At 41.2% G+C, this 72,089-nt stretch overlaps 4 protein-coding genes across 4 annotated transcripts; 2 read left to right on the forward strand and 2 right to left on the reverse strand.

The window, feature by feature from the left end:
• Window positions 1-20,315: 20,315 nt before the first annotated feature.
• LOC110778864 (uncharacterized GPI-anchored protein At3g06035-like) lies at window positions 20,316-23,750 on the reverse strand. The gene is made up of 3 exons (XM_021983408.2): window positions 23,668-23,750; window positions 23,433-23,572; window positions 20,316-21,013 (listed from the first exon to the last, which is right to left on the reverse strand). Exons 2-3 carry the CDS (start codon window positions 23,515-23,517, stop codon window positions 20,520-20,522), a joined length of 579 nt encoding a protein of 192 aa, XP_021839100.1. The 5' UTR covers window positions 23,518-23,572; window positions 23,668-23,750; the 3' UTR covers window positions 20,316-20,519.
• A 2,887-nt stretch (window positions 23,751-26,637) lies between these two features.
• Window positions 26,638-28,811, forward strand: LOC110778867 (NADPH-dependent aldehyde reductase 1, chloroplastic-like). Its single transcript, XM_021983411.2, has 4 exons — window positions 26,638-26,948; window positions 27,526-27,902; window positions 28,000-28,358; window positions 28,455-28,811. Exons 1-4 carry the CDS (start codon window positions 26,685-26,687, stop codon window positions 28,475-28,477), a joined length of 1,023 nt encoding a protein of 340 aa, XP_021839103.1. The 5' UTR covers window positions 26,638-26,684; the 3' UTR covers window positions 28,478-28,811.
• A 1,355-nt stretch (window positions 28,812-30,166) lies between these two features.
• Window positions 30,167-33,566, forward strand: LOC110778866 (NADPH-dependent aldehyde reductase 1, chloroplastic). Its single transcript, XM_021983410.2, has 4 exons — window positions 30,167-30,966; window positions 31,182-31,558; window positions 32,726-33,084; window positions 33,175-33,566. Exons 1-4 carry the CDS (start codon window positions 30,844-30,846, stop codon window positions 33,195-33,197), a joined length of 882 nt encoding a protein of 293 aa, XP_021839102.1. The 5' UTR covers window positions 30,167-30,843; the 3' UTR covers window positions 33,198-33,566.
• Window positions 33,567-33,953: 387 nt separating this feature from the next.
• On the reverse strand, window positions 33,954-38,735 carry LOC110778865 (mevalonate kinase). Its single transcript, XM_021983409.2, has 5 exons — window positions 38,490-38,735; window positions 37,318-37,555; window positions 36,862-37,115; window positions 34,497-34,910; window positions 33,954-34,322 (listed from the first exon to the last, which is right to left on the reverse strand). The coding sequence occupies exons 1-5, from the start codon at window positions 38,623-38,625 to the stop codon at window positions 34,198-34,200; spliced, it is 1,167 nt and encodes a 388-aa protein (XP_021839101.1). The 5' UTR covers window positions 38,626-38,735; the 3' UTR covers window positions 33,954-34,197.
• Between the last annotated feature and the right edge of the window lie 33,354 nt (window positions 38,736-72,089).

Genomic DNA, 72,089 nt, shown 5'->3' on the forward strand with positions numbered 1-72,089 from the left:
CTTGAATGCTCGATATAAATATGTGACCCTAGGCACTTATTTATAGAGTTTATGGAAAGGAATTATAATCCTATTAGAATACAAATCTATTAATTATAATCCTACTAGGACTCTAATTAAACAAACTTTATCTATTAGGATTAGATTTAATCATATTACGAATCCCGGTAGCCTTAGGATTCGAATAGCACACATGAGTGGCGCACAAGCACCGCACACCCGCACGCAGGCCTTGCGGCCCACGCCGAGCGCACAGCGCAATGCCCACTGTCGCAGCCTTGTCCGCGCGCGCGCCCAAGCTTCGGCTGGGCCTGGCTTTTGCGTTGGGCCTGGTCGTATGCTTGGCGTGTGGTTGTTGCGCTTGGCTTGCTGGGCGATGGCCCGGCTTCGTGCTGGGCCTTCGTCTGGCAGGCCTCGTCCGATGCTAATTCGTACGATACGCTTCCGATTAAATTCTTGATTCCGGAATTCATTTCCGATACGAACAATATTTAATATTTCCGATTCCGGATTTAATTTTCGTTTCGAACAAATATTTAATATTTCCGTTTGCGGAATTATTTTCCGATTTCGATAATATTTCCGATTCTGACAATATTTCCGTTTCCGGCAATATTTCCGATTCCGGCAATATTTCCATTTCCAATAATATTTTCCGATACGTACCATGTTTCCGTTTCCGACAACATCTACGACTTGGATAATATTTATATTTCCGATACGATCCATATTTCCGTTTCCGGCAATATCATTGTTTCCGGAGTATTCATTTTTTGCCTGTGACGATCTCAGCTCCCACTGAAACCAATATCCGTCGATTCCGAATATCCATAGATGGATTATTTAATGCCATTAAATACTTGATCCGTTTACGTACTATTTGTGTGACCCTACGGGTTCATTCAAGAGTAAGCTGTGGATTAATATCATTAATTCCACTTGAACTGAAGCAGCCTCTAGCTAGGCATTCAGCTCACTTGATCTCACTGAATTATTAACTTGTTAATTAATACTGAACCGCATTTATTAGACTTAACATTGAATGCATACTTGGACCAAGGGCATTATTTCCTTCAAAAGTGGCTATTCTATTATGCCGTTGGTTGTTGTTGAGACTTTGCTGAGTGCGGATGAGCTGAAGAAGGATGCCAAATCCGAAATTTTTAAGGGAAGCCCCCTATTACTGCAGGTAATCTATTTTTTTCTTTGCGCACACATACGCCACTTTTATATATTTCTTTTCGCCTGGGACTGAGTTACAGCGCCCAGGGCTGGGCGCTGGAATAATCGGCGCCTGGTCCTGGGCGTTGAAACTGCGCCCCAGGAACCTTTTTTCTTTCTTTTCATTCTTTTGATTCGATCGTACCTGTTTTTGCAGATTTGGCTTGCGGAACGGCTTAGACTTTTGGAAGCTCCTGCCGATCCTAAACATTATCGCCCTATAGCTTTGGGTAACCGAAAATACTTGCACCAAGGCCAGGACGAGGCCGAATGGACCTCCTTTTTTACTTATGGCATTTGTTCTATTAAGTGGGTGGTACCATGGTGGGGTTTGACTACTATGACAGGGGGGTCTGATGTATCGGTTTATATTTCTTTGTTGGGGCTATCTTGTCCCATTTATATTTTCCCTTACCGAGTCATGCGTCAATATGGTTTAAGGCAGACTATCCCCTTTTCTGATACGGTACCACCTAAGGTAGCGACCTTTGCTCAAACACGGGTCTTAGCGTGGGCTAGGTATTATGATGGTCTCTTGCGTTGGGCTGTAGCTACAAATGGGTTTGTGGGTCTTTCTGAAAACTATAAGTTGTGGATGAGTTCCGATGACAAGGATGTGAGGACCTAGGCTCAAAATGGGGAGCCGGCTGAGCTTTTGATACCTCGTATTCGTGTTAAGTATGAGGGTCCTGATTCCGTCAGACCTCGTACCTATAGTTTTAAGACTGTGAAAGCTCGTCCTGATCGAAAGCGAAAGGAAGTTCTTCCCCGTTCCAGTGTCAGGCCTAAAAAGATGCCTAACATGAAGGGGCCTGCTGTTGTTAAAAGAAATGCAAGCTCTCGCGGAGATCGTCGCCGGAACAATGTATGGGTTAGGAAGGCTCAGCCGCCAGTGGCTAGTCCAGTTGATGATAGTAATCCTTCTCCCACCACTGTTTGTGCCCTTGAGGCTGAGCGGGCTATAACTGAGAATGTTTCTAAAGCTTTAGCATCTTTGGAAGTTAGTGTCCAGGAGCCAGTTCTTATGGAGATTGATATTGGGGCAGCGCAGAAGACTTTGGGGGTGGATCCTGCGAACGTTGCTCTCTTCAAGACTTTATTTGATGATCCGGAAGAACTAGAGTAGTGTAGTTCTTTGCTAGGGTGTAGGTGCCCTCTATTTATTTCAGTTGTGTTTGTTTTTATTCCTAGCACTTTGTTTTCCTTCTTATTATATTTTAATAAAGGCGTATTTTTAGTTTCCATTCAATTTTGTTTATATGTCTAACACTTTTTTACACAAAGAATATAATTTTTTTATTATTATTTGGACCGAAGCCTTGGTAAGGATTGCCTACGTATCTTGTTAGAATCAGGTCGCGCGTAGTTCTTAGCTTTAGAATCAGTTCTAGTATGCCGGATTTCGGTAGATATGTCCCGGAGTGGAAACATATTACTTAATCGGTCAAATGAGTGAAGTATTTGCCATTATTTTCATCTGCCGTTTTCCATAGGTTGCGTAAAATTCGACCAATTTGTTGGTAAACCTATTTGGATACGTACTGTACCCCCCAAGTGTTCGTTATTTTTCCGTTGTGTGCGGATAAAATGACGAGCACTTTTCGGAAAAAGGAAAACTTTTGGCAGGCAGAGAGTTTCAACGCCCAGGCTGGGGCGTCAGAAATTTCGGCGCCCAGCCCTGGGCGCTGAAAATAACTTGGGCGGTCAATTTTGACGTTTTTTCTTCACATGTTCTTGCGTTTATTTCTATTTCGTTTTTTGTGCCTTGATATTTTGCTTCGTAGTTAAAGTTAATTTTGAGGCTATTTTGGAGGCTTTTTTGACTGTTAGCGTGAAACGCATTTTTGTCCAGATTAATTTTTTCTATTGGTGACTCAAAACAGTTTTGAAAATGGAGTTAGGGTGCGGAACTTATGAAGATCTTTGTGGAGGGTATGATGGAATCTATGTGAAACAGCTGTTGGTGGATTCTATGTTTTATGAATTTATTTTTATGGTAACATTTGCATTTGTTTTAAATTTTTGATTTCTTTTTTATTTTGGGTTGCATGGATTGGCTCTCATGATGACATTGGTTGGCTTTTTAGGTTTTGAGGATGAGATAGTGTGGTTTATTTTGTGGGTTTCGGGAACTAGTTCACATGGCATTATTTCAAAACCGAGTGGGCTTTGTTTGTTGGGCCTATAGTGGGCCGCTTCTTTATTTTTTTTATTTTGCAAGTACATTTGGTGTTTATTTAGTGTTAGAATAAAAATTTTAGGAGAAATATTACGCCTTTATTGATTTGGAAAGTAAGGAAAACACACTGAAATAAAACTGACCCATATTCTAAAGGGCCTTAGGACCATCTAAAGTCTCTACTATTTTTTTCTATCAATCTAAAGAACTACTAATGGTGCTCTATATGGCTCAAGCATGGGGTTTAGTCTCATAAAACTTCGGTCCTTCACCGGTACTCATCTTGAATCCTATTCCTTTTGCGTTAACCCACTGATATGTCGTCACCCATCCGTTCCCGACCTCTTCTAGTGTTGATGTAGGAGAGATTAACCGGGTTGGATCAAAACCTTCATCTTGTAAAGCTAGGGTAGTCATCACAGTCTCGTTCTCCATAGGCCTCGATTCGTTAAACAATGTCCATAGAGCCTGGTTGTCCAATATTTCAGCTCTTTTAGTCTTGGTGAGGTGGGGTGCCTCATCCAAGGTGTGGCAGTCATGGAAAATCTCAAATCCGGGTTTTAGCAAGCCATCCTGAACGAAGGGTTTAGGGAAATCACAACATGGGTGTTCTTCTCCTTCCCGAACAAACATCCCGTTAAGGGTCCTTTGATATGGGGGAAGGAGGGTGGTTTGTTTGGCTTTGTTAAGGCGTAGCCTAGATAGGCGGTCAGCAATATCTTCCTCCGTTGGTTCATAACCTAAGCCAAAGGGAGTATATTTGTCGGGAGAAGGATGGAATGTGCATTCCTTCTTCCTTATGCCCAATGGGGTTCCTGGGAAATAACCTTGAGCCAACAGCATTCTAGGGATGACTCGGGATGCATGCGGGTCTAGGAATGCTGAATCATAATCTTCGATAAACTGGATTGCTTCTTCCATTTGAAACCCATAAAGGTCATCTGCAGTTTCGGCCGTTCCAACCATAGTACAACTGACGTCGAAAGGAAGGGCGCGGATTTCTAGTATTACCCCGTTATGGTTAAGTTTAACCATTTGGTGCAAGGTTGAAGCCACACCTCCTTGAAGGAAATAATGCCCTTGGTCCAAGTATGCATTCTATGTTAAGTCTAATAAATGCGGTTCAGTATTAATTAACAAGTTAATAATTCAGTGAGATCAAGTGAGCTGAATGCCTAGCTAGAGGCCGCTTCAGTTCAAGTGGAATTAATGATATTAATCCACAGCTTACTCTTGACTGAACCCGTAGGGTCACACAAATAGTACGTAAACGGATCAAGTATTTAATGGCATTAGATACTCCATCTATGGATATTCGGAATCGACGGATCTTGGTTACATTGGGAGCTGAGATCGTCACAGGCAAGAAATGAATACTCCGGAAACGATGATATTGCCGGAAACAGAAATATGGATCGTATCGGAAATATAAATATTATCCAAGTCGTAGATGTTGCCGGAAACGGAAACATGGTACGTATCGGAAAATATTATCGGAAATGGAAATATTGCCGGAATCGGAAATATTGCAGGAAACGGAAATATTGTCAGAAACGGAAATATTATCGGAATCGGAAAATAATTCCGGAAACGGAAATATTAAATATTTGTTCGAAACGGAAATTAATTCCGGAATCGGAAATATTAAATGTTGTTCGTATCGGAAATGAATTCCGGAATCGGGAATTTAATCGGAAGCGTATCGTACGAATTAGCATCGGACGAGGCCCGCTAGACGAAGGCCCAGCACGAAGCCAGGCCATCGCCCAGCGAGCCGCACGCAACGCACGCCTCGACCAGGCCCAGCGCAAGGCCAGGCCCAGCCAAGGGCGCGCGCGCGCACGCAGCACCGCACATGGGCTGTGCGCTTGTCGTGGGCCGCAAGGCCTGCGCGGGTGCACGGCTTGTGCGATGCGTATGCCGGAAATCCTAATTCTATTGGGATTCGTGCGAAGATTAAAATCCTAATCTTATTAGAATTGCTTTGTTATTTAGAGTCCTAATAAAGTTCTAATTAACAAATCCACATCCTAGTAGGATTACAATTCCTTTTCCATACCTCTATAAATAAGGGCCTAGGGGTCATTATTTATATATAAGTTTTCAAGTATTCAAAACTAGGATTTTTAAGCAGAAAAATCAGCCATAACTCTTGCCCATTTTAGCCGAAAATAATAGTACCTTAAGGGCGATTCTAGTTGGTCAATCTTAAGGCGGATCCGGACGTGCTGTGGACTATCTACGGAGGGACGACACTTGGAGTCCTAAAGACTTGTTCTTGTTCGGTTCGGGCGCAGCTAGGGAAGGCACGCAACAAAGAGTATGCATCTAAATTATGCTATATGATTATGTGTAAATAATATGTATTCCTGGCTTAATAGTTTTTTCCGCATGATTTATGAATTGTCATATGTATCATAACCTAACAGTGGTATCACGAGCCTATTATTATTTTCATAATCTAAATTGCATGAACATGGTTAAATATTACAAATTTGCAAGAATTAAAAGGGGTGATTAATTTTCGTAATTGTTAATTAATTGCAAATTGCGTTTATTTAATTATACGTACGCAGTTTTTCGGCAGTTTCTTCGTTACTCATCCAAATCGAGTGATTTTTGTGTCAATTCCGCATGTAAAAGGCATTCTAAAATTCGAAGCCTAACTATGACTTTTCGAAGGTTTTAGTTTTTCGAATGCAAAATTTCATAAATTTAAGATGTTAAATTAAATATTTGCGATTCTTGTTGATAAATCTTGAATTTTTGATTGACCTACTGTATATGTTTAACAAGTTTGAATGCCTAGCCTTGTTAATTATGCAATCTAATTTGTAATTATGATTAATTTGTTGAAAATTAGAATAATTTAGAATTAATTTGATTTTCATAATTAATTATAATTTAATTAGAAACCTATGATTAAAAACCACCATAAAAATTGTAAATTTATGATAAATTTTAAATTTTTATGACCTAGGCTTGAATCCATGATAATCGGAAATCAATTGAATAATAAATTTTCGATTTTTCGCCCTAAAATTATGAAATTAATATTATTTATTAATTTGTCATTAATTTTAAATATAAATTTTAAATTTTTATGCGATTCGTTCATATAACTTGCACGCACAAAGCAATGGACGCTTCGTGTTACCCTTAAGGGGTGTTGTATAGTGCGGGCATGCGACGACGAGCAAGGGAGCTCGTCGCCCGTGCGGCACGAATGCAATGAGCAGGGGCATGGTGCACGAGCACAAGGCAGCAGCCCTGCCTTGTGTCGTGGGCCACGAGCTATGGATGAATGGGCATGGGCGAAGGCAAGGCATGGCAGTCGCGTGTGGGCAGCAAGCGAGCTGCGCCACAACGCGCACTGCCTCGCGCAAGCGCGCGCAGCCTCGCGCGCAGCGAGCGCAAGCTCGCGTGCCACGAGCGCTGCGCCCAGCGTTGATCGCGCGCAATTGCTCGCGCACGGCGAGCGATAGCTCGCGTGCATCAAGCGCTGGAGCGCGCGCAGCAAGCGCTGGCGAGCGCGCACAGCGAGCGATGGCTCGCGTGCGTCGAGCGCTGGCGCGCGCGCAGCGAGCACCACTTGTGCGATGGCTTGCGATGGAAGATGCAGGAGCTATGCGACGAGCGCATGGGCTGCGCGCACATGGCCAGCGATGGCTGTGTGCGTGTGGCCCATGGGCGTGCGATGCGTAGGGTGTTTGCGTTGCGATTAGATCGTTTTGAATGTTTAATTTGAAATTTTCAGTTTACGTAATTTTAATTAATTTTAAAATTAATAATTTAAATTATTTTCTTGGATTTTAATTTTGAATATTGTAATTATAATAAATTTTATTTATTCTAATTATTTTACTAAAATTAAAATCATGAATTAATTTAAATACGACTGAAATTAAATTAAACTTTTTGGATTCAATTATAAATTTATATGAGCTTTAAATTTTAATTAAATTTGTATGTTTCCGGTTAGACTAGAAATACATTTTTATGTTTAAAATTAGTAAAGCATATGAATTTATTGGTTTAAGTGGGAGCCCTTTTAGTCATAAACTCTTGATTAGGTCTACAAATCCTTAAGGTTAAAACAACTTGATTAGAATTAATAAGGACTGAATAATTGGTAGATTATTGGTGCCCTTGATTAATTGCTGCAAATGTTTACGTGATGCATAATGTCTTTTAACTAACCAGCTATGTGGGCCATTCATGATAATGAATGGGTGAATGGTATATATTGTATATGTACTGTTTTGCAGGTTATGAAGTGACTAGTATGGCCCAAATAGGATAGAAAATATGGTCTGCGTACCATTAATTTGAATGTAATTGGTCTAAAGTACCAAAGTTGTTTTTCAAATTCAAATATGGTCTGCGTACCATCAAATAGTTGTAATTAGTTTTAATTATAGCTTATCCTATTTGAAGAAAATGGTGCCTCCCACGGAGATTTTCAAGACAGACTTTGAAGTCAAAGCTTCAAGATGAAGTCGGGCCATACTAGATCACATTTATCTTATGCATGCTTTAAGTTATTTATTGCTTTAAATATGTCTTAATTATGCATAAGATTGTGGCTTGATTATGTTGCATGATTAAGGATTTTAGTTCACTTAAAATCTAACCAACATAGTAAGAGCCTTAAGTTCCAAACTTAAAAATTGAGTTAAAAGGTGCCATGCCAAAATATACACTTGCTTGGATATCCTTTACATCAATCTAGTAATAGTTTTCGCTCAGCGAGGTGTTACTTATTGGTCCTAAAGGGGCAAGGTACACAAATAATTGTGAGTACATGTTAGTTTTGGTGAAACTCAACGATATAAGTAAGGAGTCCTTTTATGTCGTGGCAAAATCGATAGGTTTACCTAATAAGTTCTTAGACGTACCTATCAACCAAGAATAGTTTCTAGACTATTAGCAAAAGGCTTTTGCTTACCTAAGATGTTTTAGGATTAAGTCGACAAACTGTGCTTATTTCTTCAATGATTTTAGGATCTTGGAATCATTTTATTCACACCTGCCGGAACACATAACTTGAATAAAATGCTTAATAAACATTGAATTATGCATGTATGCTAGGATTTAAGTTTATTAAGAGAAACTGTGAATGGTTATTTATTTGTTTATTCTTTTCAATTGTAGTTTTTAATATGGCAAACAACAATTCATTCAACATTCGATCAATTCTCGAAAAGGAGAAGTTGAACGGGAAAAACTTCCTTGACTGGAAAAGGAACTTGCAAATAGTTCTTATGCAGGAAGAAAAGGAGTATGTCCTAGATGAGGCGATGCCCGAAGCCGCAGGCGACGGGGTCACCCAGGCAGCCCTCAATCGTTGGATTGATGCCAACAAGGATGTGAAATGTCTAATGCTCGCCACCATGAGTGCGGATCTGCAGAAAACGTTCATCAACTCAGATGCTTTCACAATCATCAGTGAGTTGAAGAACATGTTCCAAGATCTGGCTCGAGTCGAAAGATTCGAGACTCATAGGCAAATTCTTGAGACCAAGCTTAAGAAAGGCGAGCCCGTAAGTCCACATGTTCTCAAAATGATTGGACTCATTGAGAATATGAGTCGGCTGGAACAGCAATTTTCTCAGGAAATGGCTATAGACACCATCCTCCATTCTCTTCATAGCGGGTATGATCAGTTCAAACTGAACTACAGTATGAATAGTCTGGACAAAACGCTCACTGAGCTTCACGGTATGCTGAAGACCGCTGAAAAGACGCTCAAAAGTGATAAGCAGGATGTGCTTATGGTGCGTGGGGGCAAGTTCAAGAAATCTGGAAAGAAGAGGAATGCTAAGAAAGGTGGCGACAAGGCCAGCCCAACTAAGCAAACTGGCGCCAAATCTGTAAAGAGGAAGGTCAGTCAACCCACTTCTGAATCCGAATGCTTCTACTGCAAGAAGAAGGGGCATTGGAAGAGAGATTGCTTGAAGCTAAAGGAAGATCAGAAGAACGGAACAGTCGTTCCATCTTCAGGTATTTTCGTTATAGACTATATACTTGCTAATTCAACTTCTTGGGTATTAGATACAGGTTGTGGCTCACACTTATGTTCCAATCCACAGGGACTAAGAAGAAGTAGAAAGTTAAGCAAGGGTGAAGTCGACCTACGAGTGGGAAATGGAGCACGGATTGCTGCATTAGCTGTAGGAACTTACTTTTTGTTGTTGCCCTCCGGGCTAGTTTTGGAACTGGAAGATTGTTTCCATGTTCCAAGTCTTACTAAAAACATCATTTCAGTTTCTTGCCTAGATGCTAAGGGATTTTCCTTTTTAATAAAAGACAATAGTTGTTCGTTTTATTTTAAAGAGATGTTTTATGGATCTGCTAGATTAGTCAATGGACTTTATTTATTAGATCATGACAAACAAGTATATAACATAAATACCAAAAAGGCCAAAAAGGATTATTCAGATCTCACCTATCTGTGGCATTGTCGATTAGGCCATATAAACTTGAAACGCTTAGAAAGACTTCAAAAGGAAGGAATTCTAGAACCATTTGACTTAGAGGATTATGGTAAATGCGAATCATGTTTACTTGGCAAAATGACAAAGCAACCTTTCTCTAAAGTTGGAGAAAGAGCAAATGAACTATTGGGTTTAATCCATACAGATGTATGTGGACCAATGAGTACAAATGCTAGAGGTGGTTTCAGCTACTTTATCACTTTCACTGATGACTTCAGTAGGTATGGTTATGTCTACCTAATGAAGCATAAGTCTGAATCCTTTGACAAATTCAAGGAATTTCAGAGTGAAGTAGAGAATCAATTAGGCAAGAAGATAAAGGCACTGCGGTCTGATAGAGGCGGTGAATATCTGAGCTATGAATTTGATGACCATCTGAAAGAATGTGGAATTCTATCAGAATTGACTCCTCCTGGAACACCACAATGGAACGGTGTGTCGGAACGGAGGAACAGAACCTTGCTAGACATGGTCAGGTCAATGATGGGTCAGGCCGAACTTCCATTAGAATTTTGGGGACATGCACTAAATACAGCTGCACTCACTATAAATAGAGCTCCGTCTAAAGCTGTCGAAAAGACTCCATACGAATTATGGTTTGGAAAGCCTCCAAATGTGTCTTTTCTTAAGATTTGGGGATGTGAAGTATACGTCAAACGATTAATTTCAGACAAACTTCATCCAAAATCTGATAAATGTATCCTTGTGGGCTATCCAAAGGAAACAAAGGGGTATTACTTCTACAATACATCTGAGAACAAAGTGTTTGTTGCTCGAGATGGTGTCTTTTTGGAGAAAGATCACATTTCCAAAATGACAAGTGGGAGAAAAGTAGACCTCGAAGAAATTCGAGTCGAACAACAAACTCTAGAGAATGCTCAAGATGACATTCAGGATGAAACTCAGAGATCTTTAGAAGAATCTGGTGAGAATCATGGTCAATCTAGAAATGTTACCCCGCGTAGATCGCAAAGATATAGATCTCAACCGGAAAGGTACTTAGGTATTTTGACGAACGAGAGCTATGACGTTCTATTACTTGAAAGTGATGAACCTGCGACTTACAAACAAGCTATGACGAGCCCTAGCTCCAAGCAGTGGCAAGAAGCCATGCAATCTGAATTAGACTCCATGTCTGAAAACCAAGTATGGGATTTGGTCGATTTGCCAGATGGCTACCAAGCCATTGGAAGCAAATGGGTTTTCAAACTGAAAAAGGACAAGGATGGGAAACTTGAAGTTTTCAAAGCTAGATTGGTTGCAAAAGGTTACAGGCAAGTCCACGGTGTGGATTATGATGAAACCTTTTCACCAGTTGCAATGCTAAAGTCTATTCGGATAATGTTAGCAATCGCTGCATATTACGATTACGAAATATGGCAGATGGATGTCAAAACTGCTTTCTTAAACGGCGTTTTAACAGAAACTGTGTTTATGACACAGCTTGAAGGTTTTGAGGATCCAAAGAATGCTAAAAAGGTATGCAAGCTAAAGAAGTCAATCTACGGATTGAAGCAGGCATCCAGGAGCTGGAATATACGTTTTGATGAAGCAGTCAGTGACTTTGGTTTCATCAAGAACGCAGACGAATCTTGTGTATACAAGAAGGTCAGTGGGAGCAAAATTGCTTTCCTAGTATTATATGTCGACGACATATTACTTATCGGAAATGACATTCCTATGTTGAACTCTGTCAAGATTTGGCTTGGGAAATGTTTTTCGATGAAAGATCTAGGAGAAGCACAGTACATATTGGGCATCAAGATTTACAGAGATAGATCTAAAACGATGATTGGACTTAGTCAAAGCACTTATATCAATAAGGTGCTTGATAGGTTCAAGATGGCGGACTCCAAGCGAGGCTACCTACCCATGTCTCATGGAATGACTCTAAGCAAGACTCAGTGCCCAAAAACACTTGATGAGCGTAGACGAATGAATGGGATTCCATATGCATCATTGATTGGTTCAATAATGTATGCTATGATATGTACACGCCCGGATGTTGCGTACGCACTCAGTGCTACGAGCAGATACCAGTCAGACCCAGGAGAGGCGCATTGGACTGCTGCCAAGAATATTCTGAAGTACCTGAAAAGGCACAAAGATGACTTCCTGGTCTATGGTGGAAATGATGAATTAATTGTTAAAGGCTATACGGACGCAAGTTTCCAAACCGACAAAGATGATTTCAGATCACAGTCTGGGTTTGTTTTCTGCCTCAACAGAGGAGCAGTAAGCTGGAAAAGTGCTAAGCAAAGCACCATTGCGGATTCTACAACTGAAGCGGAGTACATTGCTGCACATGAAGCAGCAAAGGAAGATACATGGCTAAGGAAGTTCATAGGTGAACTTGGTGTAGTCCCCTCCATTAAAGGACCAATTGCCCTGTATTGTGATAATAACGGAGCTATTGCACAGGCAAAGGAGCCTAGACACCACCAGAGAGTCAAGCATGTACTTCGTAGATTTCACCTTCTACGAGAGTTCGTTGAAAGAAAAGAAGTCGAGATAAGCAAAATTGGTACTGATGACAACATATCAGATCCATTAACTAAACCTCTGCCGCAGGCGAAGCACAACTCGCACACTGCAGCTATGGGAATCAAGCATATTGGAGAATGGCTTTGATGTCTCTGTTTAATGTTTTAAAGTTTTAGAGTTTAAATCTTTGTAAAACATTATTGGTTAATCATTCACAATAAATGAAAAGAATTCATTTTTCCATTTAATTTGTGGTTTATTAAATGATGAGTCCCTTCAATTTGACGATATATTCAAGATAGACTGTCAGGACCAGTCCTGTGACTAAGAAATGTCTATCAAGTGAACTTGAATGTCAAAGGTTGAAAAAGGTCCCTAGTCGGAGTTTTCTATAAAATTGGACGCATAGAAAACGTTAGACGATTAGAATGCAAGATGACTAGTAGTTCTGTTTCTTGAACTATGTGGACATGGCAATGTCATAATCATTTGCATAGATACTTACTTTGGGAAGACTAGTATCGGACAAGACCTATGAAACTTTACTGTAAGAGATGAAAATCTGTCATAAGTAAATTTCATTAAAATTATTAGACACTAAATCCTCAATACCTGAGTGATTTGAGATTACTTGTTTGAGAACTGGTTGCTTTGACGTTGACCAACCGTCGCACCGTAAAAGGAGGCTATAAAGGCAACGCTCAGGTAATCACCTATCAAACGAAGTCTAATCTCAAGATCGCAAGATTGGGATTGTCCTCCCATAAATCGGGATGAGATGCTTAAAAGTTGTACAAGGCCACTCGGAGAGCTAGAAACTGTGAAATGCATGGCCGTGCTCGGATGAATCATAGGCTATGATTATCTTTCTATTTGATCAGTTGAACTCTGAAACCGAGAAACACCTCTGGACATAATAAGGATGACAACTCTTACCTTATGTTCAAGAGCAAGCATCGAGCGACAAAGGAATTAGGAAATGCACACTTGTCCCTAAGGACAAGTGGGAGACTGAAGGAAATAATGCCCTTGGTCCAAGTATGCATTCTATGTTAAGTCTAATAAATGCGGTTCAGTATTAATTAACAAGTTAATAATTCAGTGAGATCAAGTGAGCTGAATGCCTAGCTAGAGGCCGCTTCAGTTCAAGTGGAATTAATGATATTAATCCACAGCTTACTCTTGACTGAACCCGTAGGGTCACACAAATAGTACGTAAACGGATCAAGTATTTAATGGCATTAGATACTCCATCTATGGATATTCGGAATCGACGGATCTTGGTTTCAGTGGGAGCTGAGATCGTCACAGGCAAGAAATGAATACTCCGGAAACGATGATATTGCCGGAAACGGAAATATGGATCGTATCGGAAATATAAATATTATCCAAGTCGTAGATGTTGCCGGAAACGGAAACATGGTACGTATCGGAAAATATTATCGGAAATGGAAATATTGCCGGAATCGGAAATATTGCAGGAAACGGAAATATTGTCAGAAACGGAAATATTATCGGAATCGGAAAATAATTCCGGAAACGGAAATATTAAATATTTGTTCGAAACGGAAATTAATTCCGGAATCGGAAATATTAAATGTTGTTCGTATCGGAAATGAATTCCGGAATCGGGAATTTAATCGGAAGCGTATCGTACGAATTAGCATCGGACAAGGCCCGCTAGACGAAGGCCCAGCACGAAGCCAGGCCATCGCCCAGCGAGCCGCACGCAACGCACGCCTCGACCAGGCCCAGCGCAAGGCCAGGCCCAGCCAAGGGCGCGCGCGCGCACGCAGCACCGCACATGGGCTGTGCGCTTGTCATGGGCCGCAAGGCCTGCGCGGGTGCACGGCTTGTGCGATGCGTATGCCGGAAATCCTAATTCTATTGGGATTCGTGCGAAGATTAAAATCCTAATCTTATTAGAATTGCTTTGTTATTTAGAGTCCTAATAAAGTTCTAATTAACAAATCCACATCCTAGTAGGATTACAATTCCTTTTCCATACCTCTATAAATAAGGGCCTAGGGGTCATTATTTATATATAAGTTTTCAAGTATTCAAAACTAGGATTTTTAAGCAGAAAAATCAGCCATAACTCTTGCCCATTTTAGCCGAAAATAATAGTACCTTAAGGGCGATTCTAGTTGGTCAATCTTAAGGCGGATCCGGACGTGCTGTGGACTATCTACGGAGGGACGACACTTGGAGTCCTAAAGACTTGTTCTTGTTCGGTTCGGGCGCAGCTAGGGAAGGCACGCAACAAAGAGTATGCATCTAAATTATGCTATATGATTATGTGTAAATAATATGTATTCCTGGCTTAATGGTTTTTTCCGCATGATTTATGAATTGTCATATGTATCATAATCTAACACTCCTAAGTCATGGAGCCAACGTCGCCCCAAGAGGAGGTTGAAAGTGGGCTTGATGTCGATTATTTGAAACTCCGTGGTGCGTGCCACAGGCCCAGTTTGTATGGTAAGGTTGATTTTTCCCAACACAGGCCTTCGGGAGTTATCATAAGCTCGTACCCCTTGTGAGGAGGTTTGGAAGTCATCGCTTCCTAGCCCCAAGCAATGGGCGGTTCGCAATGGGCAGACATTAACCGCCGAACCATTATCTACGAGTGCTAGGGGGATGTTTTGTCCTTTGCATCCAACCACTAAGTAAAGGGCTTCATTGTGAGCACCCCCCTCTTTGGATAAGTCTTTATCAGTGAAAACTATGGCCTTTTCTCCGGCATCTCTCCTGACATGGCTAACCAATGAGTCAGGTGTGATATCTGTGGGTACCGAGATGAGGTCAAGTGAGCGAATAAGCTTTTCGCGATGTTCCTTTGAAGTAAACATAAGATCCCAGATGGTAATCTCAGCCTTGGTTCTTTTCAGTTGTTTCAGGAGAGGATTTTCAATGACTTCCGCGACGGTGGCGTGCCGCCCGTTCTCAGGAGTTTACCTAACCGGGATTCGTCCATAGGAGGTGGGTGAATATCCGGTTGGTATATCCTTCCGGATCGGGTGAGGTTGTCGACCTCGGGCTCCTGAGGGGTGGTGTCAATGAGAGCATACCCGGGCCAAGTTTCAGTGAAGAGGTCCTGGCCCGAGACTTGAGATAGGTAAATATCTTCAGCATCATCGTTCCACACACCGCACACTTCCCCCTCGATTCGATCCATAGGTACCACAGCGAGTGGTGCACCTTGAGGTGTAATATACACCGTGGGGTCGAAATTCTCTTGTTGGTCGAGAGAGATGTGACAAGAGCCGAGTGGGCTCTTGTTGTTGTTGGGTTTGCCAACGTTAGGGAGAGGTATTACTTCATCCTCTATCATGTCCTGGATCGTATGTTTTAGATGCCAGCAGTTTTCAGTGTCATGCCCATTTCCTTGATGGAATTTGCAGTAAGTACCTTCGACCCAATATTTGTTTTTGACAGGAGGGTCACGGGTGGGGCCTATAGGTCTCAACTTTCCTTGATTGGTTAGTCTTTCAAAGGCTTGTACCAAAGTTGACCCGAGTGGGGAAAACTTTCGGTCTCGGACCCATCTTACAGTGTATCTTCGGACGGGATCCTCTTCTACAGCATGGACTTCTTGGGCTTGGGGTGTGTTACCCCGATTATAGGTGTTGGTCTTATATGCAGGTTTGCTCTGTATGGTTTTGGCGAGGTCGTCATCGATTTTTATTCCCACATCATAAACCCTTTTGAAAGTGTCGAGTCCCAGGTACCTAAGGTGTTGTCTGTAAGCCGGGTCCAAGTTGTCAATGAATTTTTGGACCAATTCTGTTTCGGGAAGCCTATTGATTAGCTGGGCCGCCTGGTCCCTCCACCTAGCAAAGTAGGTTGTGAAACCCTCATTTTTCTTTTGGAAGAGAACTTCCAGCTCGCGCATGGTGACTTGGAAATCCATGTTCGACGAGTATTGCTTGATGAAGACATTGACAAAGTCTTCCCAGGTGGGGAAGAGCTTAGGGTCCTGGTGATAGTACCATTTGAGCGGCACAGGTTCCAAGGACAAAGGAAAGGCAGGTAGGTACATGGACTTGTCCACACCTTTCAAGTTCATGGTATTCACAAAGCTCAGTAGATGATCACGGGGGTTGTCCGTGGCCTTGAACTTTGGTAAGTCAGATGAACTGAACTTTTCTGGTAATTTGCCAGAAAAAGGTTCAGGCTCGAGGGAGAAGTATTTGCTCCCCATGGTTTGCTGTAGGACCATTTTTTCGATCCTCTTCTCGTTTTCGAGGTCATTTTTGGCTTGCGCAGCCGCTAAGGCTTCGTTTTCCATTTTCAGTTGGCCCATGAGTTGGGTCATTTGGACCATCTGGTCTCGCAAATCTTCGATGGACATGTTTGGAGGTGCGAATCGAGGTTGGGGAAGCGGAGATCCTTGAAATGAGGGACGACGGACGGAGCTTGGAGTTACTAGACCTAGTGTTGGTGATGTATCTTCGAGACGCACTAGCCGTTGATTCCCTGATCGGCACCAAGTGGCAGGACCAGTCCTAGGCATAAGATAAGCTAAAGTTTAGGTTCTCAAAGTTCCAAGCATTACTTAGTCTAGACTTCGACTCTCTAAATTGGTGTTTTCTTTTCGCTCTTTCTTTTGTCGGTACACTTTTTGGGGGTTTTTTTTTTTTTGGTCGTTCTTTGGATTTTCGAAACACTTGCCCGTGTGACATTCATAGTTGTTAGCATGTTCGGTTTTGGTGCCGAGCATTGCCGTCGTATGAGGCCTAACGACGACACAAAAAGTTATTAATTTTTCGCGAGTCGCCTTTTGAAATCGAGTGCTTTTCTTACGCCCTCGTAGCAATTCTTTTGATGAGCATTTTTTGTGCTACGTACTTTCTTTTTGCTTGGGCACCGAGGCTGCTGCGCCTGACCAGAAAGCCAAGCAGCAACTTCAGCGCCCAGCAGTGGGCGTGAGAAATTTTGGCGCCCAGCTAGGGGCGTTGAAAATGCGTCCCTAGCTGGTTCTCGTTTTCTGTTTTCTGTTTATGCGACTTCGATTTGCGTGCTTGCCTAATAGCGTCCTTTACGCATAACAGCGTTTGTGGAATTCGTTACGGGCCATCCTGAGCGTCGCTTATTTTGTGGCGATCATTCGGGTTTGCGGAACACGTGTTTCGGTATAACTCTTTGGCAAATTAGTCTATGAATGTTTGGGCAGTTTTTAAGGTCATTGGTTTTCTAGGATAGTTTGTCACACACAATCACATATTTCGCTACACATAACTACATTACAAACATGGATTTGAAAATTAAATATGCCACGTAGTTTATGATAGGCTTCTATGGATAGTATTGGCGCCTGGCTTGGTACCGCTTCTATCGTAGATCCAACACATGCCCCGGTCGAGGTAGTGTCTTCAACAGACGAATTTCGCTCAAGAGGCCAACTCGCAAGTGCAAGCCAAGGGGGCAGGCAGGCGAGAGGGGCCTAATGGGCAAGCGATTGGGTTCGGGATAGGTGTACTACCTGCACAAGTACCGAGTGGGAAACATGCGCGGCGTATGCACCCCCCTATTGGCGAAAAAAAGGTATCCTTAGTCCCAACTCTCGAGGGAGCCGAGATTCGTTATGCGGTTCTGCCCGTTCACATTAATATGCTGATTTTCAGGTCGTCCCAACTTGATGGGGAAATAAACGCGGGGTAGGATCGTTTCACCCTTCGGCTATTTTGATTACCTACAAGCACGAGTATTTCCTTCACTATCCCCAGCGGAGTCGCCACTGTGAGGGGGGTCGAAAAAGCGCGAGGCTAATGCGTGACCTTGTCCCTCGTGGGTGTGACGATTCTTTTTATTCAATCAAGTGTAATTAGATTTCTTGTGAGTATACACCCAATTGACTAGTAATATAGGAGTCGCCATTCAGTTTTTAACGAAAATGAGAAAAACTGACAAAACCCGGTTATCGTGACATAAAGGGAGTGCAATTATGTTTGACCACGACGGCCGTAGGCTCCCTTGTGATCCCTGGTGTGGGGATCTCTCAATATACACCCGCAAGGTAGAGATTGAGGGTTCGGGGGACTGTAACTACCGAGAGGAGTAATTCGCTCGTCGATAACTCCAGAGGCAGGATATCCTTACTAGCTCAGCATAAATAATTGAATGGACATGCGTTAACTATTAAACTAATCTGAGTTGATTTTAGCAATATGCAACATATAATACTAATTCGATCGTGATTATCTGATTTAAATAACATTAAGGGACCTAGCATGATAATCCGATTTCCCAAAAATATTATATTTGTTAGGCGTGATAGAACAATCATATTAGGTTAGTTTAACAGTTCATAAAAAGGTCGAGGAAAGCGGTTAAATCATCGAAAAGGGACACATTACGACGCACCCTTGAGAGGTGCGTCACGGTTCTCAGAAAACTAACCACTTTGACTTTGCTATTTCTCCTTTTTATTTAACGAATCTCGATTATGGGACAGGATACGTTCTGTTCGATTTATGGATCGATTGCGACAGAACGCGTGAACAGTTCGCAGCGAGAGGCTTAGGCTAAGGGGTTTAGAGTCAATACTCAGAATATATTATGTGTTGTTGTGTTGTTTCACGTCGAAACTAGGGGCCTATTTATAGGGAAGAGTTCGTGGAAAGATAGAATTGCAGAGTTCTAATCCGCAAAGAATTAGGAAAAGAGACGTACCCAGGTATTTTCAGCGCCCAGGCCTGGGCGCCGAAATAGCGTTGAAAATAGGGTCTGGGCAGTTTTGTTTAGTCAGATTCGGATTCCTAAGATCCGTAGAGTTTGAGATTAATTCGAGTCTTTTAGCGCGTATCAATTTTATGACGGAATGCGTCTGGGCCCGTTACGAACTCTAGGCTCGTTAGGATTTTAATTAATACGTAACTCTTATTTCTGAATCATATTAGTAATAGGATTCTTGCAGTTTTCTATCTCATTTAGGATTTATGTTGGAGTGCAACACCTAATTCTGACAGGTTTCTATCTTTTATGATTTTCCACTTTTAGACGCTAACTTTTACGGCAGTTACTATTTTTAGCAGGTTTTCGTAAATAGCAGATTTCGGGTGAAATGAAATGGGGAATCGAGATTCGTTTATTTTATAGGAGATGCGTTGTCAAGTGGAGTTTTTATGCTTTCATCATCGAACCTTTCCCTTGCGGAAATGGGGACAAAAGTAGGTGTCTACACATTGTTATTTCAAATTTTATGTTTGTTAATTTAGTTATGAGCAGTAGTCACATTCTAGGGCAAAGTAAGGGAAACCATGTTTATACCATGATTGTTATGCATTTAAGTTTATTAATTTTTGATTATGCTTGAGTAATTCCAATTAATTTTTTCCTAATTGTTAATTCATGTAATTGGCCAATATCCTGGATTGATTATCTAGCTAATAAGAATTAGAATCGAAAGATCGTATTTTTAGAGCTTGGTGCAATAGACAATTCTGATTATGTTAGCAATCGTACTGCATATGTTGAATTAAAAGTGTTAAAACTTGACCGTAGAATTAACATGTAATTTAATTACTTGACCTAGTTTATTTATTTTTGGATTGATTTGTATTTTTGGATTGATATAAGCATGGTGGACCAAACGTATGCCCTTGGACCTTTAATTCATTGATAAATTCAAGATTTATATTATTCCTTTAGTTTTAGTAGTTTATAAACCAAAATCAACTTTCGTTTATATGAAATAGTTCATATAATTGGGCAAAAACTAACAAAACTTGTCTTCCTGTAACAGACGTCGTGCACTTGTGATATCACTTTTTAATTCATCATATTTCATTTGTTAGCATGTATATATTTGGTGAACCAGCCGTTTCTTGGAGGATAAATTGAACAAAGATGATGATGAGCATTGCTAGAGACAATAGCCACAACAAACTACTACATATTTGAATTTCTTCAACTTTCCACAACATACTTCCTCCGTTCCCCAAAGCAACCATTAAATTGCTCAAGTTCTACCCCCAAATTCCACTTAAACTGCTCACGCGCGTTGTTGGTGTTTTCCAAGTTAACGGCATTTTTAGTCTGTCCTAATATAAAGCAAACAACATTGTCTTTTAACAAAAATCATGTCCTTGATACTTGCAATACGTACACATGGATTGGACCGACTAGCTAAGCTACTAAACTAAGAAGAAACTGGCCAAAACAGGCAAGAAATAGTTAAACAACCCATAAACCACATCAACAGCATTAGAAGCAAAACTCCCTCCCAAAGTACTTGTTGTCAACACCACAACCATCCAATCGTCCTCTGACCCAAGACCCGCTCCAGTAAACCTCGAATCATTGATGTACCGAGCATAGCCAGTCCGTGTATAGTTGGTAAGGACTAGGGTAGGAACTAGTTTACGGACACAAACTGGTAAAATAATGCCGTTACCTGTTGTATTTGGATCGATCTTGCATTTCTTGAGCAGCTTCGGGTAGTTCAGGAACTGGCTTCCAGTGCCAGCTGGTATAGCATTGGCTGCTACTGTCTGAACACATGGGTGATCCTTAATCTCATCGGCTAGCTCATCGGCTAAGCACCCAGCTTGCTTGTTTTTAGTTAAGGATGGGAGTTGTAGGGAGTTTCTGTAGCTGTTTAAACCTTGGAGAAGATTATTCTCTTCTTCTGCAAGTTTACACATGATAAATTAATTACTTGCAATTAAAATTCGAGAATATTCATTTTTGGGAAATCAGAAATCAAACATTGGTATCGATTGCCCCTCCAATTGGTCAAATTCCGGATAAGCAAAGACCAGTGATTATTATAGGGTTGATCATACAGCAACTATGAAAGTGAAAACATGTAGGCACCTATGTTCTATAAAGACCTCCCCTTAAAAAAAGTTGTATGATAGACGAACTTGTTACTTTATGTTGAAGTTCGTTTCATAAAAATGTACACCCACCCTTTATAAGTCGCATTTTTTTCTTCTGACTTTCACAATGACTCCTCTGTTTCTTGGTTTCTTTTGCTAGAGTAAACAATTAAATGTGTGTGGAAATAAGAAACATATCAAGTTTTTCAAATTCTGCAAATATCAAAATTGATTCAATTAAGTGTCAATAGGCCAACAAATTAGGTGTTACAACGGTTGCATGTTGCTCTATATATTTTGTATTTTTAACCACCAAAAAGCACATTTTAAAATTTTAAAGCACAAATTTACAAAACAAATTACTAGGAAAGGAGATTACATTTAAAGAGACTTGGAGAGTACTTCATAGTGACAAATTAACAACTACAAAATTCATGATCTATATGAGACAAAACATGGACTTTTTCCCATTGGAAGGATAGTCTAGAAACTTTTTTTTTTTTGACGGGATAGTCTAGAAACTTAAGAAAGCCACAATACTTCCAAATAAAGAGTACAGTCATTTATGAAAAGAAAAAAAATCACCTATAAAGCGGGCATACACACACGAACCTTGATGTTCGGTCACTATAGGTCCACAAGTGCGTTAAATGACATATCGCAGCAATTCCGCATGATTTTGGAGATATGTGGACATGGTTGGGCAAGAGCGGGGGAGCAAGAAGGGAAGGGCCGAAGGGGAGGGGTGGGTTTATAAGTTACTATAAGGTAGCTAGCTAGACGTCTAGATTTATACCTAAAATATTGGCCCTATGAGAAATAATACAATTATGTAGGATCTTGTTAGATTCGTTTCAATATATATTTTTGGAATATCAACTTTCTATCACTTGTACGCGCATAAAATTTGAGATATTTACGTTTTAAGTCATATCTTAAAAACTGTGAAAAGTCAAATGGTGCAATTCTTTAGAGACAGAAAAAGCTACAGGTAATCCGGCAAACTTAAATCTAATCTGTAATTGAGCTTGAGCACACCAAACATTAGTTGTTACATAAGTTATACTTATATTTAGACAAAATTGATTTCAACTTCCTTTCTTATTACTGTATTGAAATTTTTGTTTCTTTTTTTTCCTGAATGAGCCACAAGGCAATACAAATTACAAATTACAAATTGGGGCGGGAAGATTCAAACACCTTAACCATTAAACTAAGACATCATTATCATTGATACTTTATTGAAATACTAGTTTTCGTGTTTGTAATTGGTATTGCTACGACTAGACAGATCAATTATCTATACGAAAATATTACTCTCCTGTATTCACTATACTGTGTCCAACTTAACAAATAAAAGAAAAAGTAGTTAGTGTTCCGGGCGATGCCCCGGAATATTGCATACAGTTTGATTTTTTTTATTCATTTCAAATTTACTTATTAATTTTTTATATACGGAGTAGCAATTTGAGAATAATATGAAATGCATTATATATGATTTAGCATTAACATATAAGGTCGGGGGTTCAAGGCAACATTTTTTTTGTGAAAACACAATAAACAATCATGTTTGCGTATGATGTGGCGCTATGATGTCATGTCACTTGCCAAGTGATTGTGACATGGGGAGAGATGTCATAAATTGACTTGAAAATTTAATAATATATAGATTCACAAGCATTACTCCCTCCGTCCCGGAATACTCGACCCGGTTTGACCGACACAGAGTTTAAGGGACTTAAATTGACTTATTTAATTTAATAGGTAGTAGTTGATAGTGGGGTATTATTTTAATGTAGTTAGTGGGAGGTGGGTTAAGAGGTGGGGTTGGGGAAGAGTAGGGGTTGAATTTTTAATTATTTTTTGTATGGAGTAGGGGGTAGGTGGGTTAATAGGGGTGGAGTGAGAAATAATATAATATTGTTAGAATATTTCCATTTTTAGAAACAAGTCAAGTATTAAGGGACAACCCGATAAGGAAAACAGGTCAAGTATTCCGGGACGGAGGGAGTATTATGGATTGATAAAGTGAACTTCATTTTTTGGAATTTAACCACATGTTAATGCATGCATGTCAAGAAATAAAAGGTTTAATAAAATTATTACTCCCCCATCCGAAATTAGTTGTCAGAGTACGTTTTCTGAACCAGTAACGTGACAACTAAATCCAAACAAAGGTTCACCGTATGTACTGCATGATCACCAGGAAGGAAAGACTCGACTTACCATCATCACAAAGAACTGGAACAAGGAGCAAAAGATAAGCATGAAGGAGAACCACAATCAGAAACAAGCAATTCTTAGGCGCCATTTACTTGATATTGATCCAAATTAATCAGTTATTTGCTAATTTTTAAAGAAATCACCTGCAACAATATATTATTAAAAACATAAAAGTATAATTTAACTATCATGAAAATGAAAATAAAGCAAATGAACAAAATTAAGTTGGGAAACTTACCTAGGTAGCTTAGTGAGATATGCAATGTCGGAGTTATTTGAGTTCTGATGATTTTCAAGTATAGGATGAGGATTGGAGTTTTGAATTATTATTATTATTATTAATTAAAAAGATGACGACGTTAAGTGGGTTTATACACGTTGCATACATGCAGGATGGATGTATGGCTTTTTGAATTACTTCTGATATGTCAACATTTATCCACTATCAAAATGTTGTTTTTGAGTTTTTAAATTACGTCTCAATTACTGAGTATGAGAGTATCTAGCTATTAATTTATTATTATTATTTTTACTGAGTATCTAGCTATTAATTACGGAGTACTCCGTTATCACAAGAAGTATAAACTAGTCCTACAAATGTTACCGCACGTGGTCACCATGCATATAAGCAATTTTGAAGTTTCAATACACGATCAGCATTTCAGCATGCTACCCGAATAAGCGATTGGTGCGGATCTTGAACAATTTATGAGAATGTATAATAATACTTAAATTATTTGAAAGATCGGAACTAAAATTAACAATAATTAGGTAATCCAATTTATTTATATCTTGGTTAATCAAACTTGAATATATTGGTCATAACTCATAAGGGCATATCAAGAGAGTCTAATTTTAAGACTTTTCTCATATACATGTCAGCTTTTCACTAGTCTTCTTCAGACTCATCCAAATTTAGCTCTTCACCCCTCGACCTGATTTTAAACATCTCAAATAATATAACATCTTAATTATTATTATTTTATTTAACTCACATATTGAGTCTTAATTTGAATCTTAGCTTTTCAAGACTCGATTTAAGACTTTGTTAAGACTAACCCACTTTAATGCCACAAACTGATATGTCTGATCTTAAGACTAGGTGAGCCATGTGCCATCTCAGCAAAATTCAAGTCTGAAGACTTGGCGCTGATGTTGCTCTAAGCCCATAAGTCTTAAGATTTGAGTTTTACTAATATATCATTTGACTCACCTAATTCTAAAATCAGACAAAACAATTGTTAGCATTTAAGTGGGTGAGAGTAGGGATGGGCGATGAGATCCATACCTATACTTTTCACGTAGATTTGGACTCGCTCTAGATCTATTAGGTTTGAAAACTTCAGACCCTTACTCGGGTCCAATGGGTCTGACAGTTTTTGGTCTAAAATGAGTCTTGATAATATATTAATTTAAACCTTTTTTGCACTAAATTTTTCTAGGCCATTAGTTTAACCATCATTTATCATCACATTTATGTATAAAATATCAAAAGTTATCTTATATTACTTCCCATACTGACTAATGTGCCTAAAAAGAAATTAAATTAACATACTTTGTTATTTTATTAATTGAATGGGTTCATGGCTTGTATATGGATCGGATCTAGATCTAAAAATATTGCATCGAGGCCCAGACTCGTTAATTAACAAATGGACCAAGATCCGCCCTAGATCCAATGAGTCTACATAATTGGACCAAGACCCTAAAAAATGGAGATGGTCCAATAGGTCTAGGTCGGATCCTAGACCGTGTCCATCCCTAGGTGAGAGTCTTGACAAAGTCTTAAATTAATAAGTCCTGAAAAACCAACACTCAGCTTAAAACTGTTAGAGTTTAGTAAAATAATACACAGTACAGCCTGTCTCCTGTGTGGCAAGTCACACCATCAGCTGATGATGTGACGAGTGATACTAATGTGAGATTTACGGCAACATAGTGATGTTAGATTAATATAGTGTATATGGAGCAATGATTTCACCTCTGCTGGTTGGGAGTCTTGGTTAAGGGTTCGATACTGTACTTAACACTACAAAAAATTGTATTATTAACCACGGGAAATTCCGTCGCGAAAGGCCAATAATCGTTGATTAACGACGGGATTTCCTGTCGCGAACCCGTCATAAAAGGGGGTCGTCGTTAATAGAAATCCCGTCGTAAATCCGTCGTAAACCCGTAAAGGACATTTGCGACGGTTATTCCCGTCATTGTTTGGTTGTTAGCCCCGTCACAAAAGGCTTTTGCGACGGGATTTTTGACCGGTCGTAACTAGGTTGTCGTTAAAGATACAAATTCTTGTAGTGTAAACTCTCACACGTGATGTTTCATGGGTCAGATCTTAATACTTCCCCGCACGTGTGAGGTCCCTTTTCAATATGGGTCACATGTGATTTTTCATGGGTCAGAGTGTCTTTTATCACTCCCCCTCACATGGATCTCGTTCAGTTGGCCCATAATACAGTACAATAAGGTCCCAGCTGTGGGTCTGGCTCTAATACCATGTTAAATACGGGTTTAGACCGCACCCGTTATCGAGAGAGAGAGCCCAGTTAACAAAATTAAAGGGGGTTCCACCTTAAAACCATATGACAATAAGGGAAGTACCCCCTTGACCTTATTAAGTGTTTAACTCTCTTCTCTTTTATCAACATAATACTCTCACACGGTATATTTTATGGATCAGATCTTAACAATCACCGTGCCAGACCGGAAAAAATCACGCTCATAGCGAAGTTTCTACTTGTACTTACGGATACTATTTCAATATTGTTAAATACTCCGAAGTAAAAGACTAATCTTTTCCTATTAATAGAAATAATAATAATAAAAAAAAATCTCCTTTCCATTAGGCCAAATGAACAAACCAAGCTTAGCTTGGAAGTTAGTAGCGCGCCCTATTATATAAGAGTATGAAAGCGGTGAAAAAATAAGGTAGAAAAAGGTTGAAAGTTCCAGACATAGTCCATAACACACCCTAAAAACAGGGGTAAAGATAACCTAGAAACCCAAAAATGGAAAACTAAGTCCCATTTCAACAGACGTGTCCTTAGACTACAATCTTCATGACACACGTAACTCTAATTACCATATTCCACAGACACGTAGTTTCAATTACCAAATTCCAAATTCTCTCTCTTTATCGCACCACTATTCCCATGCAACTAAGTTAGCAAGTACTAGAATTGTATAAATAGAAAGGAGAGAAGCTTTCATGTAATTCCAAGTTCTAAAAAAACTAAGTTTGGTTGTTTGTTTATGTTTTTACGTGGATTGGTAGCATCTAGGGCTGTAGTAGCAGTAAGCACAAGTTTATGTGTTGGTAGTGTGTTCTCAAGAAGTAGCGTTGGTGTTTATCGAACCATCGGAAATAGTGGTACAAGGTTACAGACGGTAAGAATGGCGTCCGGCGGCGACAAATTTCCGGCTCAGAAGCAGGATACTCAGCCTGGGAAGGAGCATACTATGGATCCTATCCCTGAGGCTCTTCGCCAAGAGTACAGGGCTGCTAACAAACTTCAGGTATACACTACGTACAATTTTATTCGTCCCTTAATTGAGAAAGTTATCAAGTATAACTATACGATAATGTTTGTTTGATTGATTATTACTAAGTGATTGTAAACTATATCATCACATTCTATAACTATTTGATTAGATATTTGTTTTATACGAAGTACATGATAACATAAAACGATCACTCAAGTTTAAAATTTGGTTAATATTAATGTGAGATTTCTATCATATGCACGGAGTATGTCTTTCTATGCTTGTAAAGTTAATCATTTAATTTAAGTGTGACAGTTAAATTGTTGGATTATCCATGATTTTGGCCAAAAAATAAAGTGCAAGGGTGTTCAACCCCATCTCTATCTCTTAGGATAAAAGAGTAACATAGAACAAGAGTAATTCTTTGGTGGTAAACAGGTACAGTAGTCTGATCCTTTTTTTAACCATGTACTGCCAATTAAGAAACTTTACGAATATGGTTGAAACTAGACTTATAAAAAAATAAACAATTAATTTCATTTAGGCCTATATTAGTGGAAAACAATATAATTGATCAGAACAGTGATGAAATTTTGACCCCTCCTGGCAGGGGAAAGTGGCTCTGGTAACAGGGGGAGACTCAGGAATAGGGAGAGCAGTGTGCCAGTGCTTTGCCATGGAGGGAGCAACTGTAGCCTTCACATATGTTAAGGGTCAAGAAGACAAGGATGCGCATGACACCCTTCAAATGATCAAGAAGAACAAGAGCTCTGACTCTAAAGACCCCATCGCTATCCCGGCGGATTTGGGGTACGATGAGAACTGCAAGAGGGTCGTAGATGAGGTAGTGAACGCATTCGGGCGTATTGATATCTTAGTCAATAATTGTGCAGAGCAGTACGAGTGTGCTACGGTGGAGGAGATTGATGAGAATAGGCTTGACAGGGTGTTCAGGACTAATATCTTCTCTTACTTCTTTATGACAAGGTTAAGCATAAACTAGATCGAGCTTTTCTGGGTTTTTATGTTTGTTATGCTGTCAAAAATGAACATGTTTTTGAGTTGATGTTATTCTAATGTGTAGGCATGCACTGAAGCATATGAGGGAAGGGTCTAGCATCATCAACACTACATCAGTGAATGCATACAAGGGTAATGCCTCGTTGCTGGACTATACCTCTACGAAAGGTGCAATCGTGTCGTTCACTCGGGGTTTAGCTTTGCAGCTTGTGGAGAAGGGCATCCGTGTTAATGGGGTTGCTCCTGGACCTATCTGGACACCGCTGATCCCGGCCTCCTTCAAGGAGGATAAGGTTAAAAGTTTTGGGTCTCAGGTGCCTATGAAGAGGGCAGGACAACCTAGTGAGGTTGCACCTTCTTTTGTTTTCCTTGCTTGTAATGGTGACTCCTCTTACATTACAGGGCAGGTCCTCCATCCCAATGGTGAGAAATCTAACCTATCACTCTTTATTTCGGTTATTTATGGATGTTGAATCGGTTTGGGTTAATGTATGGTGTTATTCTGTTTCATGTGTACAGGTGGAACTATTGTGAATGCTTAAAAGTCGTTGAAGATGATCGAATGGTGTTTTGCTGTGTATGCTGTTTTTTGGTGTTAACAACAGAAAGTTGGTTTTCGATGTTTATGCAGACAATGCAACACAAAGTTGGTTTTTGGTGTTTATGCAGAAAACGCAACACAATGTAGTATAAACAGAAAGTTTATGGAGTAGTAGTTTTGAAGAGCGCATGTATGGTAGGAAAAAAAAAATGTGATGATATGGTCTCTTCTATCTTGTAGTTTATGTATCTTCCTGAAACTAACATAAAAGTACATAATAATGATATAATAAGTTATAAGGTTGTTCTAGCTATGGTGGTTGATATAACAGATGTTTCTTCCTTTTTCTTTGTTATTATGTTGAATTATCTTTAACCTTCTAATTATAAACTAAACCTCCAAATATAAGTTAACTAACCTATTTTATTTGGGGATAAATGCACTCAGTTTTGAAAATAACATGCAAAAGAAACAAATTGAGATGAATTCATTTGTTTTCCTGAACACGCCTGGATAGAGAGAGATTTCGCCTCTGACAACTATTCAAGATTTCAAATACTCAGTTTTGACAGCAGAAATCTGATTCCGTACCAGAGTATAATACAGTTGCACGATACAAGTAATGAACTTTGTTATTTACCAAATAGGCCCAATGTTGAGTACACCATAGTAATAAACTTAAGCAACAGTTTGTTGCAGCATATGACAAATCAAACTGTGAGTACGCCACCTAGTTAATGACTCAGTCAAGTACTGGAATTTCATTTTGAACAACCCAAGAGATACTACTGCCTAAGAGTGTACTCAGCCAATGGTCAGGAGGAGGGTAAAAACCATTAAAATTAATAAAGAAATAAGTGAGATAAGAAGTAGGGAAAATAGAGAAGCATGAACAAAATCAATTCTTGGTCATATAGTGTAGAGAAGACAAGTGGAAATAAGATTGTTTATTTTTTATTTCTGTATTTTAGTATGGATAGGATAAAAGTAGAAAAGATAAAAGTAGACTAAATTTAATCGGTTATGAGAGTTAATCGTGAGTAAAATATGAAAGAAGTTTTATTTTATTTGATGATCTAATTCTTTTTGGTCATCCACTGGTTTTATTTTTAAGAAGTTAATAGGGAATTATCCAAAAGAAATAGAAGGTTTCAGTCCTTGTAACTAACACTGGATTGTTGCTTCATCAGTTAGGATTAGGACTTAAGAGACGCATTCCCAAAACGCTTCATATGCAATGCATAAAATTGCCAGCAACTTTCGTTACTGCTTACTAGTCTTGCTACGCATGACTCTTCACATTTTTTACATGAGGATAATATGTCACCTGTCACCTCAGGCAAATATCAGTTTGCAGAACTTGTACAAATTAATTGCATCGGTTCATCACTGGCCAGGAAGCTCAGACTATAATCCAACCCGACAACTATGCACTGGTTCATACCGTCCAAGGATCCAATGTGATAAATGTACCAATCACAGTACTGCACAGGACGAATGATACTCCCTCTAGCTAGAAGTAGAAGTCTAGAAATGACACTTACTCTGGTTAGCATATGCGGAAGAAACAGGAAGGGAGGGGAAAAAGTAGGGAAGAGAAAGGGAGGAAAGAGCGAGCTTCTACTTTTCTTTCAGATATTTCCAATGAAGGGGAGAATAGATTTATCAGGAGGGGAAGGGATTTCTTTAATTTCATTCACTTCATCTCCCCTATGCCTCATCCAAATAAGGTAAAATGTGGATACATTTTCCCTTCTCTCCCTTCCTCCCCTAAATTTTGTATCCAAACCTGCATCAATGACACAAAGCTTTGTAGGTGGCTGGCTTGTTTAGTTGCTTGCTTTGCATAGGCTAAACAAGACCCAGACTTTGAAACAAGGAACGAACTTGACATCATGCAATTCCGCTAATCGGGTCAACTAACTTCAACCACTTCCCTCTTTCATTTGGACTTTTTCAGTTGTCATATTACTAGTTCAAATCACTTTACCAAGGTAATTAATGAATACGGACGGAGGTAGAAACTGGAATCCAAATTTTCCCAAGAAGCGGTGGAAGGGAGATGCTTACGGTACCCCAATCTGAATCTGCACTTGAGCAAGCAGACCGCAGACGTGTCCACTGGCAGTGATCTGCTTGACACATATGTACTCAATGCTCACTGCACGTTGCAGTAGTCTCCCTCCCTCCCTCCCTCAGATAGACATCACTACACCAGTCCACTATATATATAAAAGAACAAATAGCCTAAGCTAAGAACTTCAAACCAATTCCACAAAAAGAGAGCCTGTTTTTTCATTTTAGTGGCATCCTCTAGTTTCACTACTTAGTTAACCGCTGCTAAGAAGAAGGTAGTACTAAGAAAAGATGGAGACCAACGGGCGGCAGTTCCCAGCGCAAAGACAAGAGACTCAGCCTGGGCAACAGCATGTCATGGATCCTGTACCTCAAACTGCTCGCTCTCAGTATAAGCCTGCCAACAAGCTCCAGGTATATAATTCATACTGCCTCCTATCTAACCTCTCATAACTTTTTCAGTCTTGTTCTGAAATTTTTCTGGTTAGGAATACAATAAAGAGACCATAGCTAAGTGCCTAAGTTATGAGTACGCCATCTTAAAAATAAACCATAAGGGGAAGATTTCTACAAGTTAGAAACGTTTTAAAATAACTACTCAGATTTCAGCTTACTGTGTGTGATGGCAGGGGAAAGTGGCTCTGGTGACAGGGGGAGACTCAGGGATAGGGAAGGCAGTGTGCCATTGCTTTGCTCAGGAAGGCGCAACTGTAGCTTTTACATACGTCAAGGGCCGTGAGGACAAGGATGCTAGGGATACCATTCAACTTATCAAAAGTGTTAAGGGCTCCGGTGCTAAAGAACCTATAGCTATTGCTGCAGATTTGGGGTATGATGAGAACTGTAAGGGGGTTGTTGATGAGGTGGTTAATGCCTTTGGGCGCATAGATATCCTGGTCAATAATTGTGCTGAGCAATATGAACGCACAACTATTGAGGAGATTGATGAGAAAAAGCTTGAGAGGGTGTTCAGGACTAACATCTACTCCTATTTCTTCGTCACAAGGTCAGCACTTAAATTTTTACAATACCCACAATGGATTGTATTGCAACAAGTTCTAGGGTTCGGCAATACCTTCTACTCCCTCCATTTCTTTTTGATGTATCCATTTCAGAAAGTGGGGAGTTTTTAAGAAAATTGGAATCTTGGTTTGTATTGGTATAAGTGTAATGATTGGGTGTAAGAAAAATGATTGTATGTAAGAGATTATAATAAAAAAAGAAGAGAGAAAATAATAAAGAAATAAGGTAAGAGAGAGGAGTGATAATGATGGGTGATAAAGGAGGTGAGAGAGTGGGTATATGGGGAAGGGAAAAGAATTAAATAATAGGGGTGGGGAAATTTAGATGGGAATATGGGTAGAATCTTTAGGTATTTTGGTAATTAGATAGAAATGTAAGGGTATTTTAGGATAAAATGTATGTCCAAAAATAGAAACGGATACAACAAAAAGAAACGCTTAAAATGGAAACGGATACAACAAAAAGAAATGGAGGGAGTAATTGTTTTGGGAAATTTATCTATGGTAACCCTATTTGACAGCAAGGATGCTTCTTCATGCTCCTATAGATCATTTCATAGTGTTTTTTGAAGTTCATGGTTAATTTAGAGAACACTAAACAAGAATTGATGAAAATGACCTTTAGTATAATTTTACCTTAGATGGAACCCCTTTTTCAGGTTATTTCAAGACCATTAAACTAAGAGCTAATTTTGCTCTGTTTTAATAGTTTTGTTCTGTTTTTTCTGTCATGGCATGTCTGCTTTATCAGCTGAAAATGCTTTATTTTGATGTCAGCTTCTGTAAAATAAAAATTTCATTTTTAAGTTTCTTCCTTACTCGAATTGATCATGTGCATATAAGCAGTACTATTGAGGAAAGCTTACTAAGTATGTACTTTTATAATAGTATGAATGATTCTATTCCCAGTATTCCTAATTATACAGTATGAATACCTTTGTTTTCTATTGACTACACTGCAGCTAGATTATTACTTATGGAAACTATTAAAAAACAAACATGAAATCTAACAAGAAATTAAAAGTGATCATGTTTCTTTTTGAGAAAAATAAATGGAATGACTTAATTTTAGTAAGTAGCAGATTGAAATTTTGGCAACTGTCATGACACATAAGAGTCAACTTAGTCAAATTTCATGCATATATGTACAGGCATGCGCTGAAGCATATGGGAGAAGGGGCCAGCATCATCAATACAACATCAGTTGTCGCATATAAAGGCCATCCTTCATTACTGGACTACACCTCTACCAAAGGAGCAATTGTGGCCTTCACTAGGGGCCTTGCTCTCCAGCTTGTGGAGAAGGGCATTCGGGTCAACGGGATAGCCCCAGGTCCTATCTGGACTCCCCTGGTTCCAGCTTCATTTAAGGAGGACGAGGTCAAGAGCTTTGGTTCGGATGTTCCTATGAAGAGGGCAGGGCAACCAAGTGAGGTTGCTCCTTCCTATGTGTTCCTTGCTAGCAATGCAGATTCCTCTTACATTACCGGGCAGACCATCCATCCTAATGGTAAACTCATCAACATTTCTTCAAAATTGGAGGTCCCAAAATTATTTGATCTGTATTGGTTTAGGTCATATGTTTCATTGTCTTGTGCAGGTGGGGCTATTGTGAATGGCTAAGAGCTTGAGGAATGGTGCTTGGTTTCTGGTATCTTTGTATGTAAACCAAAGTGAGGTATATAGAAGTAATAGTTTGTAAGAGTGCATCCAAGGTTAAGTTAATGGACGTGGTCTGTTTCCTTTAGTTTTTTTTCATTTCACTTTCTGTGTGCTAAGGGGGAGAGGGTGTGCCTTCTGAAAATATGTACCAACAATGTACATTTTGGTAATAAAAGCTTTAGTTTTACTTGGTGCAATAAATTTTTCTATAATTAAGGCGAATGCCTGTTGTTTTGTAAGCTTCACCACCAATTCCAGCCAGTGTCAACATCAGAGTGGATCTGAAGAAGAATAACCTGCCTCTGAGGCTTAAGAATTTATCTTAGGCAAGCTAAGTGATCCTTAATATGTCAAAGAGATATTCATCGTATTGAGTAAAAGACAAACTTTTATCTTTCAATAAAATTTTGCACCACTTTGATATTCATTCTATTCAGATGTGTGTGTAGGACGACCATCACATTTGTTGTTAGTTCCATCTCAGTGGTGCAATGTAGGATTTCAAATGTTTTAGTTCCGTTAAACCACCAAATCCAAATCACCAAACTGAATTATTTTGGAAATGAATTCAATATTACTTTCAAATTACTTTAAATTATGTTATTTATTATAACCAGGAAATCTCAAATCTGTGTACTTACAGCAAGTCTTTAGGAAACAAGACTCTTAAATTTTTCATTAACGAAACTTCACAAAACAGAATAACAGATATATAAATGCTGAGAACTATAAATAATTTTATTTCTCAAGTAACTCAAAGTTTTTGATAACTACATCAGGTTCTCAAATTTGTTGGATCAAAGAGGCTTCTGATGCAATGAAGAAGAATGAGCAAGGAAACTACAATAATGGACCTAATGTACAACATATTGTACAGTGGGAAACAATGACTTAAATTGGTACAATCAGAATCATTCAACAACAAAGGTAAGACTCACAATGGCTCACGAGAATGGACAGCTCAAATTTGGGCATTATCACTGAAGCATACCTCCAAACCATTGCCACCAATTCCGGCCGTGAAGCATTGGAAGCCACAGGATTCTAACTCAGCAACCACTTTATCTACCACGATGCTGGACAGAACTGAATTACATGGTCAAGGAAAAAGGACAAATAATTACGTGCAGGGACAGACTTAAGAGTTACAATTTCAGGCAAGAGTTCGACTCAATTTGGGTGGTATTACAATTAATACAGGAGTTAATAGAATATTTACTGTAAATGCAAATCAAGATATTAAAATGTTTAAAAGGATACGTGTCGGCAATAGTGTCAGTACACAACCTCCACCACCAGCTCCTGTCAGCTTGGAACGTAATTTGTATTTAAGCGTTGTTCGGAGAACAGTCTCTATGGAAGCATGGCTTACTCCCATACACTGAAGCAAGCCTTGGTTCATCTCCATTAGTTCTTCCACCTTATCTTCCTTTTCAGTGACCGCAATATCATTTGAAGCTGATGTTTGTATGATATTAGACAGCTCCTTGCTAATAGAGTCAACAGCTTTAAATACACAAGTCATTGCCTCAGGGTACCGCAGTGTCCTCTCTGACACACCAGCAACTAATGCTTTTGTGTTTCTCCCCACCTTAGTATTTGTGATTAGCATCTTCAACGGTGTATTCGACTTAAGCCTTGTGATTTCACCTGACTTGAACTGTATCATATTTCCTGCGTAATACATCATAAGTGGTTCATCTCACAGATAAATTGTATGGTTTTAATGTATCAAACAGGCCAATGAAAATCTGAGAGCTTAAAATGAAACCAAGATGTCATATGTAGTGCCTCTATGTTTTCTAACTTCAACTTGATGTTCCAGATACTTTACTCAAGAACTTCAACAGATATCCTACTTCTTTTCCATTTATACAATGTCAATGTATGCCATATTTCCATGTTATACGATTGTACACTGTTATTTTTTGTCTATTGAATCACAATGACAGTCATTTCCTGAACATTTGAGGACATATTGAAAATGAGACACCCCTCATAATTTTACATATTTAGATCATGAAATACTCTTGCTTATTTTAGTTCCTCTAATACAAGTGATAAACTAATATTATAACCATCAAATTCTTTCCAAAAAGGACACTTAATACACAGAGGAATCAAAAAGAAAGGAGATTTCAGTCTCAGTACGTAATGCTTCAGACTCCCAAGATTCATGAAACATCAGCCACCTTATCCTTTAACAACCCAAAAACTAATAGCAGGCCATAGCACAACATCAACAACACGTATAGGACTACCCCGTACCTCTATAGAAAACATTGGCCTATTAAACACAATTTTATAATACATGAGGAAAACAGAAATCAATAGCAAGTCTTCGGTGAGGCAGTTATACACTAGCTTATTCTGACACGTAAAAAGTAACCCCAAAGGAAACAGAAAAGTCATCTTGTTCTTACAATAAGTTAACTATGAAACCGTCTCAAACATATTTTGCCTAAAATCAATGTCAAAGTTATCTCAATCCCTCTTGAAAGCAACGTGTTACCTCGATATTAAAGTTACCCAATGCCTCTAATATGACATGTTTTCCTTAGGTAGGGCAAGGAAGTCAAGTATACAAGCCTACAAGGCCTTATTCTTAGAGATTATGCCCAATTGATTCTGAGGCCAAGAAGCAACAAGTGTTTAAATCTAAAATAAAAGAACAAAACGAATGACATAATGGCCAACATTCAAATGATTTCAAATACGACTAACTCCCTCAGTGGACATCCTTCAAGTCCTAGAAACAATCTATTAACTATTGGGTCTAAAATCTGGCTTCAGTATGTTATTGGCTTCTTGACAAGAAAAAACTTCAAAACTTTTGTAGCACTTAATATCTTCTAGCCTTCTAGAGTTCTAGGTCTGTCTGCTACCAATTAACATGAATTCTCTATTTTCACAAATCAAATATAGCAATGACGGCATAACTTGTAACAACTAGGAAACTAGCAAGGAGCGTCTACTTATATTTCAGCCCATGCTCTATTCTTTAAAACATTAAAAATAATGGAATAGACAACAAAATCTGTACTCGAATGTTTTATGGCATGCACAAATTCTTGTTTATAATGGGTGTACAATAAATATTGTACACCGGAGTAAAAGTTGACTCAAAATGCTTAAAAGTTACATTTATATATGTAAAAGTTATCTATTTTTTAATGATAAATTTTTTCATTTGAATAAATATTATTTCTTCAAAATCACTAATAATGTATAAATTAATCATTTAACCCTTTAAAATGTTTATCTATCAATTTTTTTATTTTATAATATAAAAGTTACAGAAAAATAGGTTAAAGTTATGAAAAACTGCATAAAAGTTATCTTGGTGTACAATAAATTTATTGTAAACCTTGTGCGCGCAAGACCTTTTGTATGTCATGACCATACAACTGCGATTTCAAACTATGTTAAGAAAAATAGATAAAGATTATCTTTGGAAACTATCAATTGGAGAAATAAATCGTGCTTTGCCTCATTCCTGAAGACTTATGTTCTTCTCCCCCTTCCTCAAAAGAAAGTGATAGCAAGAACGATCCAACAGAAAAAACATATGTATACATATAAGGAAGACCTGCGTTCCAAGAATCAATTGAATAGGCTGACATACCATAGGTGCTTACTGTGTTGTCGATACCAGATGGCCTTCCGTGAATTATCTTTTCACCTTCAAAAGCCCATTTGTTTACCAGATCAAGCTCGCTATTCCTCAAAGTTAACCAGCCTTGTTGACTGTAGTCAAGCTCACAACATTCTGACAATGCAAGAAGGGCACCTGAAAGTGCCACACAGAATGCAGCAGATGAACCCAATCCCGCACCTAGAGGAAGTTCAGAAGTCACAGTTACCGTTGCAGGTTTGTACCTAACATACAAGAATAAGTTGAAAAAATAAATATGAGAAAAACCAACCATTGGTAAATAAACTGCTTAACATTAATAGAGGCCGACCATGGACAATATCAGAACATAAACTAAGGAAAAATTCATCAGTATTGGTTGCATCTAAGAATAAATCTTCCTTCAGCAACATGATTGGAGGAGTAGGGACAATATCATGAACATACCCTTGGGTGGCCGTGTATAGCCAGAGAAAAGCTGACACTCCAGAAGCCAACGTTATTTTTGCCTCTGGAATATTTTGCTCTTCGTAGAGTGATGCTATTGACTTAAGGGTTTCTGATGAACAAGGTAAGGGTGTTGAAGGTGAGGGGGTATCAAAATCTGGAATTACTTCTTTAATTTTCCCGATTGGCCAGGAAAATTCTAGTTCCATGTCCTTGAGCTCAAGCTTAAGCATATCACCTATGTTTGCACACAAAAAAACAGGACTGCTACATTCAATATTAACAACAAACTGAACATAAGGCATAAGTAACACACTGGGAAAGCAAAGGTTCTGTCACAGGGCGAGCTCATTACCAAATAAAGTACATTTTAAAATCTAGTAAGCGAGATTCCATCAAAAATCTTCTTTAAATGATGAAGCGTTTGAATGTTTGAGACCTATACAAAAGTCCTAGAATGTAAAGTGTAAACAATAATGGTATTGACCCCTTAGAGCCGGTCTATACAGGACTTCAGTAGATGCGCGTCATGGGCTCTTTTACCTCGGGCTTTGCAAAAGAATGAATCAAAAACAGTTCAATACGGCCTGGCGTAAGTCAATACATGCCACCAGCAACGGAGGGGAGAGTGTGAGACCATATATTCCGAAATCACAATTCCGTGGAATTCCAATCAGTTGAAATATTAGTAGTAATTTGTCTCATAATGATAAATTAGGTATATTTTTAGATTACTTCAAATTATCAATTGCAATTTTCTCATGTTTATACAATTTACCAAATTTCTTCACTAAAAATTGGTTCCCAATTCCCAAAACAATAACCGAATAAATGAAATCTCTACTTGTTATTCAATAAATTACAACACTTGTTAACACTTTAACCATTACAATCATACTATTCATAATGCATCAATCACTTTGTTACTCGGAAATCTACACTAACCTTAACGGGGTTGTAAAATTAACATAGAAAGTTAGAAACAATCAAACAATTCTAAAAAGCAATTCCATAATCTCAATCAATCACCATAATAAACATTATCCGATAAGAAATTGAGCTAAGTGAGAAACATAAATTTAATTTACTTGAGGAAAAAGAAGCGCATTTATGCAAAGAATACAGAATTAAATTCAGCAAAATGCAGAAATCAGAGAGAGTAAGTTAATTACCGGGAGAAAAAAGAATAGAGACGGAGGTGCAGAGATTGATGGAGGCGGCGACGGCAGTGGATCCATGAACGACGGCGTGTTCTCCGGCGAGAATGATTTTTCCGGGAGCTCTTGTTGTTACCGCCATTCTCCCCATCGTTTTCAGTAAGATTTAGAGAGGAGAAAAAAAGTCAGAACTTAGAAGAGACCAATATTTTGTTATTGGCCTTTTATAAAAAGGATGAATGTGAATGTTAAATGTTGTTGGGGCTCGTTTTTTGTGCAGAAAGCCAGAAAATATATGCAAATATTTCCCACGAGGCACTTGAGGGAAGGTCTCGTGCGGTGATGCGCGTGTCTAACACGACGAGTGGCCTTCTATATAAGTATATGTCACTATCTAATTAAATGGAAATTATAATCTCGCCATCAATAAAAATGGAAAATATTCCTTCAATTAAATGGAAAATATTCCTTCAAAAAAAAATGGAAAATAGAATCTCAACGATATCATTAGGCAAGAAACCAAAATCAAATCTTAGTTAAATTGACATTGAGAAAAAGAATTAGAAAAGAAACAATGAAAAATCAAGAGACAAATTTAAGTCAATTTTTTTCTTTTTTAGGGGAACATTTAAGTTAAGTTGCCACAGATATAAGGAGGGAAGGAAATAGCCAACAATTGTATACATACAAGTTAGGAAAATATTGAAATACTACGTAATATTCACATTCAAAATATAACTACTACGGTATATAGTCTTTTTTTCTTCTTTAAGTAATACTACCTAGAATTAAAATATAATCTAACATAAATAGAAGTGTATACAGAATATTTGAAAGTTGGAAGAGTATGAGTGGAGTAGCTTAGAATCTTAGATTGTACAAACACGTGCATTAGTGTTGTGGGCAAAATTACCGTGCCTTCGTGTACCAATGAGGATGTGACACATGGCACGTATTACGCCCCGTAAGCAGGAACCATACGAAGTCTACTCCGGAGCATGGGTATCAATCTACGTACCTGCAATGTATATGTATTCGTATCTATGTATGTATAAATGTATGTATTGTACCTACACCCAAAAAGGGGGCTTAAGTAGTAAGTATCCTATGGAATATAAATACGCACAATAGGCCCAAATAGCTCACTATTGCCTAAAAGGGCTAGTAAACTGTAAGAATGAAGGACACGTGTCCTCCCCTCATACCTCAGCCAATCATGTAAAAGGAATATTAGGTTATTCCCACAAAAACCTAGTACTATAAATAGCCCCACTTCCCTAGAAAAAGGGGTCACAATCAATACAATCAAGAACATTTTACTGCTCTGCCTTCTCTCTACTTTCTCTCTCTAAAGATAGACTCTTGCTAAAACCTTAACTACCAGAAACCTCCAAGTCTAAATCTCCCGGAAAAACCCCACAACATTTGGCGCCGTCTGTGGGGAGGTACGGTATTATGGAAGGACAACAACAGGAGAACGGTGCTGGGCGGCCTCTGAGGGTGGAGCGGCCACCACTGGAAAGGGAAATGCCGACCGAGCAGCAGTATACGCCGGCCCCGAGAATAACAGGAGAAGCCGCCCGGATTTTCGCAGCAGGGCACACACCTCGTCATGCCGAGGTAGTGTAGACACCTACTTTTGTCCCCATTCCCGAAAGGGAAAGGTTCGATGATGAAAACATAAATCTCCACTTGACAACGCATCTCCTATAAAATAACGAATCTCAATTCCCCTTTTCATTTCACCCGAAAACCTGCTATTTATAGAAACCTGTTATTTATGGAAACCTGCTAAAAATAGTAACTGTCGTAAAGGGTAGCTTCTAAAAGTGGCAATTCATAAAAGATAGAAACCTGTCAGAATTAGGTGTTGCACTCCAACATAAATCCTAAATGAGATAGAAAACTGCGAGAATCCTATTCCTAATATGATTCAGAAATAAGAGTTACGTATTAATTAAAATCCTAACGAGCCTAGAGTTCGTAAAGGGACCAGACGCATTCCGTCATGAAATTGATACGCACTAAAAGACTCGATTAAAGTCTCAAACACTACGGATTTCAGGAATCCGAATCTGACTAAGAAAACAGCCCAGACCCTATTTTCAACGCCTGGCTCTGGGCGCCAAAATCTTCGCCGCCCAGGCCTGGGCGCTGAAAATACCAGGGTACGTGTTTTTTCCTAATCCTTTGTGGATTAGAACTCTGCAATTCTATCTTTCCACGAACTCTTCCCTATAAATACAGCCCCAAATTCGACGTGAAAGGGACACACACAATTCATATTCTGAGTATTGACTCCAACCCTTAGCCTAAGCCTCACCCTGCGAAATTGTTCACGCGTTCTGTCGCAATCGATCCATAAATCGAACAGAACGTATCCTGTCCCGTAATTTGAGATTCGTTAAATAAAAAGGAGAAATAGCAAAGTCAAAGTGGTTAGTTTTCTGAGAACCGTGACGCACCTCTCAAGGGTGCGTCGTAATGTGTCCCTTTTCGATGATTTAACTGCTTTCCTCGCCCTTTTTATGAACTGTTAAACTAACTAAATCTGATTGTTCTATCACGCCTAACAAATATAATATTTTTGGGAAATTGGATTATCATGCTAGGTCCCTTAATGCTATCTAAATCAGATAATCGCGATCGATTTAGTATTATATGTTGCATATTGCTAAAATCAACTCAGATTAGTTTAATAGTTAACGCATGTCCCTTCAATTATTTATGCTGAGCTAGTAAGGATATCCTGCCTCTGGAGTTATCGACGAGCGAAGTACTCCTCTCGGTAGTTACAGTCCCCCGAACCCTCAATCTCTACCTTGCGGGTGTATGTTGAGAGATCCCCACACCAGGGATCACAAGGGAACCTACGGCCGTCTTGGTCAAACATAATTCACTAGTAGAAAAAACCCCTATTGCACCCCCCTTGTTGCAGCGTACATGTCTTCATTCTCTTCAACAAGTAGTCAGTCAACGCGGGTCAAAGCCTATAAAGAGTTGTTGCAGCGTACATTTTAAATGTTCTCTGCAATAAGTGTTTTTGCAGGGGGCTTTTACTGTTCGCTGCAATAAGTTATAACCTGTTGCAGGGTACATCTCATTGTACGCTGCAACAGGTCAGCTCTCAAAACCAATTCTCGCTTCTAATTAACAATACTGGCTCGCGTTTTAATTTGCAGCAGCTGGTACTTGGAACTTTTTTCCCCTTTCAAGATTTCTCATCGCGCGCATCACCTTCTTCTTCGATCTTCCTGGCCTCAACTCTACCGGAAACACCGCAGCACCTGGCCCCTTCTTCTTCTTCTTCAATCTTCCTCGCTGGCCCCCTTCTTCTTCCCTCTGCGTTTTTTCTCTCTCCTCTGCTTCTCAGTCACATCCGAAAATTAGGGTTTGTGAATTGAAATTGGGGATTTGGGTGTTAGGGATTTTCGTAAGCAGTGGTGGTCGACACATCTGAACCTTCTTCCGACACATCAGCGGCAGAGCAGTGGTGGTCGACACATCCGAACCTTCTTCGTCTGGTAAGGATAGCAATCTTCGATTCACGCGTTTCCGCCGCTAGTAATTTAATTTTCTTCTTGAATTTGTGTTATTTTACTTTAATTCTTATTCAATTTGATGATTAATCAACTTTATTGGTTTAATTTGATTTGATTGATGATTCTATGCGATTCCTTACAAGTCTTTGATTTTGCTGATTGAAGGATTGAATTATTCGTTACTTCTGTGTGCACATGTTCTTTGTTTAATGTTATGTGAGTACTATGTTGTGTATGGTTGAGGGGGTTGGTGTTCTGTTTGTGATACATACCAATTTTTTTGTGTATCTAATCTTGTTTTATGGTTGATTGGCCTTATGGAAACATCTGATAGGACGTTTGAGGTCGCCTAGTCCCTATATTGGAATTCCACGTGCTTCAATGGGATGTTTCCACGTCCTATCATATGTTTCCACGTCCTATCATATGTTTCCACGTGCTTCAATTGTGCTTGAGCAAAATATAAGAGAAAATGATTGATGTTGTTTAAATATAAGAGCTTGTGATAACTTGTATTGATGAAGCTTTGGGGTGATCCATTATTTTTGATGGGTGAGAGAGGAGATTTCCATATATTGATGACATCTAGACTATTCTAGCTGAGCTTTCCATATATGCAGACATCTAAACAACTATATTATCTGCATACAAAACGCTAACGAATAATTTCCAATGTTAATAGCAATGTTGAAATTGGTTTATTGAGATTTTTTTTTTGGATGAATTAAAATATCAAGGTTGTTTCGAGAAAGATTTTGTACTGGAGGAGTGGAGGGTGTCTAAAAGAGATCCCTAATTTTATTCACATTTTTACTTTCTTTTTTGTTTCACTTTGTATCCCCAATTACACACGTACACTCACGCATAGAAGACAGTCATTCAAGGGTTTGTACATGGGTAATCAGAGTCTTGATTCTCTTCCTAATAGTATCCATCTGGAAATAATTGTCTGTCATTCTATTTTGGGGTATTGCTCAGTACCATCTTCAGTTAGACATAACAAATCATTTGGTCAAAATGTCACTTGTTAGAGCTGTACTAGCATGTATCTTCGGAGCAGTATATTATACAGTAGTAATGAGTCATCCATCCTCAGTCCCTTGAACAAAGAGTTGATGCATTCACCTGATACTGACAGGATATTCTTTGAATTCTCTCTTGATCAGTCAGAGAGATATGCAATGTTGTTGTACATGTCACAATAACTGACACAGTTTGTTTAGGGTTAATAATTGACTATTTTTGTTTGCAGATTTCCAACTTTGAATCGATGGTTTCAGATGCAGACTAATCTTGACCGAGTTTCTGAGATTGTTGTAACACCCAAGGATACAAATGATGCTGGTGGGATACAGAACAACAGGAAATCATCCGTTAAACGATCTCGAGAGAATGAAATTGCGAACAACAGAGAATGATTTTGATTTTCGAATGGATCTAAGTGACGAAAAAGTGAACACAACATTCATAACCCTGATTCCTGTTAGTTAGCTCTGGTTAATATTTTAGACCGGTTACCCAGTTCTGGTTTATATTTTACCTCAATCCCCACTTTTGCATGAATCTAACTTGATTTTTTTTGTTAATTTTCAGAAACTCGAAGCTTATAACATGCTGCAGAGCTCTTTAGGTGAGATACTTTAGCCCAATATTTATCCCTTAAGAAGGATCAGATAACAACTAAGCCTTGTTGAACCGAGATGTGGCTGTAAGTTATCTGTCTTATGTATCCAGATTAGTCCTAGCACTGCAGACTTGGGGGAGACTTTATGCTCCCTGAACTTTGCTAGTCGAGTCAAGGGAATCGAATATGGTCCAGCTCGCAAGCAGACAGATTTTTCTGAGCTCCTCAAGTATAAGCATCTAGTATGTTCTATGAGAATTTTTTAGAATAATATTGTTGTTGAGTTTTGCCTGCTGTTTATGCTCGTATTTCTTTTAACAGGCTAAGAAATCAAAGCATGATGAAAAAGAAGCAAAGAAACTGCAGGACATTGTACAATCTTTGCAGCTAAGACTTTCTGCCAGAGAGCATATCAGATAGTAGTGCCTAACTCTTTCTCATTTAGATAGTGCTCGCGAAAATCTTCGAATTCTCAATTCTTTCTTTGTCATCTTACACTCACAAATTTCTTTCTTTGGCGCTTAAAGCTGCTAACTGTCTTTTTGTCTTCTACTCTTTCCTTCTGTTTGACCGTCACTTTACCTCTCAGAGTTAGCTTATTAAATTTTCTAGGATTATTGTACTGGAACTGAAATAACCATTTGACTCCTTGTCACAAGATTGAAGGACGCTGTTGACCGTAAAACAAAATGGTTGTAAGTACTTTTTCTTGTCACGTTCTTTTATGGTGCTGTCAACAAAACTTGTTATTAAATGAATATAGATTCTGAATTGGCAGCTTTGCCTTTTACTACCAAGTTTAGACTTTAGAGTCTGTTTTGTCTAATTTGATTGATGGAATTTGATGATGATGGTGATTTCATGGTATATACTAGCTGGCCAACAACAAGAACAACCGTTAAAACTTCATGATACCGAATAAAACTCGATCCGTTAAAACTTACACGCCACTGTCATTTTGCAGTGTGATTCGTACCTGGGGTGTGATCAGGAGTATAATTTTACAATCGATGTCAAAGATCCGAAACTGTTGAAGATGACAATTGAAAGGAGGAGCTTTGTATTCCTTTTAATGGCTGCCTGACCAGTAATGCGGACTGCTCTTGTTGTAGTCGTATAATCTGCTTCTTGTTTAGAATCACTACTTAGTACGTCTCTTTTTGAACACTTTGTGGCTTTTGAAGATTATGACTGTCTGAAGTATTATGCAGTTTCTGATGATATATCTTGAAAATATTTGGTGGTTGTATTTTCAGGGAAATGCTACGCTTTTGCTGCATGTTAAGTCTAATATGCAGCTGTTGTTGCTGTTAATGGTGGCTGCGTTCTGATTCTAGGATCTGGCTGTTGCTAAGGTTTGTGCTTGCGTTGCTTTCTAAGAACAGGCACTTAATATCATGTAATTCTAGGATCTGGCGTTGTTATTTACTGAATATGAAGTTCTCTTTGATTTGGAGTTCTGATTATGTGCGTGATATTGTGTTATGGGTTATTTTGATGCGCTGCCACAGGTCACTATTGAAACAGTGGTGACAATGGAGGTTATCCTTTGGACAGTTCTTTGGAATGAATTTGAGGGTGAATTTGATAATGAGAAGAATTTGCTTGGAGGTTCGTTAGGCGAGAAAGCTGCTGAAGATCTTAAACAAAGAGTTATTGAACATGTAAGCTTTATCTATATTTTCTTCAATCCTTCAGAAAATAATGATAATACTTAGTTTTATAATTTATTTGTTTGCTCTCTTGGCAGAACATACTTGTTATTTCAAAGTACAACTCAAAGATCACCTTGAAGAGACTGTCTGACTTATTATGCCTCGGTATTCAGGTTTGCTACTTTCACGAGCTAGAGTACTTGCACTATCTTTTCTATGTTGAACAGTTTCCAAACACAGTAGGCAACTTATTGGATGTATCTTCTGGAAATTCTTGCCTAAATCATCATTCCAGCTAGCAATTCTCATTAATTCTGATGGCAATTATATCTAGTATTTTGAATATGCATGAGCATTTATTTCCTTGTGATAGATGTACACTGATTTAGGTTGGTTGAGCTAGAAGATGTCCACTCAATTGGCCAAGCTTGCTCCTTGACAGCAAGTATGGTGTTATAGCAGCTTTTTGTAAAATAGAGGAATGGGTTAAATAAAATTGAGAAACTATCTATGTTTTTGCATCTTTCTCAAAATGATTCTTGGATTTTGGAAATGTACATTCCCTTCCTGTTCTTTGTAGTGCAAAATGACCCATAGTGTTACCTCAAGGTTTTTACGTTTGGACACTTGCCTACTTTAATTTTCTATAAATCTAAACCCTTTACATGATTCATATGATTAGTGTTAACTTTTCAAGACTTAATCCAATCTATTTATGCACATTTGAGACTTGTTTGGCCGTTATAGGTCATATATAGGCTAAAATGACATTTTCGCTCACAACTTTGAATTAACGAACTTAAGAACTCATTTCAAACTTATTACATGATTCATATGGTTAGTTTTAACTTTCCAAGACTTAGTTATGCAAATTTGAGACTTGTTTGGCCATTATAGGTCATATTTAGGCTAAAATGACATTTTAGCTCCCAACTTATAACTAACGAACCTAAAAACTCATTTGAAACTTATTACATGATTAATTTATTAGTTTTAAGTTTCCAAGATTCAATCCAATCGATTTATGTACATTTGAGACTTGTTTGGTCGTTATAGGTCATATTTAGGCTAAAATGAGGCATTTTCGCTCCCAACTTTGAACTAACGAACCTAAAAACTCATTTCAAACTTACTACATGATTCATATGATTAGTGTTAACTTTCGAAGACTCAATCCAATCTATTTATGCACATTTGAGACTTGTTTGGCTGTTATAGGTCATATTTAGGCTAAAATGACATTTTCGCTCATAACTTTGAACTAACGAACTTAAGAACTCATTTCAAACTTACTACATGATTCATATGATTAGTGTTAACTTTCGAAGACTCAATCCAATCTATTTATGCACATTTGAGACTTGTTTGGCTGTTATAGGTCATATTTAGGCTAAAATGACATTTTCGCTCATAACTTTGAACTAACGAACTTAAGAACTCATTTCAAACTTATTATATGATTCATATGATTCGTTTTAACTTTCCAAGACTAAATCCAATCTGTTTATGCACATTTTAGACTTGTTTGGTCGTTATAGGTCATATTTAGGCTAAAATGAGAAATTTTCGCTCCCAACTTTGAACTAAAGAACCTAAAGACTCATTTTAAACCCTTTACATGATTAATATGCTTAGTTTTAAGTTTCCAATACTCCTTCCAATCTATTTACGCACATTTAAGGCTCATTGGGTCCTTATAGGTCATATTTAGACTAATTCGTTCCCCACTTTGAACTAAAGAACCTAAGGACTCATTTCAAACTTATTACATGATTAATATGTTTAGTTTTAAATATTTCAATATTCATTCCAATATATTTATGCACATTTAAGGCTCATTAAGTCGTTATAGGTCATATTTAGACTAAAATGACATTTAATCTAATACTCCCATCAAATTTTTGTTTTTGAAGGTCTATACTCCGAGGAATGCGCCTTATGCTAGTGAGGAAATCGATGTGGTTCGTGAGCAATGGGCAAAGTTTTATTATTCGCCCGAGGGCGCTTGATCGAGTTGGTTTAGATGTTATAGAATAATTTTTTATATTAAAATGTATGCGTACGTTGAAATTGGAACGTACATATACTTAAATGTAGTACGTGCACTTTGGTTTTGGGATATATAGTATACAAAACACCGATTATTGTTTTTATATTTGTTATACAGGGTGCGATATTCTATTATTCTTGTTGACAGGTTTCTATTTCGTACAAGACACTCTATGTATAGCTAAATAAAACTAAAATTTTCCCGCCAAAAGTACTTTGTTGCAGCGTACATATAAATGTATGCTGCAACAAGGGTGTAAAATTAGGCCAAAATCATGACCTGTTGCAGCGTACAAATAGTTGTTCGCTGCAACAGGTTATGTCTTTTGCAGCGTACACCCATTTGTACGCTGCAACAAGTCATGATTTTGGCCTAATTTTACATACTTGTTGCAGCGTACATATATATGTACGCTGCAACAAAGCACTTTTCGCAGCGAACAATGTACGCTGCAACAAGTTTAGACTTGTTGCAGGCCCCCCAGTTGCAGCATACGATGTACGCTGCAACAGGGGTATAAAAGCCCGCTGCAACAAGGGTTTTTTCTACTAGTGATTGCACTCCCTTTATGTCACGATAACCGGGTTTTGTCAGTTTTTCTCATTGTTGTTAAAAACTGAATGGCGACTCCTATATTACTAGTCAATTGGGTGTAAACTCACAGGAAATCCAATTACACTTGATTGAATAAAAAGAATCGTCACACCCACGAGGGACGAGGTCACGCATTAACCTCGCGCTTTTTCGACCCCCCTCACAGTGGCGACTCCACTGGGGATAGTGAAGGAAATACTCGTGCTTGTAGGTAATCAAAATAGCCGAAGGGTGAAACGATCCTACCCCGCGATTATTTCCCCATCAAGTTGGGACGACCTGAAAATCAGCATATTAATGTGAATGGGCAGAACCGCATAACGAATCTCGGCTCCCTCGGGAGTTGGGACTAAGGATACCTTTTTTTCGCCAATAGGGGGGTGCATACGCCGCGCATGTTTCCCACTCGGTACTTGTGCAGGTAGTACACCTATCCCGAACCCAATCGCTCGCTCATTAGGTCCCTCTCGCCTGCATGCCCCCATTGGCTTGCACTTGCGGGTTGGCCTCTTGAGCGAAATTCGTCTGTTGAAGACACTACCTCGACCGGGGCATGTGTTGGATCTACGATAGAAGCGGTACCAAGCCAAGCGCAAATAACTACCCATAGAAGCCTATCATAAACTACATGATATGTTATTATCGCCTCATGATGAATGTTAGTTATGTGTAGCGAAATATGTGATTGTATGTGACAAACTATCCTAGAAAACCAACGACCTTAAAAATTGCCCAAACATTCATAGACTAATTTGCCAAACATTCATGTGTTCCGCAAACCCGAATGATCGCCACAAAAATAAGCAACGCTCGGGATGGCATGTAACGAATCCCACAAACGCTGCAACGCGTAAAGGACGTTATTAGGCAAGCACGCAAATCGAAGTCGCATAAACAGAAGTAGACGCAAACAGAAAAACGAGAACCAGCCAGGGACGCATTTTCAACGCCCCTGACTGGGCGCCAGAATTTCTCACGCCCGACGCTGGGCGCTGAAGTTGCTGCTTGGCCTTCTGGTCAGGCGCAGCAGCCTCGGTGCCCGCGCAAAAGGAAAATACGTAGCACAAAAAATGTTCGTAAAATGAATTGCTACAAGGGCGTAAGAAAAGCACTCGATTTCAAAAGCGACTCGTAAAAAAATTAATAACTCTTTGCGTCGTTGTTAGGCCTCCTACGACGACAATGCTCGGCACTAAAAATCGAACATGCTAACAATTATGAATGTCACACGGGCAAGTGTTTCGAAAATCCAAAGAATGACCAAAAGAAAAAAAAACTAAAAAGTGTACCAACAAAAGAAAGAGTGAAAAACCAATAGAGAGAGTCGAAGTCTAGACTAAGTAATGCTTGAAACTTTGGGGACCTAAACTTTAGCTTATCTTATGCCTAGGACTGGTCCTGCCACTTGGTGCCGATCAGGGAATCAACGGTTAGTGCGCCTCGAAGATACATCGCCAACATCAGGTTTAGTGACTCCAAGCTCCGCCCTGTTATGTTATGATACATATGACATTTACATAAATCATGCGGAAACAACCATTAACCCAGGAATCATATTATTTACACATAATCATATAGCATAATTAGATGCATACTCTTTGTTGCGTGCCCTCCCTAGCTGCGCCCGAACCGAACAAGAACAAGTATTTTAGGACTCCAAATGTCGTCCCTCCGTAGATAGTCCACAGCACGTCCGGATCCGCCTTAAGATTGACCAACTAGAATCGCCCTTAAGGTACTTAGAAAATTCGGCACTTTTATGAGCAAGATGTGTTTTAATTTTCTCTCAAAAAACTCACTTTTGAATACTTTGAAACTTGTATATAAATTATGACCCCTAGGCCTTTATTTATAGAGTTATGGAAAAGGAATCGTAATCCTAGTAGGATGCGAATTAATTGGAATTAGAATCCTACATGAATTCTATTTAATTAATTTATCCAATTAGGAATAGACATTTAATCATACACTGACTCTTGCAGATTCAGGAATCACGCATGAGCACAAACTCACACACACACGGCAGCCACAAGGACTGCCCATGCGTGCGAGCTGCAGCCCACGCAGCAAGGCCCACGCATCCGTGGCCTTGGCGCGCGCTGGGCTTGTGGCGTGCGTGCTTGCTGGGCGACGGCCTGGCTTCGTGCTGGGCCTTCGTCCGGCAGGCCTCGTCCGATGCTAATTCGTACGATACGCTTCCGATTAAATTTCCATTTCCGGAATCTATTTCCGATACGAACAATATTTAATATTTCCGATTCCGGAATTAATTTCCGTTTCGAACAAATATTTAATATTTCCGTTTCCGGAATTATTTTCCGATTCCGGCAATATTTCCGATTCTGACAATATTTCCGTTTCCGGCAATATTTCCGATTCTGACAATATTTCCGTTTCCGGCAATATTTCCGATTCTGGTAATATTTCCATTTCCAATAATATTTTCCGATACGTACCATGTTTCCGTTTCCGGCAACATCTACGACTTGGATAATATTCATATTTCCGATACGATCCATATTTCCGTTTCCGGCAATATCATCGTTTCCGGAGTATTCATTTCTTGCCTGTGACGATCTTAGCTCCCACTGAAACCAAGATCCGTCGGTTCCGAATATTCATAGATGGAGTATTTAATGCCATTAAATACTTGATCCGTTTACGTACTATTTGTGTGACCCTACGGGTTCAGTCAAGAGTAAGCTGTGGATTAATATCATTAATTCCACTTGAACTGAAGCGGCCTCTAGCTAGGCATTCAGCTCACTTGATCTCACTGAATTATTAACTTGTTAATTAATACTGAACCGCATTTATTAGACTTAACATAGAATGCATACTTGGACCAAGGGCATTATTTCCTTCACGCCCGTCATCCCTCATTTCAAGGATCTCCGCTTCCCCAACCTCGATTCACACCTTCAAACATGTCCATCGTAGATTTGCAAGAGCAGATGGCTCAAATGACCCGACTCATGGGCCAACTGAAAATGGAAAATGAAGCTTTAGCGGCTGCGCAAGCCAAAAATGACCTCGATAACGAGAAGAGGATTGAAAAAATGGTCCTACAGCAAACCATGGGGAGCAAATACTTCTCCCTCGATCCTGAACCTTTTCCTGGCAAACTACCAGAAAAATTCAGTTCATCTGACTTACCAAAGTTCAAGGCCACGGACAACCCCCGTGATCATCTACTGAGCTTTGTGAATGCCATGAACTTGAAAGGCGTAGACAAGTCCATGTATTTACCTGCCTTTCCTTTGTCCTTGGAACCTGTGCCACTCAAATGGTACTATAACCAGGACCCTAAGATCTTCCCCACTTGGGAAGACTTTGTCAATGTCTTCTTCAAGCAATATTCGTCGAACATGGATTCCCAAGTCGCCATGCGCGAGCTGGAAGTTCTCTTCCAAAAGAAAAATGAGGGTTTCACAACCTACTTTGCTAGATGGAGGGACCAGGCGGCCCAGCTAATCAATAGGCCCCCCGAAACAGAATTGGTCCAAAAATTCATTGACAACCTGGACCCGGCTTACAGACAACACCTTAGGTACCTGGGACTTGACACTTTCAAAAGAGTTTATGATGTGGGAATAAAGATTGAGCACGACCTCGCCAAAACCATACAAAGCAAACCCACATATAAAAACAACACCTATAATCGGGGTAAAACATCCCAAGCCCAAGAAGTCCATGCTGTAGAAGAGACTCCCGCCCGAAGAAGCCCTGGAAGATGGGTCCGAGACCGAAAGTTTGCCCCACTCGGGTCGACTTTGGTACAAGCCTTTGAAAGATTAACCAATCAAGGAAAGTTGAGATCTATAGGCCCCACCCGTGACCCTCCTGTCAAGGGCAAATATTGGGTAGAAGGTACTTACTGCAAATTCCATCAAGGAAATGGGCATGACACTGCAAACTGCTGGAATCTAAAACATACGATCCAGGACATGATAGAGGATGAAGTGATACCTCTCCCTAACGTTGGCAAACCCAACAACAACAAGAGCCCACTCGGCTCTTGTCACATCTCTCTCGACCAACCAGAGAACTTCGACCCCACGGTGTATATTACACCTCAAGGTGCACCACTCGCTGTGGTCCCTATGGATCGAATCGAGAGAGAAGTGTGCGGTGTGTGGGATGATGATGCTGAAGATATTTACCTATCTCAAGTGTCGGGCCAGGACCTATTCACTGAAACTTGGCCCGGGTATGCTCTCATTGACACCACCCCTCAGGAGCCCGAGGTTGACAACCTCACCCGATCCGGAAGAATATACCAACCAGATATTCACCCACCTCCTATGGACGACATCCCAGTTAGGAAAACTCCTGAGAATGGACGGCACGCCACCTTCGCAGAAGTCATTGAAAATCCTCTCTTGAAACAACTAAAAAGAACCAAGGCCGAGATTACCATCTGGGATCTCATGTGTACTTCTAAGGAACATCGCGAAAATCTTATTCGCTCACTTGACCTCATCTCAGTACCTACAGATATCACACCTGACTCATTGGTTAGCCATGTCACGAGAGATGCCGGAGAAAAGGCCATAGTTTTCACTGATAAAGACTTACCCAAAGAGGGGGGTGCTCACAATAAAGCCCTTTATCTAGTGGTTGGATGCAAAGGACAAAACATCCCCTTAGCGCTTGTAGATAATGGTTCGGCGGTTAATGTCTGCCCATTGCGAACCTCCCATTGCTTGGGGCTAGGAAACGATGACTTCCAAACCTCCACGCAAGGGGTACGAGCTTATGACAACTCCCGAAGGCCTGTATTGGGAAAAATCAACCTCACCATACAAACAGGGCCTGTGGCACGCACCACGGAGTTTCAAATAATCGACATCAAGCTCACTTTCAACCTCCTCTTGGGGCGACCTTGGCTCCATGACTTAGGAGGTGTGGCTTCTACCCTGCACCAAATGGTTAAACTTAACCATAACGGGGTAATACTAGAAATCCGCGCCCCTCCTCTCGACATCAGTTGTACTATGGTTGGAACGGCCGAAACTGCAGACGACCTTTATGGGTTTCAAATGGAAGAAGCAATCCAGTTCATTGAAGACTATGATCCAGCATTCCTAGACCCGCATGCATCCCGGGTCATCCCTAGAATGCTGCTAGCTCAAGGTTATTTCCCAGGAACCCCATTGGGCATAAGGAAGAAGGAATGCACATTCCATCCTTTTCCCAACAAATCTACTCCCTTTGGCTTAGGCTATGAACCAACGGAGGAAGATATTGCTGACCGCCTGTCTGGGCTACGCCTTAACAAAGCCAAACAAACCACCCTCCTTCCCCCGTATCAAAGGACCCTTAACGGGATGTTCGTTCGGGAAGGAGAAGAACACCCATGCTGTGATTTCCCTGAACCCTTCGTTCAGGATGGCTTGCTAAAACCCGGATTTGAAATTTTCCATGACTGCCATACCTTGGATGAGGCACCCCACCTCACCAAGACTAAAACAGCTGAAATATTGGACAACCAGGCTCTATGGACATTGTTTAACGAATCGATGCCTATGGAGAACGAGACTGTGACGACTACCCTAGCTTTACAAGATGAAGGTTTCGATCCAACCCGGTTAATCTCTCCTGCATCAACACTAGAAGAGATCGAGAACGGATGGGTGAAGACATATCAGTGGGTCAATGCAAAAGGAATTGAATTCAAGATGAGTACCGGTGAAGGACCGAAGTTTTATGAGACTAAACCCCAGGCTTGAGCCACATAGAGCACCATTAGTAAAAAGCGCCTAGTAATTCTTTAGATTGGTAGAAAAAATATAATAGAGACTTTAGATGGTCCTAAGGCCCCTTAGAATATAGGTCAGTTTTATTTCAGTGTGTTTTCCTTACTTTCCGAATCAATAAAGGCGTAATATTTCTCCTAAATTTTTTTTATTCTAACGCTAAATAAAGCACCAAATGTACTTGCAAAATACAAAAATAAAGAGGCGGCCCACTCTAGGCCCAACAAACGAGGCCCATTCGGTCTTGAAATAGTGTCATGGGAACCAGTTCCCGAAAACCCACAAAATAAACCACACTATCCCATTCATATCCCCAAAACCTAAAAAGCCAACCAGTGTCATCATAAGAGTCAATCCATGCAACCCAAAGAAATCAAAGGAAATCAAAATCCAAAACAATGCGAATGTTACCAAAAAACAGATTCATAAAACATAATTCCATCATACCCTTCACTAACAACACGCACTTCAACTCACCTCAAAAGCCTACACAAAGATCTTCATAACTTCCGCACCCTAACCCCAATTTTAAAACTGTTTCGAGTCACGAATAGAAAAAAATTAATCCTGACAAAAATGCATTTCACGCTAACAGTCAAAAAAGCCTCCAAAATAGCCTCAAATTTGACTTTAAATATGAGCAAAAAATCAAGGCACAAAAAAGAAATAAATGCAAGAACATGTGAAGCAAAGCGTCAAAAATTGACCGCCCAAGTCATCTTCAGCGCCCAGGGCTGGGCGCCGAAATTTCTGACGCCCCAGCCTGGGCGTTGAATCTCTCTGCCTGCCAAAAATTTTCTTTTCAGAAGTGCTCGTCATTTTATCCGCACACAACGGAAAAATAACGAACACTTGGGGGGTACAGTACGTATCCAAATAGGCTTCCCAAGAATATAGCCATACAAATTAGTCGAATTTCGAATTTCATATTTTACACGACTTATGGCAAAAAAAATCGGCAGATGAAAATAATGATAATACTTCACTCATTTGACCGATTAAGTAATATGCTTCCACCTCAGGGCATATCTACCGAAATCCAGCATACTAGAACTTATTCTAAAGCTAGAACTACCCGCGACCTGATTCTGACAAGATACGTAGGCAATCCTTACCAAGGATTCGGTCCAATAAAAAAAACAAATATTCTTTGTGCAAAAAGTGTTAGACATATAAAAACATAAAAAATAGGAGAAACAAAAATAAATAAAAATGAAAAATAAAAATACGCCTTTATTGAAAAAATAATAAGAAGGAAAACAAAGTGCTAAGAATAAAAACAAACACAGCTGAAATAAATAAAGGGCACCTACACCCTAGCAAGAACTACACTACTCTAGTTCTTCCGGATCATCAAATAAAGTCTTGTAGAGGGCAATGTTCGCAGGATCCACCCCCACAGTCTTCTGCGCTGCCCCAATATCAATCTCTATAAGAACCGGCTCCTGGACACTAACTTCCAAAGATGCCAAGGCTTCAGAAACATTCTAAGTTATAGCCCGCTCAGCCTCAAGGGCACAGACAATGGTGGGAGAAGGATTATTATCATCAACTAGACTAGCCACTGTTTCTACAGGCGGCTGAGCCTTCCTAACCCATACATTGTTCCGGCGACGATCTCCGCGAGAGTCTGCATTTCTTTTAACAACAACAGGCCCCTTCATGTTAGGCACCTTTTTAGGCCTGAAACTGGAACGGGGAGGAATTTCCTTTCGCTTTCGATCAGGACGAGCTTTCACAATCTTAATACTATAGGTACGAGGTTTGACAGAATCAGGACCCTCATACTTAACACGAATACGAGGTATCAAAAGCTCAGCCGGCTCCCCATTACGAGCCTCGGCCCTCACATCTTTATCATTGGAGCTCATCCACAACTTGTAGTTTTCAGAAAGACCCACAAAGCCATTTGTAGCTACGGCCCAACGCGGGAGACCATCATAATACTTAGCCCACGCTAGAACCCGTGTTTGTGAAAAGGCCGCTACCTTAGGTGGTACCGTATCAGAAAAGGGGATAGTCTGCCTTAAACCATATTGACGCATGACTCGGTAAGGGGAAATATAAATGGGACGATATAGCCCCAACAAGGAAACATAAACCGATACATCAGAACCCCCTGTCATAGTAGTCACACCCCACCATGGTACCATCCACTTAATAGAACAAATGCCATAAGTAAAAAAGGAGGTCCATTCGGCCTCGTCCTGGCCTTGGTGCAAGTATTTTCGGTTACCCAAGGCTATAGGGCGATAATGTTTAGGATCGGCAGGAGCTTCCAAAAGTCTAAGCCGTTTCGCAAGCCAAATCTGCAAAAACAGGGTACGATCGAATCAAAAGAATGAAAAAAAAAATAACGGTCCCTGGGGCGCAGTTTCAACGCCCAGGACCAGGCGCCGAAAACTCCAGCGCCCAGCCCTGGGCGCTGAAACTCGGCCCCAGGCAAAAGAAATATATGCAAAAGGGGCGTATGCGTGCGCAAAGAAGAAAATCTATTACCTGCAGTAATAGGGGGCTTCCCTTAAAATGTTCAGATTTGGCATCCTTCTTCAGCTCATCCGCACTCAGCAAAGTCTCGGCAACAACCAACGGCATAATAGAATAGCAACTTTCCATCTGGCTAATCAAGGGGATCAACCTTATGTCACCGAACGCGCCATTGTTATTCGACAGCAAATAGTGATTCAACAAGCAAAATACAAGGGCTCGGATATTCAATTTCTGTTCGGTCATATTCTTACTAGGCCTAAAATGATGTTTTACAAGTTTTGCCAAGTTAACCTCGTGATCTATAACAATTTCAGCAAACATGTTATCATCTAGTTCTAGGAAAGCCCCTATGGTTGTTTTACCCTCTTCAATAGTGCCAGGAGTAACAGGAGTAGCATTAGTAGGATAACCAAGGATCGCAGCAAATTCATCTGGCAAAGGACATATTTCGTTGCCCCGAAAGGCAAAAACATGATGATCGGAGTCCCAAAAGCTTAGGGCAGCATGCAGAAAGTTATAATCAATATTAATTTGTTGTAAGCCTAAAAGTGCCTCTGAGTGGTATTCTTTTAACAAAGTCTTTTCTGTGGGAATAAGGGCACGTAGCCAACGCCTAACAGTCCGTTGGAGTGAGAAAGTAGGGATCGACATGGCAAAAGCAATGAGTAATTAAAACACAGCAAAAAAGAAGAAAGAAATTGAGAGTGGTGGAAAATAGGGACGTATCTAGCCCCTATATATAGCTGGACGCACCCAGTGACATCCTGATCCCATTCGGAAACGTGTTAGGAAATCCGAAAGTCAAATATCACCAGGAAAAGACTTTCAGCGCCCACGGTTGGGCGCCGAAATGTTTAACGCCTAGCCTTGGGCGCTGAAAATGCAGCCCAAGGCCCAGATTTCACAAAACGCGGAACAGGAAAGGACTTAAAACCGTGTTGCTAAACACGAGGCCCTATTGCAAGTAGGATCAAGCCCAAAGCACCTTTAGCTCCCAAATAAGCAAAAAAAATAAACATTAAAACTTGGTCGAAACTTAGACTTGTCTCAGAAAATGCTTATGTACACTTTTCAAAAACAAGTTAAATATCATGGTCATTCTTCGAAACGCCAAAAATGTGTGTCGTTCAGTCGTTGGTTTTCCAAATAAAAAATGTTTGTCTGTCAAAGGATTAATCCGGGCCAAGCTAAGACCGGATGTCGCCTGAAAACTAAAGTCGCACTCCACGGCTTCGCTAAAGTAGCACACTACTATAAAAGGTCGCTCACACATACGAGCATGACCCCAAACATGATTACAAGATGCGAAAAACGGCCGACGAGCCCCAGTGCTTGGGGGCTCGCGAAAAAATAGACTCCAACAAGGAGCGCACGATCAAAATCACATTCCCGGACTACGCCATACACCATCTCATGTTTGGATATCTCAAAAAAAAAGGGGTTCGACCTCAGAGAAAGGTCGTCATTGACACTTGTGCATGGTCCTCTGATCAAAGACCAAGTAGTGGCAAAAATCGAGCCGTAAAGACTAGCTCAAACCACGAAAGCAGACGGTCGCAAGACAAAGGTCCGTCTGAACACGTTGTCAGCCCACGTTCAGGTTACAACTAAATTCGAGCATCCCTCGAAAGAATTCGCTCTTGCAAGAATGAATAAAAAGAAATTCTCAAAAGAAATCACAAAGAACAAAAGAAATAGGAACTTGCTCATCTTCAGTTGGCAAGATCGCGTCACAAACCACGCGAGTTCCCAAATCGAAAAAACGAATTCAGGTTCGCTCACCTCCAGCGAGCGGGGCGTCCACCCTTAGCGGACAGGGCTCGCCCACCTTCAGCGGGCGGGGTCTGCGTCATTAGCCGCGTAGGTCCTCAGATTTCGAAAAAAGAATCTTCCAAAAACAAAATGAAATAGGCTCGCCATCTTCAGCCGGCGGGGTCTACAGCGCAAACCACGTAGGTCCTTATTTCCAAAAAATAAACACAAAACAAATTTCAAAATAGATTCGTCCACTTCTATCGAACGGGGTGTCCACCCTTAGCGGACAGGTTCGCCATCTTTAGCTGGCGGGGTCTACGTCACAAGTCGCGTAGGTCCTTATTTTCAAATATTCAAAAAACAAGATTCGTCCACTTTTTTCGGACGGGGCGTCCACCCTTAGCGGACAGGCTCGCCATCTTTAGCCGGCGGGGTCTACGTCGCAAGTTGCGTAGGTCCTTAGTCGCTGCAGCGGTAACTTTTTCTAGTTTTCCCTTTTCCAAAAAATTAAAAGGATTGGTTTTCCGTTTTTTCCAAAAAGAGCGATGTGCTGGATTTTCCTTCGTTTTACGTTCCATAAAAACAAGGGGGTTTTCTCGTTTAACTAGCCCTGAAAATTAGAATCTTTAAAAAAAACATTTTTACCTCGTGATTGGGCTTGGCCAGGCCCAATTACACTTTATAGCTTTGATTTCGAAAACATCTGTAGCTACTCCCAATGACAAAGTGAGGGAGTTTCTACGCACCTTTATATCCTTCCAATGACAAAGTGAGGAAGTTTCTATACTATCAGTTGACAAATCCCAATGACACGTGAGGGATATGTCGACATTTCAAAGTGATGACCCTTAAGTCAAATGTTATCACTCGGGGGCTCGTGAGACCCTCGCAAAACAGGTCATATACACCATGGCTTGTGTGACGCACTCCGTCTAATACTTTGACCATCGTCTTATTCCCGAAAGGGAAAGGTTCGATGATGAAAACATAAATCTCCACTTGACAACGCATCTCCTATAAAATAACGAATCTCAATTCCCCTTTTCATTTCACCCGAAAACCTGCTATTTATAGAAACCTGCTATTTATGGAAACCTGCTAAAAATAGTAACTGTCGTAAAGGGTAGCTTCTAAAAGTGGCAAGTCATAAAAGATAGAAACCTGTCAGAATTAGGTGTTGCACTGCAACATAAATCCTAAATGAGATAGAAAACTACGAGAATCCTATTCCTAATATGATTCAGAAATAAGAGTTACGTATTAATTAAAATCCTAACGAGCCTAGAGTTCGTAACGGGCCCAGACGCATTCCGTCATGAAATTGATACGCACTAAAAGACTCGATTAAAGTCTCAAACACTACGGATTTCAGGAATCCGAATCTGACTAAGAAAACAGCCCAAACCCTATTTTCAACGCCTGGCTCTGGGCGCCGAAATCTTCGGCGCCCAGGCTTGGGCGCTGAAAATACCTGGGTACGTGTTTTTTCCTAATCCTTTGTGGATTAAAACTCTGCAATTATTTCTTTCCACGAACTCTTCCCTATAAATACAGCCCCAAATTCGACGTGAAAGGGACACACACAATTCATATTCTGAGTATTGACTCCAACCCTTAGCCTAAGCCTCACGCTGCGAAATTGTTCACGCGTTCTGTCGCAATCGATCCATAAATTGAACAGAACGTATCCTGTCCCGTAATTTGAGATTCGTTAAATAAAAAGGAGAAATAGCAAAGTCAAAGTGGTTAGTTTTCTGAGAACCGTGACGCACCTCTCAAGGGTGCGTCGTAATGTGTCCCTTTTCGATGATTTAACTGCTTTCCTCGCCCTTTTTATGAACTGTTAAACTAACTAAATCTGATTGTTCTATCACGCCTAACAAATATAATATTTTTGGGAAATTGGATTATCATGCTAGGTCCCTTAATGCTATCTAAATCAGGTAATCGCGATCGATTTAGTATTATATGTTGCATATTGCTAAAATCAACTCAGATTATTTTAATAGTTAACGCATGTCCCATCAATTATTTATGCTGAGCTAGTAAGGATATCCTGCCTCTGGAGTTATCGACGAGCGAAGTACTCCTCTCGGTAGTTACAGTCCCCCGAACCCTCAATCTCTACCTTGCGGGTGTATGTTGAGAGATCCCCTCACCAGGGATCACAAGGGAACCTACGGCCGTCGTGGTCAAACATAATTGCACTCCCTTTATGTCACGATAACCGGGTTTTGTCAGTTTTTCTCATTACTAGTCAATTGGGTGTAAACTCACAGGAAATCCAATTACACTTGACTGAATAAAAAGAATCGTCACACCCACGAAGGACGAGGTCACGCATTAGCCTCGCGCTTTTTCGACCCCCCTCACAGGTAGAAGTGCTCAGTGAGGAGGACGAGCAGACTAACCGCACTCGCCCTGGTGGGCATCTAAATCCTCATGCAGATACAGTGATGGAGGAGAATCCGGACCTGCCCGTGTCTGTGGGTGCCCTGCGGGCCATTCTGGCCGAGTTCCAAGCTGATATGGGCAAGACGGTCAACGCTGAGGTGCAGAAGAGCATGATGATTTACACCTCCACTGCAGCTGCCAATCATGGGAGACCGACGGACACCAGGCCGTCCCTGTCCCTGCGGCCTCCCAACGTCTGGACCAGACAGACAGACGGGGATGTTAGGAGTCGGCTGCCAGCCAATCAGGCTGTGTCTTACCTGCCGCGCCGACTGCCTCAGCGACTGATCGGCGAAACGTCTCGAGGACGTGAGCAGCCTCATGCAGAGCAGGTGCCTGATTCTGAGTCTGAACTTTCGGACACCGGGTCAACCCCCGTCATGCCGGATAGACCTCTCCCTCACCCCACTTACACGCACTTGAGCCAAACGCGCCCAGGGGTCACTCGGCCAACTCTTCAAACTCGCCGACGAGAGTCTTCTCGGCGGGAACCCTACTCCAGGCGTCAAGATCCCGTGTATCACATTCAGGAGGGGGTGTCCAACATGGCCCTGGGACACTCCACCCCTTTTGCAGATAACATCATGAGAGCCCCAAGGGAGCCCAAAGTTAAGCCGCCCAACATTGATGCCTATTACGGGACCACAGATCCAGACATGCATCTCTTAGTTTACCGGCATCACATGTATGTCCAAGGAACAATTGACTCAACTTGGTGCAAGTATTTTCCTGGTACACTCAAAGGAGTAGCATCTAAGTGGTTTGAAAGGCTTCCAGCTGGAACTATTCGCTCTTTCTCAGAGCTCGAGTTATTATTTTCTACCCGATTCATGGCTCACAAGGAAGAAAAGAAGACGAGCATGCATTTGAGTAGAATTCAGCAGGGGAAAGACGAGTCTCTGAGGAGCTATGTGAAGAGATTCAATTTAGAGGCCGGGCAAATTCCAGATTTGCCGAATGGTGTTGCATTTGATAACTTCATTAGAGGGCTTAAGAAAGGCTCCTTCAAATTTGATCTGGTAAAGAAAAGCGTCTGAACCATGGCAGAAGTGCTAGATGAGGCCGAGGCCTTCATCCACGCAACAGAAATTTGCAGTGTCCCGAAAGACCCAAGGAGAAGTGATACCGCTGAGCCGGCAGCAAAAAAAGAAAATTTTGATAAGAAGAGCCGGCCTAATGGGACGTGGGCTATTGCAAAAGAATCAGACAGGGCCCCCGGAGCGGCCGGCCAGAAGAGATCCAGAACTTATGACCGGGAGCGATTTGAGTATAACACAGACATGTACACGATTCTGATGGACGTTGGGTCCAAGTATGAGATTGATCGTCCATTTCCCATGAAATCGCCACCAGAAAGCAGGGATCCCAAGCTGTACTATCATTTTCATAGTGACATTGGACATGACACCAAAGAATGTAAGAGCCTAAAAAGGGCACTGGACAGCCTAGCTGCTAAGGGGTTCCTAAAGAGTTATATCAGCAGAAACACGGGAGGTTCTGGAAAGCCATTCTACAAAAAGAACAAATCACCTCCCTCGGAAGAAGATGGGAACCGTACTGACCCAGAGTGTGTGGCAGTCATCTCAGGAGGACTGGCCGCCGGTGGTCCGACCATGAGGGGTCAGAAAGATTATGCCAAGCGGCTAGGGCAAGTGATGCTTTCCGGGAAAGCCACAGCCGACCCATTTCCAAAAGTGGAAATCGGCGAGGCCGACCGTGGGAAAATAGCCACCCCGCATGACGATCCGTTGGTGATTGAGTTAAAGGTTGCTAATCTGAGGGTTAGGCGTATCTTGGTTGATACAGGAAGTTCGTCAGACATAATTAGCCTAGAATGCTTGAATCGGCTGCAACATGATTCCTCGAAGATTGAGAAAATCCACTATCCCATTATAGGCTTCGGAGGTAGTATCATCCATCCAGTCGGCATCATTTCTCTTCCTTTACGAATGGGAAATAAGAAAGAATCTCATCAAATGAACGTCCATTTCCTCACAGTGAAAGATCTGACGGCATATAATATCATCTTGTGGCGTCCTACCTTGAATAGGGCAAAGGCGGTTATTGTGACTCACTTGATGCTTCTTAACTTTGTCTGTGATGATGGGAGCGTCAGCACTATACATGGTGATCAGCAACAAGCTAGAGATTGCTATTTAACCACCTTGAGTCCGGAAGCATGGGGGTCAGGTGAAGAGAAAGACACGGTGGGAAACAAACGAAAGTGTGGTGACACACAACCCAAAGTCGTCAAAGAAACATTAACTATCTCAGCAGGGCACATGGAAGAGAGACGACCAGAGCCTGTTGGGGCTCATTTCAATGTGGTGTTAAATACAGACAATCCGAATAGAGTAGTGCCCATTGGAATTCCTCCTGACGACCCGCTGGCGGCAGAGTTGGTCCACCTACTGAGAGAATTTGAGGATATCTTTGCCTTCACAGTGGAGGAAATGTCGGGTATTGACCCTGCTGTGGCCGTCCGTAAGCTGAATGTGGACCCGAATTTTAAACCGGTTCGTCAGAAGAAAAGGAACCATGGGGAAGATAGAAATCAGGCGGCAACAGCAGAAATATAGAAGTTGATGGATGCAGGGTTTGTTCGGCCGAGCCAGTATCCCGACTGGGTTGCTAATGTGGTCCTCGTCAAAAAACCAAACGGCACCTGGAGGATGTGCGTTGATTACACCAACCTCAATAAGGCATGTCCCAAAGACAGTTTCCCATTGCCAAAGATTGACCGGCTTGTCGACTCCACGGCGGGGCATGCCATGATGAGCTTCATGGATGCATACTCAGGGTTTCATCAGATCCCCTTGTGGCCTGACGACCAGGAGAAAACGTCATTTGTTACAGAACAAGGCCCTTACTGCTACAAAGTAATGCCATTCGGATTAAAGAATGCACCGGCCACCTTTCAGCGTCTTATTAACACTGTGTTCACCAAACAACTCGGCAGAAATATCGAAGCTTACATTGATGATATGATTGTGATAAGTAAGCTGCGGGCGGCACACATAGCTGATCTTAGGGAGACATTTGAGACTATTCGAGCCTATAACATGAGATTGAACCCTAAGAAGTGTGTGTTTGGGGTGACGTCGGGCAAATTCTTAGGTTTCCTGATTGATGAGAGAGGAATTGAAGCCAACCCAGACAAGATCCAAGCAATAATTGATATGAGCTCACCAAAGACAGTAAGAGAGGTCCAGCGGCTCACAGGGTGCCTGGCCGCTCTGGGCAGATTCCTTTCCAGGGCCGGAGACAAGTGCCACTACTTTTTTAGGGCAATCAGAAAGAAGGCTAAGTTTGAATGGTCAGACGAAGCCGAGGCGGCGCTGATCAGACTAAAGGAACACTTGCACACCCTACCTCGTCTGGTTAGCCCCTTGCAGGGAGAGACTTTATACATGTATCTTGCCGTGTCTGAACACTCGCTGAGTGCCGTTCTACTGACAGAGAGGGAGGGAATACATATGCCAGTATACTTTGTCAGTCATGTTCTTCAAAATGCTGAAATTAGATACCCTGCAGTGGAGAAGTTTGGCTTAGCCCTGTTCATGGCCAGCAAAAAACTTCGTCCTTATTTCTTAGCCCACAGAATAGTGGTCTATACAGATCAACCGCTTAAACTGCCCTTCACGAAGCTGGAGGCGTCAGGACGAATGCTGAATTGGGCAATAGAGCTGAATGCCTCTGTTATCACTTATGAGCCGAGGAAGGCTGTCAAGGGGCAAGCATGTGCCGACTTTATTGTTGAAATGACGAGGCCTGACTTTGCCAAGAACACAAAGACTGTGTGGACACTGTACGTAGATGGCTCGTCCACGCTGAATGGGTGTGGAGCTGGGATAATCTGTCACTCCCCCGAAGGGGATACTTTTGAGTATGCTATGCGATTTAACTTTCAGGCGTCAAATAATGAAGCCGAATATGAAGCCCTGCTTTGTGGCATTAAAATGTGTAAGGCGGCAGGCGCCGAGGAGATTGTAGCTCTGTCTGACTCTCAATTGATTGTGAGCCAAGTTAATGGAACCTGCGAGGCTAGGGACCCGACGATGGTCAAATACATGCAGGCCGTCCACCAGGAAGTAGAACCATTGAAAAGCTTTGAGGTAAGACAAGTTCCTCATTCGGAAAATAACCAAGCTGATGCCTTGTCTAAATTGGCCAGTTCTGCTTCTTGTGATACTCCTCGGCACGTGTTCTAGGAGGTGAAGGAGCACAAAAGTATTGAGCAGATGGAGGTGGAAACCCTTGACAGGACCTCCACATGGATGGATGACATAGTTAACTTCAAAATGAATGGAGTATTGCCAGAAGACTCAAGGCAAGCGGCAAGACTTCAGAAGAAATGCTCTTGGTTTGAAATGTGGAATGGCACCCTCTACAAAAAGGCCTACTCCCGTCCCTTGTTAAAATGTGTGACGCCCGAGAAGGGGCAGGAAATTCTGGAAGACCTTCACCAGGGATTGTGTAGCTCGCATATTGGTGGAAGGGCTTTGGCTGAAAAGGCACTTCAAACCGGCTATTACTGGCCGAATCTTAAAGATGATGCAATCTCATTGGTCAAGAAGTGTGACAAATGTCAACGCTTTGCTCATTTAATACACCGACCGGCACGAGTTCTGACGCCCATCACGAGCCCAATCCTGTTTGCTAAATGGGGAATGGATCTCCTAGGTCCATTTACTGCCGCCCCTGGAGGGAGGCGTTATGTCATTGTTGCTGTAGATTACTTCACCAAATGGGTGGAGGCAGAAGCACTCAAAAACATAAAAACCAGTGATGTAAGAGCATTCATTTGGAAAAATATCATGACCCGTTTTGGGATCCCACAGGCTATCGTCTTTGATAATGGGCCTTAGTTTGAAACGCCTAAGCTGAAAGAGTGGTTGGCCGACCATGGCATACATACTTGTTTCGCGTCGGTCGGGCGACCCCAAGCCAATGGTCAGGTCGAGGCATTTAACAAAATTATCTCTGAGGGAATGAAAAAGAAGCTTAACGAAGCCAAGGGTCTATGGGCTGATGAACTGCCAAATGTCTTATGGTCCATCCGCACCACGGCTAAGAATTCAACCGGTGAAACACCCTTCTCACTAGCTTATGGTGCCGAGGCCGTTTTACCCATAGAGATGTGCGAACCAACCTTGAGAGTCATGCTGTATGACGAAAATGCTAACTGGGAGATGATGAAAGCAGCCCTAGACTTCCTGCCCGAGGTTAGAGGAAATGCGGCACTAAGACAGCAGCTGTACAAGATAAGAATGGCAAGAGAATACAACAAGAAAGTCTCTAATAGGGTGTTCAAAGTGGGGGATTTTGTCCTTCGAAAAATGGAATCCATAGGCCGAGCAAATGAACAGGGTAAGCTGACGCCCACCTGGGAGGGACCTTATGAGATCTATGATGAAGTCAGGGATGGAACTTACCGCATCCAGGACATGCAAGGCCGACCTATTTTGCGCACCTGGAATGCTGACAATCTTAAGAAATACTTCTTCTAGGCGTGTGATTAGTTTTGTCTTACATGGAACTAACAATTGCCTATGGGCCGGTCTCTAATGTTCCTAATAGGGTAGTAACCACTTTTGTAACCGGCTAAATTCGCCATGCAAAGTTATAAATAATACTACTCTATTCTTTTCATATCATTTATTACTCGCAAGTCTAACATCAAAGCCTAATTGAATGACGGCCTGAGAAGTGGCCTAGATTAGCACCCGCGCATAACAAGCCTAATTGTTTGAAGCCTAAGAAGTGGCCTAGATTAGCACTAAGTTATAGGCTGATCACCTATTCAACTCTCACATCAGAGGCATAACATGCCGCAATTAACCCGCTCGGTGGCACATAAGCCCTGCGGCAAAATTAACCTTGTAACAAAGGTGGCTTACTCAAAAGCCCTGCGGCAGAAGTCACCTTGAAACAAAGGTGGTTTGTTCAGAAGCCCTGCGGCAGAAGTCACCTTGAAACAAAGGTGGCGTACTCAAAAGCCCTGCGGCAGAAGTCACCTTGAAACAAAGGTGGCTTACTCAAAATCCCTGCGGCAGCAGTCACCTTGAAACAAAGGTGGTTCTTTGGTCGTCCATCCCATTTGACGAGCATGTCTAGCGGCAATCATACCTATTGATTGACTTGCGTAAATCAATGTAGTAGTAGACACGCTCGTCAAAGATTGTGACGACCACATAAGTGCCGAGAACATTTGCCGGCGCCCACGACCGAAACAACCATAAGGCAAAAGTTGTTTGCCCGAATGTGCGGCGGCACGAACATCCGTGGAACAAAGGGTTGTTCGTGCAAGTTCTTTGGTCGTCCATCCCATTCGACGAGCATTTCTAGCGGCAATCATACCTATTGATTGACTTGCGTCAATCAATGTAGTAGTAGACACGCTCGTCAAAGATTGTGACGACCACACAAGTGCCGAAAACATTTGCAGGCGCCCACGGCCGAAACAACCATAAGGCAAAGGTTGTTTGCCCGAATGTGCGGCGGCACGAACATCCGTGGAACAAAGGGTTGTTCGTGCAAGTTCTTTGGTCGTCCATCCCATTTGACGAGCATGTCTAGCGGCAATCATACCTATTGATTGACTTGCGTCAATCAATGTAGTATTAGACACGCTCGTCAAAGATTGTGACGACCACATAAGTGCCGAGAACATTCCCGCGGCAGAAGTAACCACGGGGGAAAAGTGGTTGCCCATTGTAATCTATATGGTGGTAGGCACGCTCGTCAATAATTGGGATGACTACATAACTGCTTGGCGTATGCTTAATGGCCGGCGGCAACGTCGCATAAAACATATCTTGGTCGACATCTTTATCTGACAGGCAGGCTACACCTTTGATAAATGCCAGATAACTTGACGACCATACCTATTGATTGGTAGCATCGCTAAGAAAAATCAAAATACAAAAAACAAGTAAACACGAGTTAAAACAGAAATAGCCTATTTATAGAACAACGCCCATAAGAAGGCGTGCAAAAGTGGCAAAAAATGCAAAATAAAATTGTTGTGTGCACAGCAGGCACAATAGTACAGACGCCAGCGGCGCCAAAACATAACAAAATAATTGTTTTTGCCCTTAGTCATGAGAACACTTGAATAAAATTTTGATAAAGCAGAAGGAAGCAGATCAGGGAGCAGCAGCATCGTCCTCGTCATCGGAGGGTACAAACTCAGGGGGCGGCTGGCCGAGACGCTCTGCGGCCAACACAGCAGCACCGTGTTCTAAGCGCCGCTGGAACCACACGAGGTCATACTCCTCCATGTGGTTCTCCCAGGAATGCTTAACGGCGTCCTTTGCCGCCTGCTCCCCCTGATCGTAGGACTCGAGAAGACGTTCTCGCAGGGTGCGAACCTGCGACCTGGCAGTCTCCAAATCCCCCCGAAGTTGCTCAGCATCCTCAGCCGCCTCTTTGATTTGGGGAAGCTCCCGCAGCTGGTCCTGAAGTGTACGTATTTCCTCCGCTGCTGCCTTGGCCTCCTCAACCATCGCCACCATGTCCTTGTCCTGCGCCAAGACCTTCTTTAGCAGCTCGGCCTTATCAGACCGTAACGAAGCCACCTCCTTCGCCTGAAGGTCTATGGTCGTCTGCATCTGCAAGCGGACCTCTTCAATCGACTTGAACGCGTAATCACCATGATGGGTGGACTCGGCCACTTGAGCTTTGAGCTCCTCAGCAGTCTGAGTCTTCCAACTCTTGCAGAATTCCATGCGGCAGACCAACTGCAAAGGGGGCTACATGTTAGTAAAAACTCTAAAAGGAAAAGCAAAAAAATAAACACATACGAAAGTTGGAGGCAAACTCACGTCGAGTAGAGTGGCTTGGATGGCACCAAATTGGGCGTCTGTCTTACGGCCGGGAAGAGAAGCAACGTACTCCGAAGGGACGGCCTTAAAAACCTTGCGACATATTGCCGCCCTGTCTCTTGCCGAGTAATGAGGAGTAGCGGGAATATCCTCATCCACCGCCACAGTTGCCTCCTTTCCCTTGTCTTTAGCTATAGGAAAAAAATGGCCATAGGATGACGCGGAGAGTAAGAAGAACTGCCAGAAGAGACTCGGCACGTCTGTACAACGTTCAAATAAAACTTACCCCCTGACGACCTAGCTCGGCGGGCCACCTCCGCAGGGATTTGGGACCTAACATTGGCTGGAATCCCGGAGAGAGGATCCTCCGGCTCGGCAGGGTGCCACCCAGACTTTGACCTGGACACCAAGTCCACAACCGAAGAAGGCTTATCCACGCCCAGCTCGTCGTCAGTAGGGTGACCCCCTTCTGCGGCTTGAGACTCGTCCTTCTTCACAAGACGCCGGGGTTTGGGCTTGGGCTTCTTAAAGGTACTCGGAGTCTCCGAGTTAGCCGGCGCAGACCTCTTTTTCAGTTGGGACAGAGTCGTCCCCTTTTTCTTCCCAGACGCCTTAGCCGCGTCCTTCGCTTGCTAAACAAAAATACTAGTCAGATACTTGGCCCCGTAGCAAGTCATAAGTCACTCACTAAATAGTGGCTCGTCATCAAAAAGGACGCCCGTCCAAAAATGACGAGGCGTAGCTTATCAATCACAAGCCACTCACTAAATAGTGGCTCGTCATCAAAAAGGACGCCCGTCCAAAAATGACGAGGCGTAGCTTATCAATCACAAGCCACTCACTAAATAGTGGCTCGTCATCAAAAAGGACGCCCGTCCAAAAATGACGAGGCGTACCTTATCAATCACAAGTCACTCACTAGATAGTGGCTCGTCATTAAAAAGGACGCCCGTCCAAAATGACGAGGCGTACCTTGTCAATCACAAGTCACTCACTAGATAGTGGCTCGTCATTAAAAAGGAAGCCCGTCCAAAAATGACGAAGCGTACCTTGTCCATCACAAGTCACTCACTAGATAGTGGCTCGTCATTAAAAAGGACGCCCGTCCAAAAAATGACGAGGCGTACCTTAGCAATCACAAGTCATTCACTAAAAATGGCTCGTCATTGAAAAGGACGCCCGTCCAAAAAATGACGAGGCGTACCTTAGCAATCACAAGTCATTCACTAAAAATGGCTCGTCATTGAAAAGGACGCCCGTCCAAAAAAAATGACGAGGCGTACCTTAGCAATCACAAGTCATTCACTAAAAATGGCTCGTAATTAAAAAGGACGCCCGTCCAAAAAAATGACGAGGCGTACCTTAGCAATCACAAGTCATTCACTAAAAGTGGCTCGTCATTAAAAAGGACACCCGTCCAAAAAATGACGAGGCGTACCTTAGCAATCACAAGTGACTCACTAAAAGTGGCTCGTCAATAAAAAGGACGCCCATCCAAATTGACGAGGCGCACCTTAGCAATCACGAGCCATTCACAAGGTGGCGGCTCGTCATTAAAAAGGACGCTCGCTGCCAACTCTGGACGGGTAAAGGCTTAACTCACAAAAAATAACGAACTAGAAGGATACTCACCTTCTCCTCCAACTCGGCCTTGGCCTTCTTCATCTTGGCCTCATAGATGTCGGCCATCCAGTCGGTCATGTCGCCCTTCCCAATAGCAGTTGCGGACAGTTTGCTCATCCCTTCCTCTGTAAACAAAAAGGAACAATAGTTAGATAAAGAATAGAACAAAGTGGAACGGCACACAATCTGGCATACTACCTCGGGTCATAGAGTATCCTAGGCCTACGGCCGCTAGAAAAGCCTCATTTCGAAACTAACTTATGTGCGACAGCCACTCGGCCGGCACATGGAAGGTCTTGTCAACAGTTAAGTGATGAGTGTTAGCCTTGAACAGGACCATTATTTGATCCCACTCCTCGGCAGTGAGAGGTGGGAGAGGCTCGTCGCGATCCATATAATTGGCCGTGCGATTCCAACGGCTCATCCTGTCATACATTTCCTGGTCGTCCGTATAAAACACGACCCACCTCTTCCTCCACATGTGCCATTTGCTGAGCTTGCCGACCACCGTCTGGTATGTACCACGACTGCTCAGATTAAACCACCATTTGGCGACACTGGGGGAACGGGAGATAGAAACCAGATGCAGGAACGCATTGAACGACGGCTACACGTTGTTCAGCGCACATTTGGAGATATAGCCAAAAATATCTGCCCAGGAGTTGGGGGTCAGCTGAGCCACCCCAATGTTAAAACCATCTAGAACCTCCACAACGAAGGGGTGTGGAGGGAATCTCATGCCTAGCTTAATGGCTGCGGCATAAACTGGGAATTCTCCCTCAGCGAGCAAGCTAACGGTCAAGTCAAGACCGGCCGGCACGCGCATTTGGTACCCTTCCCCCATACAGAGATCGTCCCTCATTTTGGCTCCATGCCTATCTAGCCACCTCATCCAGCCAATGTCTGGGTGAATCTCCGAAGGAAGCAGCTGGGCTTCTTCCCGACCTCTGGGCCTAATGGGCAGGGGAGCAACCTCTTGCTCTTCGGCAGCCGACGGCAATGGAGCGACGCTCGACTCCCCCACTGACTGGCTCGTTGTACCCCCTGACGAGCTTGCCGTTTTTTCCTCCTCAGCCTCGACATATTCGTCGATCTCTTGAAAGAGATCGACATATTCTACGTCAGCTGCCGGGGCGGTGGAAGAATATCTCTCCCTAGGGGGCGTGGATGCTTCCTCCCGCAAGCGCAGGCGAGTAGGATCTGCCGTCTGCTTGGTTCTAGCCATGCCTTCTGCATAGTGAACGAAGCACGGCTTAGGGGTGAACAACAATGAAGAAAAAGACGTGATTGGGCGTCCGTCCCGATAAAAGACGAGCGGCGTAAAGATCTCAGTTAAAACTATCAAACCCTTACCTAGTACTAGGGTGCCGGGCGCTAGCAAGGATAAAAATGACGAGGGGATAACAAAAACAAGAAAGAAAGGAGAAAACTAACCTTGAAAGATCTGTGAAGTACTTGGTGAAGAACAGGTTGAGTTTGATGAAGAACAGGTTGAGTTTGATGAAGAACAGGTTGAGTTTGGTGAAGAACAAGTTGAGTCTCGCGGTGGCCGGAAATCGCCTGCTGGTGGTGGAAATACGCCGGAAATCGCCTGTGTATAGTTCTGTGAAAATGAAATGTAAAAAATGAAATTTACCCCTCCCCCCTTATATGTAGGGAAGGGCAAAAAGGAGAAAAGTGACACGTGTCACTATCTCAACACTTGTTCCAAAGGCGAAGCTGCAAATCAAAGGTCAAGAAGCGATATCCGGAAAATTGTTTCCAGAAATGCCCTCTTGAGGGGCAAATGTTGTGGGCAAAATTACCGTGCCTTCGTGTACCAATGAGGATGTGACACATGGCACGTATTACGCCCCGTAAGCAGAAACCATACGAAGTCTACTCCGGAGCATGGGTATCAATCTATGTACCTGCAATGTATATGTATTCGTATCTATGTATGTATAAATGTATGTATTGTACCTACACCCAAAAAGGGGCTTAAGTAGTAAGTATCCTACGGAGTATAAATACGCACAATAGGCCCAAATAGCCCACTATTGCCTAAAAGGGCCAGTAAACTGTAAGAAGGAAGGACACGTGTCCTCCCCTCATACCTCAGCCAATCATGTTAAAGGAATATTAGGTTATTCCCACAAAAACCTAGTACTATAAATAGCCCCACTTCCCTAGAAAAAGGGGTCACAATCAATACAATCAAGAACATTTTACTGCTCTGCCTTCTCTCTACTTTCTCTCTCTAA

This window comes from Spinacia oleracea, chromosome 4 (assembly GCF_020520425.1).
Source record: "Spinacia oleracea cultivar Varoflay chromosome 4, BTI_SOV_V1, whole genome shotgun sequence".
NCBI lineage: Eukaryota > Viridiplantae > Streptophyta > Magnoliopsida > Caryophyllales > Amaranthaceae > Spinacia > Spinacia oleracea.

Coding starts and splice junctions, on each gene's coding strand:
- LOC110778864 (XM_021983408.2), bottom strand. CDS start 23,517: ATGGCGCCTAAGAATTGCTTGTTTCTGATTGTGGTTCTCCTTCATGCT. Junction 21,014..23,432: donor TCCAGTTCTTTGTGATGATG/GTAAGTCGAGTC, acceptor GTAAACTTGCAG/AAGAAGAGAATAATCTTCTC.
- LOC110778867 (XM_021983411.2), top strand. CDS start 26,685: ATGTTTTTACGTGGATTGGTAGCATCTAGGGCTGTAGTAGCAGTAAGC. Junction 26,949..27,525: donor GGGCTGCTAACAAACTTCAG/GTATACACTACG, acceptor CCCTCCTGGCAG/GGGAAAGTGGCTCTGGTAAC. Junction 27,903..27,999: donor TCTTACTTCTTTATGACAAG/GTTAAGCATAAA, acceptor TCTAATGTGTAG/GCATGCACTGAAGCATATGA.
- LOC110778866 (XM_021983410.2), top strand. CDS start 30,844: ATGGAGACCAACGGGCGGCAGTTCCCAGCGCAAAGACAAGAGACTCAG. Junction 30,967..31,181: donor AGCCTGCCAACAAGCTCCAG/GTATATAATTCA, acceptor GTGTGATGGCAG/GGGAAAGTGGCTCTGGTGAC. Junction 31,559..32,725: donor TCCTATTTCTTCGTCACAAG/GTCAGCACTTAA, acceptor ATATATGTACAG/GCATGCGCTGAAGCATATGG.
- LOC110778865 (XM_021983409.2), bottom strand. CDS start 38,625: ATGGGGAGAATGGCGGTAACAACAAGAGCTCCCGGAAAAATCATTCTC. Junction 34,911..36,861: donor CAACACAGTAAGCACCTATG/GTATGTCAGCCT, acceptor TGTATTACGCAG/GAAATATGATACAGTTCAAG. Junction 34,323..34,496: donor ACTGACACTATTGCCGACAC/GTATCCTTTTAA, acceptor CATGTAATTCAG/TTCTGTCCAGCATCGTGGTA.